This window comes from Triticum aestivum, chromosome 7A (genome assembly GCF_018294505.1).
Source record: "Triticum aestivum cultivar Chinese Spring chromosome 7A, IWGSC CS RefSeq v2.1, whole genome shotgun sequence".
Lineage (NCBI taxonomy): Eukaryota > Viridiplantae > Streptophyta > Magnoliopsida > Poales > Poaceae > Triticum > Triticum aestivum.
This window is the reverse complement of record NC_057812.1, coordinates 357977428-358049516: the sequence shown is the minus strand read 5'-3', so window position 1 is coordinate 358049516 and position 72089 is coordinate 357977428. Positions and strand designations below refer to the sequence as shown.

General features: G+C 45.1%; 1 protein-coding gene across 1 annotated transcript; it reads left to right on the top strand.

Moving 5' to 3' along the window:
- The first annotated feature begins 25825 nt into the window (after nucleotides 1-25825).
- Nucleotides 25826-26728, top strand: LOC123151481 (translation initiation factor IF-2-like). Its single transcript, XM_044571180.1, has 2 exons — nucleotides 25826-26103; nucleotides 26182-26728. The coding sequence occupies exons 1-2, from the start codon at nucleotides 25963-25965 to the stop codon at nucleotides 26662-26664; spliced, it is 624 nt and encodes a 207-aa protein (XP_044427115.1). The 5' UTR covers nucleotides 25826-25962; the 3' UTR covers nucleotides 26665-26728.
- The last annotated feature ends 45361 nt before the right edge of the window (nucleotides 26729-72089 follow it).

The window sequence follows — 72089 nt, the reverse complement described above, 5'->3', positions numbered from 1 at the left end:
ATGAAAAGGTATAAACAATATTTTTTCATGAATAAAAATTACAAGCAAATGTTGGTGATGTTTCCTGAACATCCTGATATCTTATTTCCATTTTTCTGAGTTCATATCAATTTGTTATGAAGTTTCCAAATAATTGTCAAAGTCGTTAGAACAATGCAAATAAGATATCTGGATGTTCAGAAAACATCACCTACATTTGCATGTAATTTTTATTCATGAAAAAAATTGTTTATACCTTTTTATTTTTAATAATGTTAATAACATTAATTACCTCAGGTTGTTTAAAGGGCGCTTTTGTCCTGAATGCAAACGATATGCACATAAAGGTAATGTTTATCTGAACATTTTGATATCTTATTTGCATTTTTCTGAGTTAATATGAATTAGTTATGAATTTTCAAAGTTTTGATCAAACGGTCAAACGGCATTTGAGGGACCTCGACAGAAAAAGTAAGGGCAAAACTGAGCAAGCTCGAAAAGTAAGGGCAAAACCCGTGGGTAGGAACCAACTAGGGGTAAAAATACAATTGTCCCTACTAGCTATTACATACACTATATACTAACTCCGCTAAACTGAAATCCTAAACATTAGCAAAACTAATAAAAATAATTTCCAAAATTATTACTAAAGTATAACAGAAGTATATTACAATCAACAAAATTTTGCAAAAAGGATTAATCAAATCTAAATAAAACTCACTAAGTTACAAACAAAACAAAACTACATAGAAAATAGTACTATTTTGCATAAATCCCTAATTTAAAATAAACTAACAATAAATAACTATATTCCACTGGATAGAAAAAACCATAACAAAACAGTAGCAAAAAGAATCAATCAAAAATCTATTCTAGAATTCAAACTAGAGCCAAAATAGTGTTTGGAGAATATTTGAAATAACACAAATTTAAACTACTCAAATTTGAAAACTAAGTACACAAACAGAAACTTCATCAAATTTGTGACACAATGCAAAAAGAATCACTCAAAAACATTAAGTAAGTTAAAAGATACAAGTAATCTAAGATTGAAACTATCTCCGAAAATAAACATAACTGAAAAAAATAAAAGCCTATTGATCGGCTACGGCCACGTGGCGTGTTCTGATTGGCCGGGGTGTGCGGGCGATCTAGCAATACGGGCAGCCGGCCGAACCTTAAGAAAACGCCTGGCGACGGCTAGCAGGAAAAAAACTGAGGCGTCTCGGTTCGATCTAAATCGGAGGAATAACACGGTTTACTAAAACTAAACCAAACGTTTCGCGTGATCTAATCAGATGCGTTAAAAGGAGATCGGACGGCCAGGAACTTACATCCACGGTGGGCATGCTCTGGCGTGGTCGCTTCGGAGGTGGCGGCTCAGGTTGATGTGGCTGGCATCTCCTATGGGTCTCTGGCATCAGAGAGAGCTCCGTTCGGCGCGGGCGATGATGGCGAGCATGAGGGTGGTCGACGGCGAGCTCGGGGATGACGGACTCGAGCGAGGTGATCTTGACGGCGGTGATGGCTTTGGTGGTAGTCGTCAGCGGTGGCTCCAGTGAGTATTTGGATTGAGAAAGGAGCTGGTTGGGGGAAGTCATGGGAGGGGAGCGCGTTGGTGGTCTCGGTGGATCTCGGGGAAGACTACAACGACGACGAGGGCAAAAATGGCGCGGTGGTGGAAGCGGGACCCCGGTGAGAGATTACGAGCGAGGCAGAGGGTTTCGATGAGGGGAGATAGGGGGAACTAAATGAGGGAGGTGGGGTTTATATAGGGGGTGAAGACTTGGGGTAGAGGGCGGATCGGGGGATCGCGACCCCAAGATCTCTGGGATACGGCGGCGCGGGCGTTGCTCGAGGCGAGCGTGTGGCTTGCAGGAAGAGGAAGAAGATGCGGGGCCCAGTGGTCAGTGGCAGCAGGCGGAGTCAAGGGGGAGCGGGCGACCGATCGGTTGGGGTTCGGGTGTGGGGCGCACTGCCGGGCCAGCCTGGCGCATAGGTGGGCTGCGGTCCATTGGCTTCGGCCGTTTGTTTTTTAATAAAACACAATAGGAAAAGTCACAAACCAAACAGAATAGAAATATTATATATGCATATAATATATCAAAATGTTCAGAAAAAGAAATCCTAAATGATGGACACTTTCTCAAGGTCAAATAAAATACAAAAAAAAAATTCAAAATAGATAAATAGTGCTACTATTGCAATAAAACCCAATAAAATTCATTTTTAAAATACCAAAATGATTTCAATTTTTTTTTCCATTTTTCTATTGTAGGGAATCATTTTACCCTTATGTCCATTTATTTAGTTTTGGTATAAAAAATAATTTGATTAAAAGTCAAATAACTCCTAAATGGTTTTGAAATTGAAATTCAAACCACTTCCAAATCTTTTCTGTTTTTCCTCATTCAAATATATTTCAAATTTGCCCCTGGTTTGGAGTGTCATATTGCTCCTCTCTTTATTTTGAAATGGGTCAGAGGAATTTGAAACTATTCAAATGGGAATGATTCCAACTGGAATTTCAGAAGTGGTTTAACTCCCCACTCTCGTTCATTTAAACTTTGGAGAAGTCATTTCATCTCCTCTCTTGAAAGTCCTTGAGTGGCATGAAGTTTGCATTACTTTCAAATGAGGTTTCAAATCATTTCAGATGGAAACACTTTTGGGAAAGTTCTTTTACTCCCTCTCATTCAACTTTCAAAAAGTCTCAAATTGCACTCAATTTCACTCAATCATTCACACAACAATCAAACAAACAATCAAAACTATTTATTTAATATAACATTCCAAAATTTAGAATTTTGGGATGTTACAAACCTACCACACTTAAAATGAATCTCATCCTCGAGATTCAAAGAGGCTAGCAAGAAAAGGTTAGGTTTGGGGGTCTTCCAGCAAATCCATGGATCAGAGAGGTCGAGGGTGCTACCACACTTAAAAGCATGGCTATGGTTCCGACAAAACTCATGTACTCCAACCTTTGGGTTGATGGTGTTGGTCTTCTCATATTCTCCGAACAACTCTTTCACTGGTGCTCTTCTGGTAAAGTCATAATCTCTTTTACACAATTCTTGTGTCCTTTCATCTTAGTAAGGTTCTTCCAAGATGGGGTCTTCGTAGATGAGAGATCTTTCGCCAATACTAAACAACTATCGATATTCTCATGGAGGTCAACAATTTCTGGTTTTGCAAGAAATTGGTCTGGGTTAAATCTCACTGTATATCCTACGATTAGCAACGGGTGCCTGGTACATGGATCAATCATCCTACCATTCTAAGGTTTTTGGCTTATCGTGTTGACACTCTTCTAAGGTTTTAAAGGCTCTCTGATTCTCCATCAACATGTGATAGTTCATGATAGAAGTCTCCAGTATGGGGGCCAATCCATCCCGTACTTGAACCATTACTACATTTGTAGACATCGAATCACGTATTATAATAGTTGGGCATACTCACAAGCATTGCAGAATTTCTCTTGTCAACGAACTTAGTTCAGATAATTCCATTGATTCTGCAAGCTGAACAAAACATATATCGTTTCTTCACAACTCATGGGTTTTGCGTAACCTCCTAAGAAACGTCTGCTGATCAAATCACAACTTCTTCCAAGATTTCTTCTTCCAGGGACTACTTGATCCTTATTGATTCGTGGGGTTGTGGGTAATGGGCCCACATCAATGCTGGTACAGCTTTAACTCATCCTTTGAGTTAATATTGTTCCATATTCCAACATTACACCTCCTTTAAGTCCAATATTACTTCATTCCTTCATACTCTTGAGGTAACTGACATATCGGAATAAAACTCATACTCATTTTGTACAAACTCCACTCTATGGAATACATTTTCCTTTCCATTGGTCAGGTGTTCTCACAGGGTATTACCAGAAAAATAAAATGTACTGGTGCATCCATAATTCACACTCTCTTCATATCAAATCCTATATTACATCCTTAATCACTACTCAAAATTCAAATTCCAAAAGTACTTTATTACAAATGTTGCCATCCACATAGTTTGGTATGGTCAAGCATTACTTCCATCTTTATTCATTTGCCCTACTTGAAGATGCTTCAATCCCACTGGAATTGTTCGATGTGATCCTTGAAATCATCGATCTTCTTCTTCATCATGGTGGCCATCAGCTTCATCTCCATCATCTCTGCATGTACCTCTCTCAGGTATTCTTGAGTGTGATAGAGTCTTACTTCAAGTATTTCTCCAATCTAACGTATGGCTTCCAAAGCAGCTTTGTGAACAGAGTCAAAGAATTTTGCTCGTGGTACTCGAGAAATGAAAAAGTATTGACGCATGATCTTTGGGCAAACTCCCACCGCACGGTGGAGGTGTACATCCACGTACCAAAGCTCAACTCCATTCTCCATGAAAGGATAACCCTTGTAGACTGCATCTCCTTCAAGATGAATATGCTTCATCATGTCCTTCAGGATCTTTGGGTAATCCTAATCACTAGTCAGGGTCATAATCGTTTCTGGGCCCTTGAGAAAAGACTCGTAAAGGGTTGTCATCTGAAGGTATAAGATAGAAGGGGTACTCAGGGTAATGTATGTATTTCCTTGGGTGAAATGTGATTTTTTTGGGGAAAAGGTTTGGGATCAGCTTGTCCATGGGTTCAATATAACGCCCTCGATGCGGCTATATCTCCCACGTGTCGAAGCACGACTTAGAGGCATAACCGCATTGAAAGCAATGTCGCAAGTGAGGTAATCTTCACACAACCCATGTAATACATAAGGGAAAGAGATACATAGTTGGCTTACAATCGCCACTTCACACAATTACATGAATAAAGCATTACATCATCCAGATACAATCAAGGTCCGACTACGGAACCAAAATAAAAGAAGAACCCCAAATGCGACAAAGGTCCCCGATCGACCCCAACTGGGCTCCACTACTGATCAACTAGAACGAAACAACACAAAGGGCAAGATCTTCATCGAGCTCCTCCTTGAGCTTGGTTGCGTCACCTGCTCGGTAACATAGGCACCTGCAAACTGGTTTTGGAAGTATCTGTGAGCCACGGGGACTCAGCAATCTCGCACCCGCGAGATCAAGACTATTTAAGCTTATAGGAAGGATGGAGTAATGAGGTGGAGCTGCAGCAAGCGACTAGCATATATGGTGGCTACAATCGCAAAAGAGAGCGAGAAGAGAAGGCAAAGCACGGTCGATAAAAGTATGATCAAGAAGTGATCCTATAGCAACCTACGTCAAGCATAACTCCAACACCGTGTTCACTTCCCGGACTCCGCCGAGAAGAGACCATCACGGTTACACACGCGGTTGATGTATTTTAATTAAGGTCAACTTCGGGTTTTCTACAACCGGACGTTAACAAATTCCCATCTGCCCATAACCGCGGGCACGGCTTTCGAAAGATAATACCCTGCAGGGGTGTCCCAACTTAGCCCATGACAAGCTCTCACGGTCAACGAAGGAATAGACCTCCACCCGAGACACTCCGATCAGACTCGGTATCCCGGTACAACAAGACATTTCGACAGGGTAAAACTAAACCAGCAACACCGCCCGAGTGTGCCGACAAATCCCGATAGGAGCTGCACATATCTCTTTCTCAGGGCACACTCAGATGAGCAATCCGTACAACTAAAACCAAACCTCGAGTTTCCCCGAGGGGGCGCTGCACAGGGCTCTAGTTCGGACCAACACTCAGAGGAGCACTGGCCCGGGGGGGTTAGAATAAAGATGACCCTTGAATCTGCAGAACCCAAGGGAAGGTGGTAGGTTGTTAGTGCAAATGGTAAAACCAATGTTTGGCATTGCTAGAAGAGCTTTACTTAAGGCGAACTGTCAAGGGGTTCCCATTATAGCCCAACCGTGTAAGGAACGCAAAATCCGGGAACATAACACCGATATGACGGAAACTAGGGCGGCAAGAGTGGAACAAAACACCAGGCATAAGGCCGAGCCTTCCACCCTTTACCAAGTATATAGATGCATTAATTAAATAAGATATATTGTGATATCCCAACAAGTAAACATGTTCCAACAAGGAACAACATCTCCATGTTCCAACAAGGAACAAACTTCAATCTTCACCTGCAACTAACAACGCTATAAGAGGGGCTGAGCAAAGCGGTAACATAGCCAATCAACGGTTTGCTAGGACATGGTGGGTTAGAGGTTTGACATGGCAATTTGGGAGGCTGACAAGCAAATGGTAGGCATCGTAGCATTGGCATAGCAAAGAGCGAGCAAACTAGCATAGCAAAGATAGTAGTGATTTCGAGGGTATGATCATCTTGCCTGAGATCCCGCAAGGAAGAAGAACGAGTCCAAGAAGAAGACAAACGGTCGTAGACGAACAAATCCTCACAACTCCGGAACGAAACCGAAGCTAACGAGAGAAGCAACCCGGAAAGAAACAAACAACATAGTAAACACACAAGCATAAACAAGTCATGATGCACAAACAAGTATGATGCATGTCCGGTTTAATGAGGCATGGCATGGCAAAGTGCAACAAACAATACTACAAGTTAAGTGGAGCTCAATATGCAACGAGGTGCATGTTGACGGAACACCACATCAATTATTTAGTTATCTCTCGTTTAAGCTACCCAACAATATTAACTGTTGTTAAACATGGCAAGAGGTGAAGCATAATATAAACTATACCATCTAAACAATTTAAATGGGGCCGGATATAAAAACAACAAATCCGGTAAATCCCCATATGCATTTAGCAATTTAATGCAACAACAAGTTTAAACATTTTAAATGTTGTTATCATGATGCGGATGACATCTACAAGTTTTATGCAATTTTATGAAAATGTTGACATGAGCATGTTATGAAGCATTTGGTCACCATGGTGGAACAAAAGGGTGCCACGGCGGCGAAACAAAAATGGTGCCACGGCAACATATCCGAAAATGATGCCATGGCAACATATCGGTTCTGGTAGCTCACAGAGATACCAGTGCAAAAGGAGGCGTGATGTGTCATGCAAGATGGTGGGGTGATCCCGGCTTCCGGGTTCCCACGGGACGGTGGCACGGCAAAAGAGGGGCATCGCAAGGACGATTCGATCACGGAGCAAACGATGCATCTCATACAACACATGCATTCGGTCCACGGACGGCGTCTCGGGGTTATACCTTCGAAGCATGCATTTTCGAAGCGAATCGGTTCGGAGGGGAAGTAGTCGTTCTCGCGATGGTAGTGGAAGTAGTGGTACACGGCGACGGTAGTTGTACACGGTTCGTAGATGTTCGGGTCGACAGTAGTGGTTCATGTTTCGGAGAGGAACTTGACGCCCATGGGTCGACGGTAGAGGTACTTGACGCATCATGTAGTCGAACTTGGCATATCCGAAGGGGTACTTGACGAAATCCACATCGAATGTAGTCGTGCACGTCGTAGTCGGACTTGACAAAAATCACACCGGCTGTAGTCGAAGTACTTGGCGTGCATCCACTGTTGACCAACAGTGTACAGGAGGCAGCAAGGCATGGCCGACTTGGTGTGCAACCAAAGATGGACTCCGGGCGTCTGGGTTGACTTGGCCACGACAAAGGCAGCAAGGCCAACGGGGCAGCCAGCTCGTCTTGGAGGGGAGCCCTATCGGACAGAGCAGCTCGAGGACATCCGCGGCTCACGAGGCACCAACAGCAGCAGGACGAGGCATGAAAAAATGACAGCACGACAACCATGAAGGAGGCGCACGTGGTCGTGGTGGCTCGGGCAGAAGGCCACGGAGGAGCGACGGGGATGCAGACTAGGCAGGAGGCGGCGGAGACATGGCCATCGATGCGCGACCGTTTGGAGGTGGGGCTCCACGTAGCTGCGGCTGCTCCCAGCCGAAGCTCGGGCCTCCATGCTGTCGAGACGCGGCACAGGGAGATGGAAGGATGGATGGGCGCGACGGAGGGCAGCAGTCCGGCGACGGAGCAGAGGCAAAGCAGGGTCGAGGCAGGGGTGATGCGGAGGAGCTCGGCGTCCAGGGCGGCATCCATGGCGGGGCGGCGCTGAGTCGAGGCGCTCGGGCTGCAGGAGGCGAACGGCGGAGGGAGGCGATGGCGACGCGGGGGAGAAGGAAGGGCGAGGTGGAGGCACACAGGAGGGGAAGGAGGAGATCGAGGAGAGGGCCTCCTCTGGCGGCGCGAGGGAGGAGAGGGAGAGGGGATCGGCCGATGGGTGTGCGTGGGTGGCAGCAGAGGGGAACGAGGAGAGGAAGATGGCGGCGTGAGGGAGGAGATCGAGAGAGATCGAGAGGACGAGGGAGTCGGGCTAGCGGGGCTAGGGTTCGGTCGGTAGGGCGCCGGCTGGGCCTTAGAGGCCGGCGGCTGGGCCTGGCAGGTCCAAGAGGCCCAGGCTGTTGGGCTCCTTCTCTCTATCTCTTTAGCAGAAAAAAAATAGAGAGCATTCAAAAGAATTAAAAGAAAAGGCCAAGAACAAGAAAAAATGATGGGAGATATTTGTAAGGCTTTACGGAATATTTCCAACCCAACAAAAATGGTTCCAACAAAATAGGAGAAGTTAAATCTAAAATTATTTAACTTGGACCGAAGGAGTTTGAATGGAGTCTAGACTTTAGGAGTAGCCAAAATGTTGAGATTTTTGGTGGAGCTCCGGAAGATGATGAAAGAATAAATGGCAAAGTTGGAGATCAAGAATTAAGACAACAAAGGCATTGGGATTTTGCAAGTGTGTTATGGTGAATTCCAAAAATGGAATATTTACTATAGCTCTCTAAATATCGAGAGGATATGTTTTAAAGAGAATCACCATGTGAATATCCCTCAATTTAAATGGACCGAAGATCCATATGATTTTATTTAGAGAGGTTTTAAAAATTAATGATATGATGACATGATGCAATGCAAAAGATGGCATGATGAATGCACAAACAAAACAAATCACACGACGAAACTCGGAATAGCTGGAAGTCTTCTGGAGCGTCGGTCTCGGGGCGTTACAACACTCCACCACTACGAGAGGATCTCGTCCCGAGATCTAGGATGGCACCGGAGAGAAATGGAAGAGGAAGAGAAGAGGTAAAACTAAGTTGCTTCTTTGACCAATGAGTGAAACCAAAGAACCTTGAGAGGTTGAACAAATTGAAAGAAAGAATACAAAGGAGATGAACGAGATTGCAAACAATCCGTTAGAAAGAGGAACAAGGAACATTACGAGAACTTGAAGGTTGCAAAGACATGAATCAAGAGTTTAATGGACAAGATAGAATTCGAAACCACTCCGGTTGAACATGGAAGGAATAGAACATGAACTTGAGAAGATGGGATGTTACTTGATGAAATCAACAACACACTGCCTCCGGAACTATTGAAAGAATGGACACAATGGGTAAGAAGGATTTCAGACAGCTCTCCAGTTGAGGAAGGAGGGAAAACTTGATAAGATTAGAGAACTCGAATGAAAACACGACACTCCGGTTAAATGGATAAGCAAGAAAAGAACACGATCCTCACGAATCGAGATGGTGAGTGAAAAGAGCAACGTCACAATGCCTCCGAAAGAAATAATAGAAGATATATCATTGGAATAACAGAATGGAGAAGAAAATGCCAACTTCTGCCACAAATGAGTTTGGAAAGCATCCTTGCAAAGAAGAATTGAACGGAGTTGTTGGAAAATCAACAACGAAAAGCACAAGCTTGTAGTGGGCTTATGGAAAACATCTCAAAATTATGAGGTGACAACCGGCCACTAACGGAAACAATTGCTTGCTTGAGATCAACGAAGAGATGAAAACTTCTTCCACCAAGATGATAAAGAGATAACTTGGATCATTGGCAAGCACCACAAATAGCAACATTCCCAATGGAAGGCTTTTAGGTGAAATATGACACAAGATAACTCCAACAACGAGGTTGATGGATTTAAAAATAACTCATTCTTAACAACATGTGAATCATGGAACATGAACTCAAATTATCAAGAATGACATAATACCACCTCCAAAATATGGTAGAAAGAATTGCACTCCGGATTACCATATGAAGAAAGCTTGAGCTCCTTAGGAAAGAATCTCGATGAAAACTTTGAGAAGAAATATAAATCCTTGATGAATCGTCGTGTAGAACCTCCATGAAGAACTCCGGTAAACAAAAGGAATGAAAAGAAAGAGAAATTGAAAACACAAGGTGAATCCTTGCAATGATTTAGATGGATCTCCGTGATAATTAGAGCTTGGAACTCCGGGAAAAAGAGAAGATGAAACAAATGAAACCGAGAATTTTAAGGGCCTCCGGAATAAAGAATTAATCACTTGGATGAACAAGAATAAGAATTATGTTATGCTTATCCTTCACCAATTAAATTGATGACAATCAACGGATTTGGCATACTACTTATTCTCGTAGAAAGGATTAAAAGAGATATAGCATAAACTTGAGAAGGTCTTCAACGAACCACCGGTAGGATTGGAACAACAAATGAATTGATATGATGAACAAGGAAGAGAGATCTTGAAAGAACCACCGTAAGAATTGAAAATGATCGAAGTAGGGGTGCATCACCGGTAAGAATTAGCAAATGAACGAAGGTGCTTGAGACAAACTAGATACATGAGAACAAAGAGATCAAGAACTGATTAGAGGATATTCGATAGATGCACCGGCAAGATAGGAGAATGATAACTGACGGCTGAGAATGAATAAACCTGAATTGATGGACTCCGGATGACAAACTGAGAAGACTCTTGAATATCTCCTGATGGGTGAAAAAGATTCTCACAATCGAAAACAATTATGAGAGGATGGCAACAAGCTAGCACCATGAATCTTGAAGAGAATAGAGCAAGATTAAAGAGAAACTCTTCTTCGGTCTTCAAATGATGAGAATGACAACGAGAAACACCACCAAGAATTATTGAGGCACACCGGAAGAATCAAAAGCGAAGAGGTTGAGCCAACTATGAAAAGAATTTGAAAGATCTTGGAGAAAAGCATTTGACTGATGATAACTCATTCTTACGTCAAACTTGGAGAAGAATTTAGGATAGCTCTGGGAAAATAGAAGAGTCAGGTAAGATCCTGGGAAAAAGACCTGTGGGTTAGGGCCCACTCAAAAGAACACCGTTGAAAAGATTTAAAAGAGATGTTGCACCGGTTGAATTAAATGACTTGAATGAGATACCAATCTCGAAAGAGCTTGAACGAATGCAGAGTGGAAACACGAATCTTCGAGATATCTTGAGCACTCCGGAATAACAAATAGCGAGAAGTAGAATGATAATGAGGTGCACCGGTATGAGAAGACATTGAAATGAGGAAAAAGGTATGATCAACAAAACTTGACTTGAATCCACCGGAGAAGAGAAAGGAATGGGAATGACGAACTAGCTAGAACATCTTCTTGAGAACCACCGGGTAAGAACATTGACGGAAAAGAATGGAGAAACTTCACAAAAATAAAAGGATACTTGGTAAAGAAATCTTAGTCCTTGAGGAAAAAGGGTGGGTGGGCGGGAAAAAACAAAGGCAACTTGGAGACGGATGAAACAAACACTGTTGAGAAGAAATGATAATGGTCTTGCTGATGTTGAAGTGATCGGATCCACTTGAAGAGAAACACGCCGGTTGAAAAGGATTGACATGACAATCTTGATTGTCGAGAAGGATTGGTATTCACATCGGAGTATGAGAACACCATTTCGGAAAGGTATGGAATCAACACTTGACATTGAAGCAACTCGAATACCACAACTCAAAACAAAAACAAAGGACTGGCTTGCAGAATAAGCCAGAACAAACATATGATAGAGATTTCGTCCGAAGTTTTCGTGGTGGGGCCTACACGGGCTCGATCGTACAACACCATCATGTACAAGGCAGTGCACATGACATACGAAGTGTCCCCGAGTCGGCATAGCCAAGGACTCTTTAAGACACAACGAGACCACTGTAAAATCGACCGTGAATAGGCGGACCACTAGACGTCGAACCCCAATTTCATATCATACATCTGTCGGAAAGATATCCTAAGAGCTACTTGAATTCCCACCTATGAAACTCCCGAAATTTTCCGGTTATGCAATCAGGTGTTGGGGATGAAGGGGAAGCATAATATCTCACCCAAAACTAACAAATCCTACATCCAGCTGTATCCATCCTTCAACACATAACCAAGAAACCTTCGGAAATCGTCTACCTCAACCTTCGAAAAGCATCCGTTATACAAGTCATGGCAATACTCCCGTACTCACCTCAGTACTGGGTTATCGGGGTTATCTCACCAACAACTGCATAAAAGAGATTTTCGATGTCGGCGTACTAAACTCAGGTATTCCAGAACTGCAACGATAAAATTATGATGACAACACCTCAGAGCTCAACTCCCCGGGACACTTCCACTAAACCCCTGACAGGAGGCACCAAGACAATGTTCTCATCATAAAACCATCGGAACGATTCCAAGATACCCGCGTGATCCTAAAAAATTTTAGTGAAATTTGAGAAGAGAAGAGTCAAAACTCTACGTCAGGATGCCTTACCAGAGCGATGAAGAGACTGGGGAGTAAAAAGAATTCCTAAGCTCTCCGATATATAATTCCTAAATGACTCAAAACATTTTTCTAGACACAACTCGGCCGCTAAAAACGATCAAGCAGTGGGGCTCCTAAGGTCGGGGAAGGCTCTGATTACCAACTTGTAACGCCCTCGATGCGGCTATATCTCCCACGTGTCGAAGCACGACTTAGAGGCATAACCGCATTGAAAGCAATGTCGCAAGTGAGGTAATCTTCACACAACCCATGTAATACATAAGGGAAAGAGATACATAGTTGGCTTACAATCGCCACTTCACACAATTACATGAATAAAGCATTACATCATCCAGATACAATCAAGGTCCGACTACGGAACCAAAATAAAAGAAGAACCCCAAATGCGACAAAGGTCCCCGATCGACCCCAACTGGGCTCCACTACTGATCAACTAGAACGAAACAACACAAAGGGCAAGATCTTCATCGAGCTCCTCCTTGAGCTTGGTTGCGTCATCTGCTCGGTAACATAGGCACCTGCAAACTGGTTTTGGAAGTATCTGTGAGCCACGGGGACTCAGCAATCTCGCACCCGCGAGATCAAGACTATTTAAGCTTATAGGAAGGATGGAGTAATGAGGTGGAGCTGCAGCAAGCGACTAGCATATATGGTGGCTACAATCGCAAAAGAGAGCGAGAAGAGAAGGCAAAGCACGGTCGATAAAAGTATGATCAAGAAGTGATCCTATAGCAACCTACGTCAAGCATAACTCCAACACCGTGTTCACTTCCCGGACTCCGCCGGAAAGAGACCATCACGGTTACACACGCGGTTGATGTATTTTAATTAAGGTCAACTTCGGGTTTTCTACAACCGGACGTTAACAAATTCCCATCTGCCCATAACCGCGGGCACGGCTTTCGAAAGATAATACCCTGCAGGGGTGTCCCAACTTAGCCCATGACAAGCTCTCACGGTCAACGAAGGAATAGACCTCCACCCGAGACACTTCCGATCAGACTCGGTATCCCGGTACAACAAGACATTTCGACAGGGTAAAACTAAACCAGCAACACCGCCCGAATGTGCCGACAAATCCCGATAGGAGCTGCACATATCTCTTTCTCAGGGCACACTCAGATGAGCAATCCGTACAACTAAAACCAAACCTCGAGTTTCCCCGAGGGGGCGCTGCACAGGGCTCTAGTTCGGACCAACACTCAGAGGAGCACTGGCCCGGGGGGGGTTAGAATAAAGATGACCCTTGAGTCTGCAGAACCCAAGGGAAGGTGGTAGGTTGTTAGTGCAAATGGTAAAACCAATGTTGGGCATTGCTGGAAGAGCTTTACTTAAGGCGAACTGTCAAGGGGTTCCCATTATAGCCCAACCGCGTAAGGAACGCAAAATCCGGGAACATAACACCGATATGACGGAAACTAGGGCGGCAAGAGTGGAACAAAACACCAGGCATAAGGCCGAGCCTTCCACCCTTTACCAAGTATATAGATGCATTAATTAAGTAAGATATATTGTGATATCCCAACAAGTAAACATGTTCCAACAAGGAACAACATCTCCATGTTCCAACAAGGAACAAACTTCAATCTTCACCTGCAACTAACAACGCTATAAGAGGGGCTGAGCAAAGCGGTAACATAGCCAATCAACGGTTTGCTAGGACATGGTGGGTTAGAGGTTTGACATGGCAATTTGGGAGGCTGACAAGCAAATGGTAGGCATCGTAGCATTGGCATAGCAAAGAGCGAGCAAACTAGCATAGCAAAGATAGTAGTGATTTCGAGGGTATGATCATCTTGCCTGAAATCCCGCAAGGAAGAAGAACGAGTCCAAGAAGAAGACAAACGGTCGTAGACGAACAAATCCTCACAACTCCGGAACGAAACCGAAGCTAACGAGAGAAGCAACCCGGAAAGAAACAAACAACATAGTAAACACACAAGCATAAACAAGTCATGATGCACAAACAAGTATGATGCATGTCCGGTTTAATGAGGCATGGCATGGCAAAGTGCAACAAACAATACTACAAGTTAAGTGGAGCTCAATATGCAACGAGGTGCATGTTGACGGAACACCACATCAATTATTTAGTTATCTCTCGTTTAAGCTACCCAACAATATTAACTGTTGTTAAACATGGCAAGAGGTGAAGCATAATATAAACTATACCATCTAAACAATTTAAATGGGGCCGGATATAAAAACAACAAATCCGGTAAATCCCCAAATGCATTTAGCAATTTAATGCAACAACAAGTTTAAACATTTTAAATGTTGTTATCATGATGCGGATGACATATACAAGTTTTATGCAATTTTATGAAAATGTTGACATGAGCATGTTATGAAGCATTTGGTCACCATGGCGGAACAAAAAGGGTGCCACGGCGGCGAAACAAAAATGGTGCCACGGCAACATATCCGAAAATGATGCCATGGCAACATATCGGTTCTGGTAGCTCACAGAGATACCAGTGCAAAAGGAGGCGTGACGTGTCATGCAAGATGGTGGGGTGATCCCGGCTTCCGGGTTCCCACGGGACGGTGGCACGGCAAAAGAGGGGCATCGCAAGGACGATTCGATCACGGAGCAAACGATGCATCTCATACAACACATGCATTCGGTCCACGGACGGCGTCTCGGGGTTATACCTTCGAAGCGTGCATTTTCGAAGCGAATCGGTTCGGAGGGGAAGTAGTCGTTCTCGCGACGGTAGTGGAAGTAGTGGTACATGGCGACGGTAGTTGTACACGGTTCGTAGATGTTCGGGTCGACAGTAGTGGTTCATGTTTCGGAGAGGAACATGACGCCCATGGGTCGACGATAGAGGTACTTGACGCATCATGTAGTCGAACTTGGCATATCCGAAGGGGTACTTGACGAAATCCACATCGAATGTAGTCGTGCACGTCGTAGTCGGACTTGACAAAAATCACACCGGCTGTAGTCGAAGTACTTGGCGTGCATCCACTATTGACCAACAGTGTACAGGAGGCAGCAAGGCATGGCCGACTTGGTGTGCAACCAAAGATGGACTCCGGGCGTCTGGGTTGACTTGGCCACGACAAAGGCAGCAAGGCCAACGGGGCAGCCAGCTCGTCTTGGAGGGGAGCCCTATCGGACAGAGCAGCTCGAGGACATCCGCGGCTCACGAGGCACCAACAGCAGCAGGATGAGGCATGAAAAAATGACAGCACGGCAACCATGAAGGAGGCGCACGTGGTCATGGTGGCTCGGGCAGAAGGCCACGGAGGAGCGACGGGGATGCAGACTAGGCAGGAGGCGGCGGAGACATGGCCATCGATGCGCGACTGTTTGGAGGTGGGGCGCCACGTAGCTGCGGCTGCTCCTAGCCGAAGCTCGGGCCTCCATGCCGTCGAGACGCGGCACAGGGAGATGGAAGGATGGATGGGCGCGACGGAGGGCAGCAGTCCGGCGACGGAGCAGAGGCAAAGCAGGGTCGAGGCAGGGGTGATGCGGAGGAGCTCGGCGTCCAGGGCGGCATCCATGGCGGGGCGGCGCTGAGTCGAGGCGCTCGGGCTGCAGGGGACGAACGGCGGAGGGAGGCGATGGCGACGCGAGGGAGAAGGAAGGGCGAGGTGGAGGCACACAGGAGGGGAAGGAGGAGATCAAGGAGAGGGCCTCCTCTGGCGGCGCGAGGGAGGAGAGGGAGAGGGGATCGGCCGATGGGTGTGCGTGGGTGGCAGCAGAGGGGAACGAGGAGAGGAAGATGGCGGCGTGAGGGAGGAGATCGAGAGAGATCGAGAGGACGAGGGAGTCGGGCTAGCGGGGCTAGGGTTCGGTCGGTAGGGCGCCGGCTGGGCCTTAGAGGCCGGCGGCTGGGCCTGGGAGGTCCAAGAGGCCCAGGCTGTTGGGCTCCTTCTCTCTATCTCTTTAGCAGAAAAAAAATAGAGAGCATTCAAAAGAATTAAAAGAAAAGGCCAAGAACAAGAAAAAATGGTGGGACATATTTGTAAGGCTTTACGGAATATTTCCAACCCAACAAAAATGGTTCCAACAAAATAGGAGAAGTTAAATCTAAAATTATTTAACTTGCACCGAAGGAGTTTGAATGGAGTCTAGACTTTAGGAGTAGCCAAAATGTTGAGATTTTTGGTGGAGCTCCGGAAGATGATGAAAGAATAAATGGCAAAGTTGGAGATCAAGAATTAAGACAACAAAGGCATTGGGATTTTGCAAGTGTGTTATGGTGAATTCCAAAAATGGAATATTTACTATAGCTCTCTAAATATCGAGAGGATATGTTTTAAAGAGAATCACCATGTGAATATCCCTCGATTTAAATGGACCGAAGATCCATATGATTTTATTTAGAGAGGTTTTAAAAATTAATGATATGATGACATGATGCAATGCAAAAGATGGCATGATGAATGCACAAACAAAACAAATCACACGACGAAACTCGGAATATCTGGAAGCCTTCTGGAGCGTCGGTCTCGGGGCGTTACATTCAAGGTTTAAGTCTAGGTGAGATAATGAGAGAGCCACTCACAATCAACAACAACTCATAACATTTCACATGAGATTCGAACCACATCAACTTTTATTGCTTCATGAGCTATTACAATTTCCACTTCATAACTCAACTCAACATCCCCAAAAATAAAAGTGTATTTCACATTTATTACATGCTTTATTCCAATATCAAGCTCTCAACTACTCTGCTCAAGCTTTCCTCGGTCTGAACATTCTCTAGCAAAATGTCCTACTCCTTTGCAGCGTAAACAAATGACTTCAGACAAATCCAGGGGCTTCCTGGTGGTTATCTTGGCTCCTTGGGTTGTTGGCTTCCTTGCTGGGAACTTGCTAGCATAATGACCTAAATCCTTGCATCTGTAACAAGTGATATGACTCAGGTCCTTCTCTGCAGAAATTGGGTTGTTCTGAGGATGCCTTCGTTTTCTCTTCCTAGATTTCTCTGTAATGATCAGAGCTTCTATTTTCTAAGGGTCAAACTTCACTTCTGCTGTCGGTAAGTCTCTGAGATACTCTTGGCTTTCCTTCGTGCAATACTCTGAAAAATGTCCTTCTTCTCCACATGAGTAGCAGGTTTGGGAAAAAATCTGTTTAGGCCTTCACCATTAGGGTCTTCAATAACTTCCTTCATTGCAGGTTCTTCTGAATTTTCCCTGAGGGTTTCTTTCACGGATTCTTTCTGCTGCTTGGTAATTTCTTGTACCTTGGGGTAAATGTGACACTGACCAGGGTAGTGTGTTGCTCCTTCACACAGGAAACAAGTAACCTGCCTAGTTGGGCATTCTTCAACTCGGTGATTTCCTTCACAATGATGTCATCCATCCTTGTGTTCTTCATGGGTGTGTCCTATTTCTCCATAGATCTTGCATGCACAAGGCTTCTTCTCTTTAGGGTCACATGGTTTTTGGATAAGATGAGACCTCAATAGAATCGTCTTGAATTCATCCCAAGCATTGGCTCCATTCCATCCTTGTATAGCTTGATGTATCTCTCGCCATTTTGCAGCACCTTGTGTGATCCGTCATAGGGTGTATGGTACCATATACTCTCCTCAATACAGTGCTCCTTCATGCGATCTTCCATGTTTCGTATCCAGTGTGCTACCTCCGGCTGTGTCAAGTATCTCAGAAATACAACTCCATCTTCATTCATCATCTATTGGGTCCAAGGGTTTTTGGGATGAGATATAGAAGATAGAGGGAGATACACATAATACAAGCAATAGTTTTGAAAAAAACGGGTTTTATTTTGTGGTTGTCGGAAAAACATCAAACAAAGGACAACTCTCAAATCATTGCATCTAACACAAGTATTTAACAGGGGTTTGGTCTTCTAAAGGTCAAATAATTCTTCAAGTTCTTCAAGTCTTCGGAGTCTTCAACTGTCGTAGCTTCAACCCCTCTAATGCATGGTGAAATCCTTTTTACTCTACTTGGTTATCACTTGTCCGATATCTTGTCCTTCTTGTACTGGCTTCAGTTGATCCTTCGAGTGGTCAAAAGGGGATGAGGTGTATTCTAACTATTTGAGGCAAGAGGGACTATTTGATAAAATCAGAAAAGATGAGAAGTAAGGGTCTTTTGAAAATAAAGTTTTAGAGATATCGTACTCTAGGGGCTTCCCTATTTCTAGGTTCACGTCCTACAGTCAACATGAGCTCTGATACCATCTCTTAGAGACCCTCAGACGGTCAAGCCTCTGTGTATCTGTGCCATCTCTGGATTAGTATGCTGGCACACACAGTACATCAATGTATATATCAAAGTACAATCACGTGTAAACATAACATAAAACTGATATGTACCTCATCAATCACAGCGGAAACAAACAAACAAGTGTGGAGTCCCATCAACACCATCGACAGGTTGAGTGTAGACCGTAACCCAACAACGAAACTCACTCATCGTAGAAATAATCTTGCAACATGATACGTTCATCTCATCTTGTCAAGTGGTATATGAACGTATCATCTTGCAACATGATACGTTCATCTCATCTCATCCTGCAACCAAGTGTGTTGTTCATCTCATCAAGTATCCTCTCATCTTGTCAAGTTCATGTTGTATTCTTTCCATTTACAGTCGGAGTGCTGTCCAAATTATATCAATTGTATTCCTTCTCTATCTTGTTTAACCAGAGTGTTGTGGATATCATTCCTCTTCTAACCGGAGTCTCATCCAAGTGCTTTCATTTTTCCAAGCTCATATTCTTTACCTTCCATTTCCAACCGGAGTGTTGTCATAATTGATCCTTATCGTTCCTTGTACATCTCGTTTCTACCGGAGTGCTTGCATGTACTTCTTGTCCATTGCAACCCTTTTTCTTATGTCTTTCAACCAACAAGGTTTTAGTAATGTTCCTTGTTCCTCTTTTCTAACAGAGTGTTTTCAATTTTTTTCATATTCATTGTATTCTTTTCTCGAAATTGTTTAACCTCTCAAGGTTCATTGGTTTCACTCGTTTGTCAAAGAAGCAACTTAGTTTTACCTCTTCCGTTTCTCTCCGGTGCTATCCTAGATCTCGGGACGAGATCCTCTCATAGTGGTGGAGTGTTGTGACGCCCCAAGACCGGCGCACCAGATGCCTTCCTTGTTTTTCCGAGATTCGTCATGTGATTTGTTTGGTTCATTGCATTCATCCTTGCATCATTTGCATTGCATCATGTCATCTTGCAACCCATTTTAAAAAAACTCAACCAAATAAACCGTATGGATCTTCGATCCATTTAAACTGAGGGGACTCACATGGTGATTGCTCTTTATAACATATCCTCCCAATATTAGGGAGCTATATAAAATATTCCATTAGTTTGGAATTAACCACAACAAACTTGCATTATAAATCCCTCTTGTTTCTAAACTATTTTTGCATCCATGATCTTTCCTCCAAGACCCTTCTCCAAGTGCAAACCATTCCACTTATTCCTTCTTTCAAATTTCACCCACTTATTGCAAGTGGCATTATTTTTGTTCTGTTAAATGTTCATTCTTTTCCTATTAATCTTAAACCATTCCTACACCCTCTCTGCTTAATTTCAGATCCTTTGGACTTGTTTTGGTGGGATTCAAAAATGGCTCAAGTTTGAATCTAATTCAAGCTTGAATTATTTTTCTCTCCTGAAAAATGCCCAAACAAGTTTATTCAAATCCTTCATAATTCCACGAGTCTAGAAATATTCTCACTTCTTTCAAATTCATCGCCAACATCCCTGACCTTTTCCCTTTTGACGACTGTCTATTTATGGGCAGGATTAAAAGAAAATGAAATAGGGGAGAGGGAGAGGAGAGTCCAGCCTAGCTGGGACTCCCAGCAGCCATCCCTCCCTGCAGTCCTTTAGGCCCAGCAGCAGCTAGCCACCTCTAGGCCCACCTAAACCCTAGGCCCAATTCCACCGCTGGCCTCTTGGGCCTCACTTCCAGCCGACCCACTCCCTCCCGAACCCTAGGCCGACATGTGATGTATGAGATGCTCGTGGTTGCACCGCGTCCGAGTTGTTCTTTGCGTGTTCCTCGTTTGCCATGTTACCGATACGTGGGACACCCGGTAACCGGGATCACCCCACCATCTCTAGTTATTCCGCTCCCGCCACACTACCTTTTGCACCGGTATCTCCGTGAGCTACCAGAACCGATATGTTGCCGTGGCATAATTTTCGGATTTGTTGCCGTGGCCCCCTTTTCCTTCCGCCATGGCGACAGTGCTTCATATCATGTTCATATCAACTTTTAACAAAAATTGTTTAAAACTTGCACATGTCGTCCGCATCATCATAACAACATTTAAAATGGTTTAAATTGTTGTTTGCATTAATTTGCTAAATGCATATGGGGATTTACCAAATTTGTTGTTTGTTATATCCGGCCCCATTTAAATTGTTTAGATAGTATAGTTTGTTTATGCTTCACCTCTTTCCATGCTAACCAACATTTAATATTGTTGAGTACATAAACGGGAGAGAACTAAATAAGTCGTGTGGTGTTTCGTCAATATGCAACTCATTGCATATTGAGTTTCACTTAATTTGTAGTATTGTTTGTGCACTTTGCCATGACATGCCTCTTTAAACCGGACATGCATCATACTTGGTTGTGCATCATGCCATGCTTATGTGATGGTTGTTTACTATGTTGCTTGCTTCTTTCCTGGTTGCTTCTCTCGTTAGCTCCGGTTCCGTTCCAGATTTGTGAGGATTCGTTCGTCTATGTCCATTTGTCTTCTTCATGGACTCGTTCTTCTTCCTTGCGGGATCTTACGCAAGATGACCATACCCTCGAAATCACTTCTATCTTTGCTTGCTAGTTGCTCGCTCTATTGCTATGCCGCGCTACCTACCACTTGCTATATCATGCCTCCCGTATTGCCATGTCAAGCCTCTAACCCACCTTCCTAGCAAACCGTTGTTTGGCTATGTTACCGCTTTTGCTTAGCCCCTCTTATTGCGTTGCTAGTTGCAGGTGAAGATGAAGTTTGTTCCATGTTGGAACATGGATATGTTGGGATATCACAATATCTCCTATTTAATTAATGCATCTATACACTTGGTAAAGGGTGGAAGGCTCGGCCTTATGCCTGGTGTTTTGTTCCACTCTTGCCGCCCTAGTTTCCGTCATACCGGTGTTATGTTCCTTGATTTTGCGTTCCTAACGCGGTTGGGTGTTATGGGAACCCCTTGACAGTTTGCTTTGAATAAAACTCCTCCAGCAAGGCCCAACCTTGGTTTTACATTTTCCTAACAACCTATACCTTTCCCTTGGGTTTTCGCGAGCCCGAGGGTCATCTTTATTTCAACCCCCCCGGGCTAGTGCTTCTCTAAGTGTTGGTCCGAACTGGGCGATGTCCGGCGCCCCCTGGGCAACCAGGTTCTATGCCAACCCGATGTCTTGCCCATCCGGTGTGCCCTGAGAACAAGATATGTGCAGCTCCTATCGGGATTTGTCGGCACATTCAGGCGGTCTTGTTGGTCTTGTTTTACCATTGTCGAAATGTCTTGTAATCGGGATTCTGAGTCTTATCGGGTCTTCCTGGGAGAAGGAATATCCTCCATTGACCGTGAGAGCTTGTGATGGGCTAAGTTGGGACACCCCTGCAGGGTTTTGAACTTTCGAAAGCCGTGCGCGCGGTTATGTGGCACATGGGAATTTGTTAATGTCCGGTTGTAGAGAACTTGACACTTAACGTAATTAAAATGCATCAACCGCGTGTGTAGCCGTGATGGTCTCTTTTCGGCAGAGTCTGGGAAGTGAAGATGGTTCTTGTGTTATGTTTGTGCGTGAGTAGTTTCAGGATCACTTCTTGATCATTTCTAGCTTCTCGATCGCTGCGTTGCTTCTCTTCTCGCTCTCATTTGCGTATGTTAGCCACCATATTTTGCTTAGTGCTTGCTGGAGCTCCACCTTACTACCCTTTCCTACCCATAAGCTTAAATAGTCTTGATCTCGCGGGTGTGAGATCGCTGAGTCCTCGTGACTCACAGATTCTTCCAAACAGTTGCAGGTGCCGATGATACCAGTGCAGGTGTCGCAACCGAGCTCAAGTGGGAGCTCGGTGAAGATCTTGATTGTTGTTTTGTTTCGTTTCCTGTTGTTCAGTAGTGGAGCCCAGTTGGGACGATCGGGGATCTAGCATTTGGGGTTATCTTCTTTTATTTTGGTTCCATAGTCGGACCTTGATTGTATTTTGGATGATGTATGGATTATTCATGTATTGTGTGAGGTGGCGATTGTAAGCCAACTCTCTATCCCTTTCTTATTCAGTACATGGGATTGTGTGAAGATTACCCCTCTTGCGATAAACCTACCATGCGGCTATGCCTCTAAGTCGTGCCCTGACACGTGGGAGATATAGTCCCATTGTGGGTGTTACACCTTGGCGCTTGGGGTCCTCGTCGCCTTGTCCGATGGGTGTAGCTGCTCCGTGGCTCTCCTCCAAGTACCTGATCAGGCATAGTGTTTCCAGTTGAGGTAGTAGCCATGTCTCATGTATAGAAAGCGGTAGTTCGGAGAGGAGAGAGTTCACCTTATCTTCGATAGCCTTTGCCCGTGCCCTTGTCATTGGTCCAAGTGGTGTCATGGGAGACGTAGGTAGGTCCATGTGGATGATCTTGGGATGCTCCGCATCATTATGCCCCATCATGCAAACACCTAAGCCACTGATAGTACAATTGCCCAAAGGCCTCGGAAGGGTTCTCGTGTACTCAATAACCGAGAGCTTCTTGTGGCCGTGCACCAGAAATAGGATAGGCATCATGACTGGCTCAAGCGTCAGATGCAGAGTATCTTGGTGGATGTCAATCACATTCGAAACTTGGCCACCAAGAACTCATTCTTTGCCCATGAAGCCTGTCGGCGGTCCTGGAAGAGTCTCACACTACTGTGCTCTGAAGATGATCTTCGCGAAGATGGCTTCACTAAGGGCTTGAAGTTTGATTCTTGGACTCCCCAAAATGCAAGCTGGTGCCGTACTCCCTCAATTGAAGATTCTGAGCATTCGCCTTCGGCTGCAACTGTTGTTGCAAAAGTCGTCGACGAACAAGACGATGCCACTTCACCAACCATGGCTTCACTCCATCTTGACACTGCACCAGGCCCGTCTGCACCACCGATCTCCAATGTCGACCCTGCTCCTTCATCTACTCCTGATGGGAACGAGTAGATGCTCTATGTCTTCAAACCTTTTTGGTAATTATTGACAAAAGGGGGAGAAGCATATGAGTTGATAGTCTTCAAGCGGGTCTTTATGGGTGGTTGCATTATTTTTGCTAAGTCTTTACAACTCTCGTCTTTTGAAACATTTGGTTCTCTGAGTTGTAACACTTAAACTCGATGGTCGTCTGCTACTTTTTCTGCCACTTTGTGATGCGATGATAAATCCCGCATGAAGCCATTCCGCATACGTCCATTATTCATTATGCATGTCATTATCTTTGTTATCTTTTTATATGCATGATGAATTGTCTTCATAAGTTGAAGAGGATCTCTACAAAGTAAAGCCTGCCATGTGCATTTGCATTCAAAAGCAAACTACTTATATGCACATCTTCATGGGGAGCCTTTTGCTACTTATGAAGACAATGTCTTAATCCTTAACTCCTACATACTTTTATCCCCATTGAAAACTTCAACCAGTTTGTCATCAATCACCAAAAAGGAGGAGATTGTAAGTACATCTAGTGCCACCCCTAGTTGGTTTTGGAGTAGTGACGACAAACTTGGTTGAGGGACTAATGTGTTTGTGAGAATTGCAGGATAACACAGGTAGTAGTCCCTTATTGATTCGGTTTACCTACCAGAGATGACCCCTAAAAGTGTGTGAAGACATTGAAGAAAATGGTGGTCGGTGAAGAGATTCACACTGAAGACTATGATGAGAGAAGACATCGCGTGAAGACTATGGAGTGTGAAGACATAGTTGTTTCGTAGTTTCATTTTCTTCTTTGTTGAGTCATAGGAACCACCATGCTGTTAAGTGGGGTCCAAGTGAACAAAGTCAGAGTGACTGATGTGATGCTCAACCAAATCCTATGTCTTCGAGCGAAGATAATGAGAGCAAATCTTATCCAGAGCTGGATGAGTTAGCTTTACTTGTAGCCCAAGCCAAGCTGTTGCGTGTGTTTGAAACCTATCTGTTGGACACGTGTCAGCTCCTTAGTGACCCACGGTCATTTTCGACAAATCAGGTTGGGTTGCCTCCTGGCTATAATAGCCCACCCCCTACACCATAAATTGGCGGCTGCTCAGAGTTACTGCATGGCTTTTGTCATTTGAGAGCAACCCACCTCCGAAGCATTTGAGAGAGATAGATACTTGTGAGGACAAAGGCCAAAACACCCAGAGCCAAAGAGTGTTAGGTGATACATCTCCAACGTATCTATAATTTTTTATTGTTCCATGCTATTATATTATCTATTTTGGATGTTTAATGGACTTTAATATGCTCCTTTATATTATTTTTGGGACTAACCTATTAACCGGAGGCCCAGTGCCAGTTTTTGTTTTTTGCCTATTTCAGTGTTTCACAGAAAAGGAATACCAAACGGAATGAACCCTTCGTGATGATCTTTCTTGGACTGAAAGCAAACCAGGTGTGACGCCCCGAGACCGATGTGCCAGGTGTCTTCCAGTTATTCGTTGTTGTTGCCATGTCTTTTGCTTGCGTGTCGCATCTTATCATGTCATCATGTGCATTGCATCATCATGTTTCCAAAACTTGCATTCGTCCGGGTTCCAAGTTCTCTCTGTTGTCCGTTCTGAGCCCAACCACACTTGCACGCACCCGCGGCATGTCCGAATAGTATTTTATAAGTGGCCGGAAAATGTTCTCGGAATGGGATGAAAGTTGGCGTGCGGTGTTGTTTTGTTGTTAGTAGTCCGCCTGCCAAGTTTCATCGCGTTCGGAGTCCGTTTGACGCCCCAACGGATAACTATAGCGGCAATATAGCCGGTCTAACGTCGGACATTTTCGGTCTCCGGAAATAGTCGCCGGGCCTCTCTCTCTCTCTCTCTTTTCTCTTCTCTCAGCTCGAGACCATCTACACAGTCCACTGCCTACCGCCAAGCCAACCTAAGCTCTCTCGTCAGCCCGCGGCCCTGCTCGCGCGCGCGTCCGAAAGTTTCCCCGGACCCGACCCAGACCGTCATCACCGTTGGATCCGGATCATCCCCAAACATCTACAAAATATCTCCTTTTCTTATTTGGGCTACCTAAGCTATTTTTTCCCGTCCGTCTGATTACGATCGGAGGGACCTTATACCCCCCTAAACCTATCCGACTTGCTATATATTGTGGGCAACCCTAGTTTCTAGGCACCTTGTCCCATCCATCCCATCATGCGCCGCCACTCCAAAATTCGTCCTCGGATCCCAGCGCAGCCTAGCCACCTGCCTTCTCCTCGTTTTCCCCATCGCTCCAATCATGAGCCTCCTCTCCCTCGATCCACCCATTCCCGCAGCTCCTCCCCATGGCTTCCAGATCGAGCGAGCTTGATCTCCAGCATCAGCGCCCGAGCGCTCCTTCGCCTGCCCGGAGCCCCCGCAAGCCACTGCTCCGCCCCGCTATCCTCGTCGTTGGCCCTCGCAGCGTCGCCCCGATCCAGGCCAGAGTCTGGCTTCCCTCTCCTTCCTTCTCCCCATTCTATTTCTCTTCCTCCTCTCATGGCTCTCTCTCCCGTGGATTGCAGGATCCCGTCGCCGCGCTGCCGTTTCCGGCCTCCGGCCGCTCAAGACCCGCCTCGGCCCCCCTCTGCTCCCGCCCTATGACCGAACTCCTCCAGCTCGACCCAGGCCGCCGAGCTCCCTACCGCGCTGGAGTCCCGCCGTTCCCGCGCCTCCGTCGTTCCCTCATTCCAGCACCGAGCCCTTGCACCTGCGCTGCCGCCTGCGTCCTCTGCTTCAGCCGCCGTCGACCTCCTCCGTCACGCCACAGCGCTGGACCTCCGCTTGGCCTTGTTCGTCCGCTGCCTCCTGAAGGCCATGGAGCCTTGCAGCAGACTCTCGCCGTTGCCGCAATTCGCCCCGCTGTCCAGCCGCTCAAGCCCTGCCTCGCCGCGCCTCTGCTTCGCGCGAGCAGAGATGAGAAGACTGCTGCAGCCCGCTCGTCGTCGAGCGTTGACCGCTACGCCCAAGCCGGCCTTCTTTGTTCTTGGGCAACAAGCGTGCAGTAGGCCCAGCGCCTCCTCACCCAGCCAGCCTCAAAGGCCCAACGTGAGCAGCCTAGATCCATCTAATCTGGCCTGCAGTATTTTTTTCCTTAGCTGCGATTTTATCCATTTCCAGGGATTTGCACTTTTGCAGATCAGCCCTTAAAATTCATGCATTTCATTCCTCTCAAACGGTGCATCACATGTAAAAACTTTATATATGAAAAATGCTTAAAATTGTGTATAGTTTCATAATATGTCATTTTCACCCATGTTTAAAATGATTAAATTGCTGTTTGTTTAAATTTGTTCCTATGCCATGTTAAAATGCTTTAATTCATAACTAAATAACGGTAGCTCCAAATTTAATAAACCTTATATGTAAATGGGGTAGAAAAATGCCTAGTTTAACATGGTGGCCTCACTTTGCTTGTTTAATAAATCTAAAATTATGTTTAGGGCAGAACAGTACCATAACCAAAATATGCACATGAGGATTTTTTTGGAATTGTTGTTCGTTGCTTCCGGCCTCATTTAACCTCGACTAGATAGGTAGTTTTACTTTGCTTCACCCTCTTGCCATGTTTAACAACATTTAATATTGTTGGGTACATAAACGAGATCGAACTAAATAACTTGTCATGGTGTTTCGTCAATATGCAACTAGTTGCATATTGAGCTCCACTTAATTTGTAGGGTTGCTTGTGCATTTTGCCATGCCCTGCCTCTTTAAACCGGACATGCATCATACTTGATTGTGCATCATGCCATGATTATGTGTTGGTTGTTTACTATGTTGTTTGCTTCTTTCCGGTGTTACTTCTTCGAGTTGGTTCCGATAACGTCGTGTTGTGAGGATCCGTTCGACTACGCCCGCTTGTATTCTTCATGGACTCATTCTTCTTCCTTGCGGGATTTCAGGCAAGATGACCATACCCTCGAAATCACTTCTATCTTTGCTTGCTAGTTGCTCGCTCTTTTGCTATGCCTATGCTATGATGCCTACCACTTGCTTATCATGCCTCCCATATTGTTGAACCAAGCCTCTAACCCACCTGGTCCTAGCAAACCGTTGATTGGCTATGTTACCGCTTTGCTCAGCCCTTCTTATAGCGTTGTTAGTTGCAGGTGAAGATTGAAGTTTGTTCCTTGTTGGAACATGGAGATGTTGTTCCTTGTTGGAACATGTTTACTTGTTGGGATATCACAATATCTCTTATCTAATTAATGCATCTATATACTTGGTAAAGGGTGGAAGGCTCAGCCTTATGCCTGGTATTTTGTTCCACTCTTGCCGCCCTAGTTTCCGTCATATCGGTGTTATGTTCCCGGATTTTGCGTTCCTTACGCGGTTGGGTAATAATGGGAACCCCTTGACAGTTCGCCTTGAATAAAACTCCTCCAGCAATGCCCAACCTTGGTTTTACCATTTGCACTAACAACCTACCACCTTCCCTTGGGTTCTGCAGACTCAAGGGTCATCTTTATTCTAACCCCCCCCCCGCCCCCGGCCAGTGCTCCTCTGAGTGTTGGTCTGAACTGAGCTGCCTGCAGGGCCACCTTGGGGAAACTTGAGGGTTGGTTTTACTCGTAGCTAGTCTCATCTGAGTGTGCCCTGAGAACGAGATATGTGCAGCTCCTATTGGGATTTGTCGGCACATTCGGGCGGTGTTGCTGGATTTGTTTTAACTTGTCGAAGTGTCTTGTAGAACCGGGATACCGAGTCTGATCGGAAGGTCTCGGGAGGAGGTCTATTCCTTCGTTGACCGTGAGAGCTTGTCATGGGCTAAGTTGGGACTCCCCTGCAGGGATTTGAACTTTCGAAAGTCATGCCCGCGGTTATGGGCGGATGGGAATTTGTTAACGTCCGGTTGTAGAAAACCTGAAGTTGACCTTAATGTGTAACCGTGATGGTCTCTTTCCGGCGGAGTCCAGGAAGTGAACACGGTGTTGGAGTTATGTTTGACGTAGATTGTTCTAGGATCACTTCTTGATCATACTTTTATCGACCGTGCTTTGCCTTCTCTCCTCGCTCTCATTTGCGTATGTTAGCCACCATATATGCTAGTCGCTTGCTGTAGCTCCACCTCATACCTTTACCTTACCCATAAGCTTAAATAGTCTTGATCGCGAGGGTGCGAGATTGCTGAGTCCCCGTGGCTCACAGATACTTCCAAAACCAGCTTGCAGGTGCCGATGAGACTGTGCAGATGACGCAACCAAGCTCAGGAGGAGCTCGATGAAGATCTTGTCCTTTGTGTTGTTTCGTTCTAGTTGATCAGTAGTGGAGCCCAGTTGGGGTCAATCAGGGACCTTGTCGCATTTGGGGTTCTTCTTTTATTTTGGTTCCGTAGTCGGACCTTGATTGTATTTGGATGATGTAATGCTTTATTCATGTAATTGTGTGAAGTGGATATTGTAAGCCAACTATGTATCTTTTCCCTTATTGTATTACATGGGTTGTTTGCGAAGATTACCTCACTTGCGACATTGCTTTCGATGCGATTATGCCTCTAAGTCGTGCGTCGACACGTGGGAGATATAGCCGCATCGAGGGCGTTTCAAGTTGGTATCAGAGCCTTCCCCGACCTTAGGAACCCCCATTGCTTGATCGTTTTTAGCGGCCGAGTTGTGTCTAGAAAAATGTTTTGAGTCATTTAGGAATTATATATCGGAGAGTTTAGGAATTCTTTTTACTTCCCAGTCTCCTCATCTCTCTGGTAAGGCATCCTGACATAGAGTTTTGACTCTTCTCTTCTCAAATTTCACTAAAAAAATTTTAGGATCACACGAGTATCTTGGAATCGTTCCGATGGATTTGTGACGAGAACATTGTTCTTGGTGCCTCCTGTCATTTAGGGATTGTGGCAGTGTCCCGGGGAGTTGAGCTCCGAGGTGTTTTCGTCACAATTTTATCGTTGCAGTTATGGAATACCTGAGTTTAGTTCGCCGACATCGAAAATCTCTTTTATGCAGTTGTTGGTAAGATAACCTTGACGCCACCCAGTACTGGGGCGGTAGTTCGGGAGTATTGCCATAACTCGTATAACGGATGCTTTTCGAAGGTTGAGGTAGACGATTTTCGAAGGTTTCTTGGTTATGTGTTGAAGGATGGATACAGCTGGATGTAGGATTTGTTAGTTTTGGGTGAGATATTATGCTTCCCCTGTATCCCCAACACCTGATTGCATAACCGGAAAATTTCGGGAGTTTATAAGTGGGAATTCAAGTAGCTCTTAGGATATCTTTCCGACAGATGTACGATATGAAATTGGGGTTCGACGTCTAGTGGTCCGCCTATTCACGGTTGATTTTACAGTGGTCTCGTTGTGTCTTAAAGAGTCCTTGGCTATGCCGACTCGGGGACGCTTCGTATGTCATGTGCACTGCCTTGTACATGATGGTGCTGTATAATCGAGGCTGTGTAGGCCCCACCACGAAAACTTCGGACGAAATCTCTATCATATGTTTGTTTCGACTTATTCTGCAAGCCAATCCTTTGTTTTGTTTTGAGTTGTAGTATTTGAGTTGCTTCGAAGTCAAATGTTGATTCCATCCCTTGTTTAAGAGGTGTTCTCATATTCCTATGTGAATACTAATCCTTTTGGATCATCGAGTTTGTCATGTTAATTCTTTTTCAACCGGCGTGTCTCTCTTCAAGTGGATCCAATCTTGTCAACATTCGCAAGATCTATTATCAGTTCTTCTCAACGGTGTTTGTTTCATCCGTCCCAAGTTGTCTTTGTTTTCCCCACCCTCCCAACCCTTTTTCCTTCAAGGATTCGGATTTCTTATTCAACTATCATGTTATTGATGTGAAGCCTCTCCATTCTTTTCCGTCAATATTCTTATCCGGTGAATATCAGGAAGATAGTAGCGGAGTTTCAAGTTCATCATTATTCGTTCTCTTTCTTCTCCGGTGGATTCAATTCAAGCTTTGGTATTGAGCATAGTCTTTTCTTTTTGCCCAATGCCTATTTATGCCGGTGCACCTCTTAATCTTCCCGCTTGCTATTCTTTTGTTCCTGAGTGCTCAAGATATCTCGAAGATTCGTGTTTCCACTCTACATTCGATCAAGCTCTTTCGAGGATGTTATCTCATTCAAGCCATTTAATTCAACCGGTGCAATCTTTTTAATCATTCCACGGTGTTTCCTTTCAGTGAGCCCTAACCCACAGGTCTTTTCCCAGGATCTTACCTGACTCTTCTTATTTTCCCGGAGCTATCCAAATTTCTTTTTGAAGTGTGACGTAAGAATGAATTTTCATCAATCAGAGGGTTTCTCCAAGATCTTTCAAATTCTTTTCATCGTTGGCTCAACCTCTTCGTTTTGATTCTTCCGGAGTGCCTAAATAAGTCATGATGGTATTTCTCGTCGTCATTCTCAGTTTGGAAGACCGAAGAAGATTCTTCTTCCAACCTTGCTCCATTCTCTTCATGATTCGTCATTCGAGATTGTTGCCATCCTCTCATAACTGTTTTCGATTGTCAGAATTCTTTCTCACCCATTCGGAGTAATTCAGGAGTCTTTTCAGTTTGATTCTCCGAAGGCCATCATTTCGGGATTATTCATTCTCAGCTTTCAGCTATCATTCTCCAATTTTACCGGTGCTTCGTTGAAGTGATCTTTAATCAGCTCGTGATCTCTTCGTTCTCATGTATCTTAATCCTCTCAAGCATCTTCGTTCATTTTATAATTCTTCCCGGTGTGTCTTTATCTTCTCTTCGTTCATTTTCAATGCTTATGGTGGTTCGTTCAAGATTTTTTTCTTCTTCTTATCATATCAATTCATTCATTGTTTCCTAATTCTACCGGTGGTTCGTGGAAGACATTCTCAAGTTTATGTTATATCTCTCTTAATCCTTTCTACGAGAATAAGTAGTATGCCAAATCCGTTGCTTGTCATCAATTTAAATTGGTGAAGGATAAGCATAATGTAATTCTTATTCTTGTTTCATCGAGTGAATTCAATTCCTTATTCCGGAGGTTCATCAAATTCGCGATTTCACTTGATTCATCTTTCTTTTCCCGGAGTTCCAAGTTCTCTCAATTATTTCACCACGGAGATTCATCTAAATCGTTACAAGGATTCAACTTGTGTTTTCGACTTCTCTTTCCTTTCGTTTGACCATTCTTTTGTTTACCAGAGTTCTTCATGGAGGCTCTACATGACGGTTCATAAAGGATTTAATTCGTTCTCGAAGAGTTCATTGAGATTCTTTTCAGAGGAGTTCAAGCATTCTTCATCTTGTAATCCGGAGTGCAGTTCTTCCTATCTAATCTTTTGAGGTGGTGTTATGTCATTCTTGTCAATTTGAGTTCGTGTTTCATGATTCACATCTTTTCAAGAATGAGATATTTTAAATCCATCAATCTCTTCATTGGAATTATCTTGGGTTATATTTCACCTAAATCCTTCCCTAAGGTTTGTTGCTATCTATGGCGCTTATAAAGGACCCAAGTTCTTCTTTATCCTCCCGGTGAAATAGTTTCTCGTCTCCTTGTTGATGTCAATCCAATCAAATCTTTTCCGTGAGTGGCAAGTTGTCACCTCATAATGTTGAGATGCCTTCTATAAGACCATATCAAGCCTATTCTTTTCGTTGTTGGTGTTCCAACAACTCCGTTCGACTTTTCTCCTGAGGATGCCTTTTCAAGCTCTTTTGTGGCAGAAGTTGACATTTTCTTCTCCATTCTTTTATTTCAATTAACTATATTCTATTCTTTCATTCCGGAGGCATTGTGGTGTTGTTCTTTTCACCCATCTTCTTGTTTGCTCAGGACTGTGTTCTTTTCTCGGTTTATACATTTAACCGGAGTGTTGTGCTCTCTGCTCAAGTTCTTTTCATCTTATCAAGTCTTGCATATTTTTTCAACCGGAGTGCTGCTCGAAGTTGTTATTCCTCGTTACTCTTCCCTACCGGAGTGCTTTCAACTTTGTCATCCTCGTTGCATTCTTTCTTTCAATTTGTTCAACCTTTCAAGGTTCGTAGTTTCACTCGTTTGTCAAAGAAGCAACTTAGTTTTACCTCTTCTCTTTTCTCTTCCATTTTCCCTCCGGTGCCATCCTAGATCTCGGGACGAGATCCTCTCGTAGTGGTGGAGTGTTGTGACGCCCCGAGACCGATGTGCCAGGTGTCTTCCAGTTATTCGTTGTTGTTGCCATGTCTTTTGCTTGCGTGTCGCATCATATCATGTCATCATGTGCATTGCATCATCATGTTTTCAAAACTTGCATTCGTCCGGGTTCTCCGAGTTCTCTCTGTTGTCCGTCCTGAGCCCAACCACACTTGCACGCGCTCGCGGCATGTCCGAATAGTATTTTATAAGTGGCCAGAAAATGTTCTCGGAATGGGATGAAAGTTGGCGTGCGGTGTTGTTTTGTTGTTAGTAGTCCGCCTGCCAAGTTTCATCACGTTCGGAGTCCGTTTGACGCCCCAACAAATAACTATAGCGGCAATATAGCCGGTCTAACGTCGGACGTTTTCGGTCTCCGGAAATAGTCGCCGGGCCTCTCTCTCTCTTTTCTCTTCTCTCAGCTCGAGACCGTCTACACAGTCCACTGCCTACCGCCAAGCCCAACCTAACCTCTCTTGTCAGCCCGCGGCCCTGCTCGCGCGCGCGTCCGGAAGTTGCCCTGGACCCAACCCGGACCATCGTCACCGTTGGATCCGGATCATCCCCAAACATCTACAAAATATCTCCTTTTTCTTATTTGGGCTACCTAAGCTATTTTTTCCCGTCCATCTGATTACGATCGGAGGGACCTTATACCCCCCCTAAACCTATCCGGCTTGCTATATATTGTGGGCAACCCTAGTTTCTAGGCACCTTGTCCCATCCATCCCATCATGCGCCGCCACTCCAAAATTCGTCCTCGGATCCCAGCGCAGCCTAGCCACCTGCCTTCTCCTCATTTTCCCCATCGCTCCAATCACGAGCCTCCTCTCCCTCGATCCACCCATTCCCGCAGCTCCTCCCCATGGCTTCCAGATCGAGCAAGCTTGATCTCCAACATCAGCGCCCGAGCGCTCCTTCGCCTGCCCGGAGCCCCCGCAAGCCACTGCTCCGCCCCGCTGTCCTCGTCGTTGGCCCTCACGGCGTCGCCCCGATCCAGGCCAGAGTTTGGCTTCCCTCTCCTTCCTTCTCCCCATTCTATTTCTCCTCCTCCTCTCATGGCTCTCTCTCCCGTGGATTGCAGGATCCCGTCGCCGCGCTGCCGTTTCCGGCCTCCGGCCGCTCAAGACCCGCCTCGGCCCCCCTCTGCTCCCGCCCTGCGACCGAACTCCTCCAGCTCGACCCAGGCCCCCGAGCTCCCTACCGCGCTGGAGAGCCGCCGTTCCCGCGCCTCCGTCGTTCCCTCGTTCTAGCACCGAGCCCCTGCGCCTGCGCCACCGCCTGCGTCCTCTGCTTCAGCCGCCGTCGACCTCCTCCGTCACGCCTCAGCGTCGGACCTCCGCTTGGCCTTGTTCGTCCGCTGCCTCCTGAAGGCCATGGAGCCTCGCAGCAGACGCTCGCCGTTGCCGCAGTTCACCCCGCTGTCCAGCCGCTCAAGCCCTGCCTCGCCGCGCCTCTGCTTCGCGCGAGCAGAGATGAGAAGACTGCTGCAGCCCGCTCGTCGTCGAGCGTTGACCGCTACGCCCAAGCCGGCCTTCTTTGTTCTTGGGCAACAAGCACGCAGTAGGCCCAGCGCCTCCTCACCCAGCCAGCCTCAAAGGCCCAACGTGAGCAGCCCAGATCCATCTAATCCGGCCTGTAGTATTTTTTTCCTTAGCTGCGATTTTATCCATTTCCAGGGATTTGCACTTTTGCAGATCAGCCCTTAAAATTCATGCATTTCATTCCTCTCAAACGGTGCATCACATGTAAAAACTTTATATATGAAAAATGCTTAAAATTGTGTATAGTTTCATAATATGTCATTTTCACCCATGTTTAAAATTATTAAATTGCTGTTTGTTTAAATTTGTTCCTATGCCATGTTAAAATGCTTTAATTCATAACTAAATAACCGTAGCTCCAAATTTAATAAACCTTATATGTAAATGGGGTAGAAAAATGCCTAGTTTAATATGGTGGCCTCACTTTGCTTGTTTAATAAATCTAAAATTATGTTTAGGGCAGAACAGTACCATAACAAAAATATGCACATGAGGATTTTTCCGGAATTGTTGTTCGTTGCCTCCGGCCTCATTTAACCTCGACTAGATAGGTAGTTTTACTTTGCTTCACCCTCTTGCCATGTTTAACAACATTTAATATTGTTGGGTACATAAACGAGATCGAACTAAATAACTTGTCGTGGTGTTTCGTCAATATGCAACTCGTTGCATATTGAGCTCCACTTAATTTGTAGGGTTGCTTGTGCATTTTGCCATGCCATGCCTCTTTAAACCGGACATGCATCATACTTGATTGTGCATCATGCCATGATTATGTGTTGGTTTTTTACTATGTTGTTTGCTTCTTTCCGGTGTTACTTCTTCGAGTTGGTTCCGATAACGTCGTGTTGTGAGGATCCGTTCGACTACGCCCGCTTGTATTCTTCATGGACTCATTCTTCTTCCTTGCGGGATTTCAGGCAAGATGACCATACCCTCGAAATCACTTCTATCTTTGCTTGCTAGTTGCTTGCTCTTTTGCTATGCCTATGCTACGATGCCTACCACTTGCTTATCATGCCTCCCATATTGTTGAACCAAGCCTCTAACCCACCTTGTCCTAGCAAACCGTTGATTCGCTATGTTACCGCTTTGCTCAGCCCCTCTTATAGCGTTGTTAGTTGCAGGTGAAGATTGAAGTTTGTTCCTTTTTGGAACATGGAGATGTTGTTCCTTGTTGGAACATGTTTACTTGTTGGGATATCACAATATCTCTTATCTAATTAATGCATCTATATACTTGGTAAAGGGTGGAAGGATCGGCCTTATGTCTGGTGTTTTGTTCCACTCTTGCCGCCCTAGTTTCCGTCATATCGGTGTTATGTTCCCGGATTTTGCGTTCCTTACGCGGTTGGGTAATAATGGGAACCCCTTGACAGTTCGCCTTGAATAAAACTCCTCCAGCAATGCCCAACCTTGGTTTTACCATTTGCACTAACAACCTACCACCTTCCCTTGGGTTCTGCAGACTCAAGGGTCATCTTTATTCTAACCCCCCGGGCCAGTGCTCCTCTGAGTGTTGGTCCGAACCGAGCTGCCTGCGGGGCCACCTCGGGGAAACTTGAGGGTTGGTTTTACTCGTAGCTAGTCTCATCTGAGTGTGCCCCGAGAACAAGATATGTGCAGCTCCTATTGGGATTTGTTAGCACATTCGGGCGGTGTTGCTGGATTTGTTTTAACTTGTCGAAGTGTCTTGTAGAATCGGGATACCGAGTCTGATCGGAAGGTATTGGGAGGAGGTCTATTCCTTCGTTGACCGTGAGATCTTGTCATGGGCTAAGTTGGGACTCCCCTGCAGGGATTTGAACTTTCGAAAGCCGTGCCCGCGGTTATGGGCAGATGGGAATTTGTTAACGTCCGGTTGTAGAAAACCTGAAGTTGACCTTAATTAAAATACATCAACCGCGTGTGTAACCGTGATGGTCTCTTTCCGGCGGAGTCCGGGAAGTGAACACGGTGTTGGAGTTATGTTTGACGTAGATTGTTCTAGGATCACTTCTTGATCATACTTTTATTGACCGTGCTTTGCCTTCTCTCCTCGCTCTCATTTGCGTATGTTAGCCACCATATATGCTAGTCGCTTGCTGTAGCTCCACCTCATACCTTTACCTTACCCATAAGCTTAAATAGTCTTGATCGCGAGGGTGCGAGATTGCTGAGTCCCCGTGGCTCACAGATACTTCCAAAACCAGCTTGCAGGTGCTGATGAGACCATGCATATGATGCAACCAAGCTCAGGAGGATCTCGATGAAGATCTTGTCCTTTGTGTTGTTTCGTTCTAGTTGATCAGTAGTGGAGCCCAGTTGGGGTCAATCGGGGACCTTGTCGCATTTAGGGTTCTTCTTTTATTTTGGTTCCGTAGTCGGACCTTGATTGTATTTGGATGATGTAATGCTTTATTCATGTAATTGTGTGAAGTGGCGATTGTAAGCCAACTATGTATCTTTTCCCTTATTGTATTACATGGGTTGTTTGCGAAGATTACCTCACTTGCGACATTGCTTTCGATGCGGTTATGCCTCTAAGTCGTGCTTCGACACGTGGGAGATATAGCCGCATCGAGGGTGTTTCACCAGGAGACTTGGAGTGGAAGTCTGGTACTCCGTGAGGCGGCCACGAGGCAGTAGGGCGCGCCCAGGGGGGTAGGCGCGCCCCCACCCTTGTGGGCCCCACGGAGCTCCACCGACGTACTTCTTTCGCCTATATATACCCTTATACCCTAAAAACACCAGGGGGAGCCACGAAACCACTTTTCCACTACCACAACCTTCTGTACCTGTGAGATCCCATCTTGGGGCCTTTTTCGATGATCTGCCGGAGGGGGAATCGATCACGGAGGGCTTCTACATCAACACCATAGCCTCTCCGATGAAGCGTGAGTAGTTTACCGCAGACCTTTGGGTCCATAGTTATTAGCTAGATGGCTTCTTCTCTCTCTTTGATCTTCAATACAAAGTTCTCCTCGATGTTCTTGGAGATCTATTCGATGTAATACTCTTTTGCGGTGTGTTTGCCAAGATCCGATGAATTGTGGGTTTATGAACTTGATTATCTATGAATATTATTTGATTCTTTTCTGAATTCTTATATGCATGATTTGATATCTTTGCAAGTCTGTTCAAATTATCGGTTTTGTTTGGCCTACTAGATTGATCTTTCTTGCAATGGTAGAAGTGCTTAGCTTTGGGTTCAATCTTACGGTGTCCTTTCCCGGTGACAGTAGGGGCAGCAAGGCACATATTATATTGTTGCCATCGAGGATAAAAAGACGGGGTTTATGTCATATTGCTTGAGTTTATCCCTCTGCATCATGTCATCTTGCTTAATGTGTTACTCTGTTCTTATGAACTTAATACTCTAGATGCATGCTGGATAGCAATTGATGTGTGGAGTAATAGTAGTAGGTGCAGAATCGTTTCGATCTACTTGACACGGATATGATGCCTATAGTTATGATCATTGCCTTAGATATCTTCATAACTATGCACTTTTCTATCAATTGCTTGGCAGTAATTTGTTCACCCACCATAATACATGCCATCATGAGAGAAGCCACTAGTGAATCCTGTGACCCCCGGGACTCTTTCTTATATATTGCATCTCTTTTATTATCGTATCTCGTTTACTATTTTGCAATATTTACTTTCCATTCTATACAACAAAATACCAAAAATATTTATCTTACTATCTCTATCAGATCTCACTTTCGCAAGTGACCGTGAAGGGATTGACAACCCATTTATCGCGTTGGTTGCGAGGTTATTGATTGTTTGTGCAGGTACTAGGTGACTTGTGTGTTGTCACCTACTGGATTGATACCTTGGTTCTCAAAAACTGAGGGAAATACTTATGCTACTTTGGTGCATCACCCTTTCCTCTTCAAGGGAAAACCAATGCATGCTCAAGAGGTAGCAAGAAGGATTTCTGGTGCCATTGCCAGGGAGATCTACGCCAAGTTGAGACATACCAAGTACCCATCATAAACTCTTCTCCCTCGCATTACATTATTTGCCTCTGGTTTTCCTCTCCCCCACTTCACCTTTGCCGTTTCATTGGCCCTCTTCCGTTCATCTCTTTTCGCTTGCCTCTTGTGTGTTCATTCTTAGTGCGGTTTGTCACCATCATGTCTGAAACTGGGGAGGTTATCATTGGAAAGGATAGTAGTAACGATGAGAGAAACTTTGATGCTTTTAATAATACGCATGAAGAACCTACTATTTTACACACTAAAAAGTTTCAGATTGGTAGTGGTAATATTGTTGGAAAAGGAGTTATTCAAGATTTCTTTACTTCCGCTGGTGCTTTGCCCACTATGGGCGGGTCTATTCTTCATAAAACTAGTAGTCTTGCAGATGCTATATCTTTGCTCGTGGTTGAACTTGAAAGACAATTTATCCACATGCATCCTTGCATACAAAGGATTTTTCTAGAATTTTCCAATATTGAGCATTCTTCTATTAAGCGAGCAACTACCATCTTTTTTGCTCATGAGTTCAGATTTATAATAAAAGAGGCCAACGAAATTTTTGCGCATTATAGGGTGGATGCCGGCCGTCCCCCCATAGAAGCAATCTATTTTTATCAAGAAGGCATAATGCGTTTACGCTCTTTAGATCATGTTGCTTTTAATGAAAACCTTAGAAAAAAGGTTCCCACCGATGTTCTAGTTGAAAGGATTTCTGAACTTAATGATAATTTTGCTATCCAGAACAATGCGTTAGGTTTCTCTTGAACAAAGGCTCATGACTTTTTGCTAAAAGAATGCTTATAATGATGAATTGGTTGTGCAATATGAGGGGCCAAAGGAGGAACCAATACCTCCCGAGCTTGATCTTGGGGACTTTTGTCCCATTAAATTTAGTCCTTTTGATTACTTTTGCCTGCCACAAAGAAAACTTCCTACTGAACGTAGGGAGTATGAAATGAGTTTCCGCGATCTGCCTTATCATTATCATGACAATACCTAGATCTATTCTTGCTTTTATGCCTAGCTAGGGGCATTAAACGATAGCGCTTGTTGGGAGACAACCCAATTTTATTTTTGTTCTTTACTTTTTGTTCCTGTTTAGTAATAAATAATTTAGCTAGACTCTGTTATGATTGTGTTTTTTATGTTTTAATTAGTGTTTGTGCCAACTAAAGCCTTTAGGTTCTTCTTGGGTGATTATTGTTTGATCTTGCTGATAAAAACAGAAAATATGCGCTCACGAAAATAATTTTCATTTTTTTTACCAGAGAGTGATAAAATACCAAAATTCCTACTTCAGTAGATCAATATATAAATTTTCCTCGTCGTCCTAATTTGTCAGAATTTTTGGAGTTACAGAAGTATTCAAAACCTTCAGATTGCTACAGACTGTTCTGTTTTTGACAGATTCTGTTTTTCTCGTGTTGTTTGCTTATTTTGATGAATCTATGGCTAGTATCGGGGGGTATGAACCATAGAGAAGTTGGAATACAGTAGGTTGAACACCAATATAAATAAATAATGAGCTAATTACAGTACCTTAAATTGGTGGTTTATTTTCTTATACTAACGGAGCTCACGAGATTTTCTGTTGAGTTTTGTGTTGTGATGTTTTCAAGTTTTTGGGTAAAGATTTGATGGATTTTGGAACAAGGAGTGGCAAGAGCCTTAACTTGGGGATTCCCAAGGCACCCCAAGGTAAAATTCAAGGACAACCAAAATCCTAAGCTTGGGGATGCCCCGAAAGACATCCCCTCTTTTGTCTTCGTCTATCGGTAACTTTAATTGAGGCTATATTTCTATTCACCACATGATATGTGTTTTGCTTGGAGCGTCTTGTATGATTTGAGTCTTTGCTTTTTAGTTTACCACAATCATCCTTGCTATACACACCTTTTGGGAGATACACGCATGAATCGGAATTTATTAGAATACACTATGTGCTTCACTTATATATTTTGAGCTATACAATTTTGCTCTAGTGCTTCACTTATATCTTTTTAGAGCACGGTGGTGGTTTTATTTTATAGAAATTATTGATCTCTCATGCTTCACTTATATTATTTTGAGAGTCTTTTAGAACAGCATGGTAATTTGCTTCGGTTATAAAATTAGTCCGAATATGATGGGCATCCAAGATGGGTATAATAAAAACTTTCATATAAAGTGCGTTGAATAGTAGGAGAAGTTTGATACTTGATGATTGTTTCGAGACATGAGGTTGGTGATATTAGAGTCATGCTAGTTGAGTAATTGTGAATTTGAGAAATACTTGTGTTGAGGTTTGCAAGTCCCATAGCATGCACGTATGGTAACCGTTGTGTAACAAATTTTAAGCACAAGGTATTTCTTTGATTGTCTTCCTTATGAGTGGCGGTCGGGGATGAGCGATGGTATTTTCCTACCAATCTATCCCCCTAGGAGCATGCACGTAGTGCTTGGTTTTTGATGAGTTGTAGATTTTTTTCAGTAAGTATGTGAGTTCTTTATGACTAATGTTGAGTCCATGGATTATACGCACTCTCACCCTTCCACCATTGCTAGCCTCTCTAGTACCGCGCAACTTTCGCCGGTACCATAAACCCACCATTTACCTTCCTCAAAACAGCCACCATACCAACCTATTATGGAATTTCCATAGCCATTACGAGATATATTGCCATGCAACTTTCGACCGTTCCGTTTATTATGACACGATCCATCATTGTCATATTGCCTTGCATGATCATGTAGTTGACATCGTATTTGTGGCAAAGCCACCGTTATAATTTTTTAATACATGTCACTCTTGATTCATTGCACATCCCGGTACACCATCGGAGGCACGCATATAGAGTCATATTTTTGTTCTAAATATCAAGTTGTAATCTTTGAGTTGTAAATAAATAGAAGTGTGATGATCATCATTATTAGAGCATTGTCCCATGTGAGGAAAAAAAGAGAAAGGCCAAAAAAAATGGGAAGGCCCAAAAAATGAGAGAAAGAGAGAAGGGACAATGTACTATCCTTTTTCCACACTTGTTCTTTAAAGTAGCACCATGATCTTCATGATACAGAGTCTCTTATTTTGTCACTTCCATATACTAGTGGGAAATTTTCATTATAGAACTTGGCTTGTATATTCCGACGATGGGCTTCCTCAAATGCCCTAGGTCTTCGTGAGCAAGCAAGTTGGATGCACACACACTTTGTTTCTTTTGTTGAGCTTTCATACATTTATAGCTCTAGTGCATCCGTTGCATGGCAATCCCTACTCACTCACATTGACATCTATTGATGGGCATCTCCATAGCCCATTGATACGCCTAGTTGATGTGAGACCATATTCCTCCTTTTTGTCTTCTCCGCAACCACCACTCTATTCCACCTATAGTGCTATGTCCATGGCTCACGCTCATGTATTGCGTGAAAGTTGAAAAGGTTTGAGATTACTAAAGTATGAAAAATTGCTTGGCTTGTCATCGGGGTTGTGCATGATTTGAGTATTTTGTGTGACGAAGATGTAGCATGACCAAACTATATGATTTTGTAGGGATGAACTTTCTTTGGCCATGTTATTTTGAGAGGAAATAATTCCTTTGTTAGTATGCTTGAAGTATTATTATTTTTATCTCAATATTAAACTTTTGTCTTGAATCTTTCGGATCTGAAAATTCATGCCACAATAAAGAAAATTACATTGATAAATATGTTAGGTAGCATTCCACATCAAAAATTCTGTTTTATCATTTACCTACTCGAGGACGAGCAGGAATTAAGCTTGGGGATGCTTGATACGTCTCCAATGTATCTATAATTTTTGATTGTTCCATGCTATTATATTATCTATTTTGTATGTTTAATGGGCTTTAATATGCTCTTTTATATTATTTTTGGGACTAACCTATTAACCGGAGGCCCACTGCCAATTTCTGTTTTTTTTTGCCTATTTCAGAGTTTCGCTGAAACGGAATCCCAAACGGAATCCAAACGGAATGAAACCTTCCAGATGATCTTTCTTGGACCGAAAGCAAACCAGGAGACTTGGAGTGGAATTCTGGAACTTCGTGAGGCGGCCACAAGACAGGAGGGCGCGCCCAGGGGGTAAGCACGCCCCCACCCTCATGGGCCCCATGGAGCTCCACCGACGTACTTCTTTCGCCTATATATACCCTTATACCCTAGAAACACCAGGGGGAGCCATGAAACCACTTTTCCACCACCGCAACCTTCTGTACCCATGAGATCCCATCTTGGGGCCTTTTTAGGTGATCTACCGGAGGGGGAATCGATCACGGAGGGCTTCTACATCAACACCATAGCCTCTCCAATGAAGAGTGAGTACTTTACCATAAACCTTCAGGTCTATAGTTATTAGCTAGATGGCTTCTTCTCTCTCTTTTGCGGTGTGTTTGCTGAGATCCGATGAATTGTGGGTTTATGAACTTGATTATATATGAATATTATTTGGTTCTTCTTTGAATTCTTATATGCATGATTTGATATCTTTGCAAGTCTCTTCGAATTACCGGTTTAGTATGGCATACTAGATTGATCTTTCTTGCAATGGGAGAAGTGCTTAGCTTTGGGTTCAATCTTGCGGTGTCCTTTCCCAGTGATAGTAGGGGCAGCAAGGCACGTATTGTATTGTTGCCATCGAGGATGAAAAGATGGGGTTTATGTCATATTGCTTGAGTTTATCCCTCTACATCATGTCATCTTGCTTAATGCGTTACTCTGTTCTTATGAACTTAATACTCTAGATGCATGCTGGATAGCGGTCGATGTGTGGAGTAGTAGATGCAGAATCATTCCGATCTACTTGACACGGAAGTGATGCATATATTCATGATCATTGCCTTAGATATCTTCATAACTATGCACTTTTCTATTAATTGATCGGCAGTAATTTGTTCACCCACCGTAATACATGCTATCATGAGAGAAGCCACTAGTGAAACCTATGGCCCCCGGGTCTCTTTCTTATTATATTGCATCTCTTTTATTATCGTCTCTCGTTAACAATTTTGCAATCTTTACTTTCCAATCTATACAACAAAATACAAAAAAATATTTATCTTACTATCTGTATCATACCTCACTTTCGCAAGTAATCGTGCAGGGATTACAACCCCTTTATCGCATTGGTTGCGAGGTTCTTGATTGTTTGTGCGGGTACTAGGTGACTTTTGCATTGTCTCCTACTGGATTGATACCTTGGTTCTCAAAAACTGAGGGAAATACTTACGCTACTTTGTTGCATCACTCTTTCCTCTTCAAGGGAAAACCAACACATGCTCAAGAGGTAGCATTAGGCATCACTGAAGTCTTCCTGTCCGCATGATCTGAAGACTTGTTACACTTGAGGACTATGAACCCTCCAGCCGGTTCGGCGTCACGTTTTGAGCATCCAAGAATCATTGTGGATCACCGGTGAACGAAGTCTGTGAAGGTTTGGAAGTCTACCTTGAAGACTTACCAGAGTGATTGGATGAGGATTGTGTGTCCTTAGCTCAAGAGGAATAAGGTGAAGACACGGTCTTCTGAGTAAAATCTCAGCCTCCCTAATCAGACATACAGTTGTCACAACAACTAGAACTGGTCTACCAAATCCATGTCTTCACCAAGCTACAGGTTCTATCCTTCACTTCCCTTTACTTTACGGTTTGTCTTTGTGAAGTCATTGCCTGCCTGTGTGGTCTGATTGACTTCACTAATGGTAGACTATTTACTGTTTGGCTTCATACTGTCTTGCATCCTGATCCATACTACCTAGCTGCTGATAGTCTTCATGCTTTCACTTCATTGCTTACTTGACTATGGCTTGCCTAGGGTAGTCTACCTTCCGCTGCATATCAATAGGATCATTTCTACTGTTTGTCTTCAAAGCCCCCGTGTTTTGAAGACATTCGTAAAAATCACCTATTCAAGCCCCTCTAGTCAATAACTAGCATTTTCAGGTAGAACACCCATATGCAAACCGACAGCTTCCCCAGGAAGCCAAGAGAAAATGTGCTGAGCAGGATTTCTGCAACTCTTGATCGCAAACGTTTTAGATAGAATACCCATACGCAAAGTGAGAGCTATGGTCTTCCCCCTAAGTCAAGGGAAAATTCGCAGCGCTGGATTTGTGTATCCCTTCAACGCAAACGGTTGTTTTGGATGACCCGTGTGCAACCACGTACAAAAAATTTGGTAAGATATGCATCTATCATATTAGGTATGTTGCCATTTGTCAAACTGGAAAGATTAACATTTGTTGATCTAGTAACATTGCCATTTGTCAATCCTTGTAACACTGCGATTTGCCAAAATATGCAGCTAAAAATCACTGGCACTATCTAATTTTTGCAACTAAAATTCAGTAATTAAGCATAGATTTCATTCATAGATTAAGCAGTCATTCTTAATTTATACAAACAGTTCAACTCGATAGCTGAACCGACCAAACTTTTCCCCAATTGCTGCCAACCGTACTGAAATAGCTAGTTGAACTATATATACTAGCTAATTTGAAGTATGTTGTACAGTTCCACCACATCTATAGTCAGATGAACTGAACAAAATAGCCCCTAAATACTACTACTATGGACGGGCTTCGTGCTACTTCCGGCAGCCTCTCCTCTGCTGAGCACACTCAGTAAGAGGCAGAGGAGGAGTAGCCAACCGACAAGCTGGACAACTGTAATACGGTGCGTGCCGCTGTTGCACGTTCAGCGACGCTCGCTAGCTCGAACGCCCACTGCCACTCCAGACAACCCCTCTCGAAGCGGCAGAACTGCTTGTAGATCTCCTGATTCCTCGCCTCTGCGTTGGTGTGTGTTGCGGCGGCTGCGGTAAGGCTCTTTGCATGCTCGACGAGGCGCTCCTCCTCCTCCTGTAGGAACTCGATGTAGCGCGCAAGGTCGCTGACGCACGTGCGGGCCTCCACCTCCGCCTCCCTATTTCGGGCGGCGGTGGCGGAGCGGGTGATGATCCCGGCGGTCGACGCTGGGCTGGCGGCCACGGCGGCCGACGATGGGGTGGCAGCCATGATGGCCACCTCCCACCTTCGGGCCATGTCAGTGCAACAAACCCTGGGTTTGTTGCCCAGACTGTGCACAGGCACGGGAACGAGATTGAAGCACCATCCCAAGTCAGAGTACGAGGATCGAAGAGATTTGAAGGACCAACATGCAGATCAGAGGGACCAATATCAAGCCAGAGAAGCAAGGTATCATCAAGAGAAAATTTTCCCTTGCCGGGCAGGCGAGCCCAGCAAGGGGCGAGGCCACCCCTAGAAGCAGACAACCAGGGTGCCCTGGCAGGGCCTGCCGGGGCTCACGAAGGCAGAACCACCTCACTAACTACTCCACAACGACCCACATCGTCGATCAGTGCAGTGTCAAGCCGCAAAGTGATTAAGTGGCAGCCATTCACCATGTTGCAGCCATTTCCTACAGGAGGAACCCACGGATGACACCCGTCCTATGACGTGTCAAGAGAATAGGCGCAGAGCTGGCGAGATAGCCCAGCAAGCCTTGCCAGGCAACCAATGATGTGACGTTAAGCGGTGCATTTAATGCGCCCTGTTAGCCCGCAGAGTTAGGTATGATAGCACTGTTTGCTATCTTATCAGTGCGTAATGACTACTTTGCCACTGTGGTTACCCCTTGATCTATAAAAGGAGGCCCATGGCAACCATAGAAAGGGTTAGAAGGTTGGATAACTCACACCCCCATACGCGCGTAGTTGCTGCTAGGCAACCCCTGCAGGGCAAGTGTACTATGCTCACCACCACCTTTTCCACCATCAATCCACCAAAGCAGGAGTAGGGTTTTACGCCTCACGGCAGCCTGAACCTAGGTAAATTGCCCGCGTGATCTTTGTCATGCTGTCTCACGCTCGTCTGCTCTTTGTGCAATGCGTCGCCCCATTGCCGAACCAGCAAGGGACCTCCTGGTCCCATAGGTGGTCGTGGTTTCCTGCGACATCTTTGGTGCACCAGGTAGGGGGCTCGCTTGCGCGAACCTGAAGGTGTGCACAGCGCATCGACTTCATCACCATCTTCATCTTTGACGACACCATTGACCATGGCGCCCAAGAAGAAGCCTCGTCCTTCAGCTCACCCATCCACCTCGAAGGCTCTGCCGCCCGTGGCCTCCAACGTTGCGGGGGACGTGGAAGCACATGAGGATGTGGACGCTGCTGGGTAAGTAATCGGGGCAGGCGGCGCCGTCGCCACTTTTCCTGCAGCCGACGCTGGAGCAGGGGGCACTAGAGGAGAGCAGCATCAACAACACCCCGACGGTCACGCTCCACAAGGTACGGGTGAGGGGGTCACTCGATCTGCGCCCCTGTCCCCCACCGACGGGCACATTCACAGCAACGACACTCAAATCAGGGTGAACCGCCGCCCTCCGGCCGCCCCCACCATAGGTGCGGTCGCATCGCGTGCACCTCCCCTGGGACATGCCGACCAAGCCGCTGTGCCCAACGGAGCCACCGGCCCTCGAACGCCTTGGCCACACCACATCCAGGTGGTCGCCCTGCAGCGACAGCAGGGGCGCAGCGATACCGCTGCAGGTACCGTCAGGAGCCGACCGACGGTACATTCGACTTCATCATCATCCCAGCCAAGTACAGCTTCGGAGGCCATGGCATGAGCTTAGCTATTGCTGATGTTTCCGCCAATGGCCGAGCTGATGGAGGAGTGGCGTGCCAGCATCCAAAGCCTGCTCGGTTTCACCGAAGCTGGGGGCTCACGGCGAGCTGGCCCGCCGTGACCTCCCCAAGCGACCGGAACGACTCATGCTGCCGACCGCACGGAAGGGGCCATCCCCATGGTGCAATCCCTGCCGCGGTAGCCAGTACGAGCGTAGCAGAATCAAGACCCGGACGACGTCTCGATGGCCTCTTCTGACCCTCGATCATATCCAGGACAACGTCGAGTCCCAGAGGATAGGTGGAGAGGAGACGTGCGCGCCGTCAAGCAACGCCGCGACGACCTCCCCTGAACCGACGGATACAACGGCCTCAACGTCTATGAGCTTGCGCTCGGTGTTGGTGGGTGCCTACCTTTTGAGGGTGGCTGCCCTACGTTTACATGAGAGCTACGGCAAGTCCATTGGCCGTCCATTTGCATGTTCAAGCCAGAGATACCTGAAAAATATGACAGGAGGCTGAACCCGGTAGAGTCATCGCTATTTAGGCTACTAGGGGGAGAGATGAGAAGGTGTTTGCCAACTACTTCCCTTTGGTCCTCAAGTCTAATGTGAGGTCTTGGCTGATGTATCTACTAGAGAACTCCATTTTGTCATGGGCTGCCCTGTGCCATGAGTTCATTGGCACTTTCACTGGCGGTCATTAAGAACCCGGTAGGCCCAACGATTTGCAACTTCTATAGTAGAAGAAAGGAGAAACTCTCAATAAGTATTTGCATTGATGCAGCAAAGTCAATAGAAATATCCCAAATATCCATCCAACGGTGGTAATAGCTGCCTTCTAGTCCAATGTGCGTAACCGTCGTATTCCTTCCAAGATGAACATATGGTTGCCCAAGACTGTGAAGGAGCTTTACACACTGGTCGATAAGTGTGCTCGGATGGAAGAGGGAAGGAAGTTGCCCGGAGAGGAAGATTGCACCAATGTTGTTTCAGAGGATGAGGATGAATCAACTAGTCAGAAGAGGAGCAAGAAGCGCAGTAAGAAGCGGAGAGATAAGGCAGTGATGACTGTTGAAGGTTCTGGTATGCCTAGTACCGGCAAGAAGGCCAAAGCTGAGGCCCCCGACAAGGAAGCTGTTGTCGATGTCAAAACCGGCAGATCTCGGGTAGGCGGTCCCGAACTGTGCGTCTAGGATCGATGGTAACAGGAGACGAGGGACACAATGTTTACCCAGGTTCGGGCCCTGTCTGTGGAGGTAATAACCTACTTCCTGCTTGATTGATCTTGATGAATATGAGTATTACAAGAGTTGATCTACCACGAGATCGTAATGGCTAAACCCTAAAAGTCTAGTCTGGCTATGATTATTCGGGGCTATGTATGGACCTAGCCCTCCGGTTTATATAGACACAAGAGGGATCTAGGGTTTCACAAGGTCGGTTACAGCAAAAGGTATCTTCATAGTTGGTCGCCAAGCTTGCCTTCCACGCCAAGGGGAGTCTTATCCGGACACGGGTAGAGTCTTCAGTCTTTGTATCCTTACGGCCCATCAGTCCGACCCATATCCAATAGATCGGACACCCGAGGACCCCTTAGTCCAGGACTCCCTCAGTAGCCCCTGAACAAGGCTTCAATGACGATGTGTCCGGCACGTAGAGTGTCTTCGACATTGCAAGGCGGGTTCCACTTCTCGAATACTCCAAGATAGTCTTCAGATAAAACGAATGTGTCCAGATCTGCAACACAAGTACCACACACAACTGCAGGGAATATAGTATTTCACGAGTCCCATCCACTAACAAGTTTTTTTAAGATGACATCACGTCTGTTCGGTCAACATATCGAACCATTTTTGTCCGCCGTTCCGTGCTTCAAGATGCGGTTTCCATTGGCACGTCTTGTCAAAGCAGAGATCGTGTCCCCTTATTGCGGGATGTTCATCAATACGGGCGTGGGTAACCCAACCACGCCATTTAGACAGCCCTTGGGAATAGGCGAGTTTTAGGGCGAGTGGGGAGGCGTTCGATATTCACTGCCTTTATAAGGGGATAAGGATTCTGCCTTCTTCTCCCATGCCTTCTCTCTTCCTCTGCCCTTCCAATCTTGAGCTCCAGCGCCCAAGTTCTCATCCTTTTCCCACTCGAGCAAGCACTCAACCATGTCTGGTTCCGGAGGTCAAGGCAAGTGGATGGCCTCCTCCGTCAAGGAGAAGGACATTACTGAGCTTCGGGCGACCGGGTACCTGGCGAAGGAAATCGCCCACCATCTTCCAGCCCAAGGGCAAGTCATCCCCACACCGATGCCCAGTGAGAGGGTGGTATTCATCCCCCATTTTCTCCGTGGGCTAGGGTTTCCACTCCACCCCTTCGTCCACGGGCTAATGTTCTATTACGTGCTATACTTCCATGATCTATCCCCGAACTCCTTCCTCAACATATCGGCATTCATCGTTGTGTGTGAGGCCTTCCTCCACATCCAACCCCACTTCGGGATGTGTCTCAAGGTCTTCAACGTGGAGCCGAAGGTGGTGGATGGACAGCATGCGGAGTGCGGAGGCGCCATGGTAAGCAAGCTGACCAATGTCTCCTGGACAAAAGGCACTTTTGTGGAGACTGTAAAGGATTGGCAGAAACAGTGGTTCTACATCACAGAACCCCGCGGCGTCACCTGGGCCGCAGCTTCCGAATTCAATTCCGGCGCTCCCATGCGACTCACCTCCTGGGTCGAGAAGAGCCTGAACTGGTGTTCGCTAGATGAGCTGATAGCGCTGCAGACGCGCGTTCAAAGCATGGTGGACAAAGATGTCAAACTTGTTGATGTAATCCAGGTGATGCTAGTTCACCGGATTCTCCCGTGCCAAAGCCGAAGCCGCCCTCTATGGGAGTTCAATCCGAAGAAGCACCATATCCCGAAGAGGCTCTTCGAAACAACTCACGAAGACGCCTGGAAGTTGCTCTTCAAGGGCAACGAGACACCGCCGGCCACAAATTCGGACCGCGGGCACGACGTTAACCACCTCGCCAATGAGGTATGTTATTTTTAACGCATCCCCTACTTGCTTATTTCAATGATGATATCTAAGCTTTTATTATCATTGCTTCTTCAGGACTGGATGGAGAGGGCAAAGCGGATCCAGTGTCCGGCTCCGCTGCTTGAAGAACCAGTCATCCCATGTTTAGCAAAGATGTTGGTGCCGACGCCCTATAAGGCACCGGAGAAGAATGCCAAGGGGAAGGCCAAGGGGGTCCGGAGTGGGCCCCGCCGCAAGGGCGCTTCGGACGCGACGTCCGAAGACAAGACCTACTCCTTCGTTGCCGAAGACGACGACGGTGAGGAGGAGGAAAGCGATTCTCCCCCTGATGGGGGAGGAAGAAGACGGCGGCTTCCACAATTCTGGAGGCGGAGGCACCCAAGAAGGGGAAAGGCCCACTCGTGGGTAGCTCCGCATGGGACATCGATAGCAGTCTGGAGCGACGCCCCCGGAACAAGCCCTTGGCTGCATCGTGAGTGCTAAGAACCCGTACATGTCCAATTATCCGGCCTTTCCACCTAATGGTATTTTACATGGTTTAATTATGTCATTGCAGTCCGGCCCACGACAGCTCCCAACAATCCTCATCAAGAGGCTCGTTGGACTCAAAGGAGATGGCCAGCAAGACACCGCCGGCCACTTACTCTCCCAAGGCCAAGGGAGACGATGAGGTGTTGTCCCAAAGGACCTTTCCAGGCCAGGGAGAGGTTCGGGAGGCTGTCAAGGCGGCGCCGGAGGGCGACACCTCGGCCGCCAGACACATGGGGGAGCAGGCCCCCATGGAGACTGACAATGGGGGTCGTACTCAATTCGTCCCCCCTTTGAGCACGGATCCGGAGACCCATATGGCCCAAGAGTCCGACAAGCAGTCTCCTTCAAGAGAAGGAGGCGTGCCCATCCCGCCGGCGACCTCTGTCCAACCAGAGGCGCCGGATAATCTATTGGAAGCGCCACGAGGCGCTTCCATTGTGGAAGAACACCGTATCCTTATGGGTACAGTGATTGAGAAGGTTCAGTCCGTTAAGAGCGGACTGATCGAAGCCTGCAGCGGCCTACTGACAGGTTTTGAGGTAAGCATTGTTTAATCGAGAAAATCCCAATATAGACAATAGCCCTTGAGACACTGTCTGATGTTTTGAAAGAAAAGCCGGAGAGAGGATCAATTAAATTTCGCAAGAAGCTAACCAAACTGTGTCGGATTTGAATAAGCAGGCATCGCTGCTGGCCGCGACCTCTCACACTGCCGAAGTCTCCCAACTTAGGCAGAAACTGGAGCGAGCGGAAGAAGAGCTCGGCCAAGCGAGGAAGCAGATGGAGGAACAGCAAGGTATGTAGTGACTCGCTATGTATTCGGAAAGAATAAATCATATATACTGACCATAGTGTCATGATATGTGTAGGGGCGACGACTGAAGTCGAGGCCCTGAAAAAGGCCCTGGCCGGAGACGATTGAAAAGTTGTCAAGGAGCAGGCTGCTCATAAAAAGCTTAAGGCTAGACTGAACGGGGTCCAACTAGAGCTCCAAGATGCTGTGAAGAAGTATGAGGCCTTGGAGGGAGATGTTTCAGCTCGAGAGGCCGAACTCTCAAAGGCTCGCCAAAGCACGGAAGCGGCCCAGGTTGAAGCCCAGGGTGCCCTCCAGGAGATCCAGGAGGCGAAGAAGATTGCAGTGGGTAAGGCATTTAGTATGCAAAGCAAGCATGTGAAGAAGAAATATCTCCTACTAACCCGGATTCGGAGTTCTCCAGGGGCATTTGCAGATCTGCTGCGTAGTGTGTCCGACGCCATAGAGTTCTTCTGAGCCGAAGAAGGGAGATTGGCAGAGAAGTTATTCTGGTCGCAGTATCTTGCGCCAGAGCATCCTGTGCCCTTCATCGATCAGCTAAAACAGCTGGTGGAGCTGCATAGGGTGGCCGAACTGGCCATGAAGGATTTGGTAATCCGGCTGTGGCCAGCCGAAGCTATGCCCGACAGCTACTTCGGACTCGTGAAGCGGCTGGTGAACGCCTGTCCTCGGCTGGATGTCGTCAAGCGATCGGCCTGCATTGAAGGTGCGCGCATGGCCTTCGCCCGCGTCGAGATATGGTGGGCGAAGATGGACGCCGTCAAGCTGACGACCGAGGGGCCTCCAGAGGGAAAGGAGCACCGCACGCCTGAGCGGTATTTTGCAGATGTCCTGGAGGTGTCGCGCATTGTAGCAATGCAATGTGCGCAAGACACTATTTTTGAATGAATACAATCATGTTGTATTTGCCCTGTATGATGAAACAAAATCGTTATGTAATATAATGTTTAGTTAAAAAAAATTCTACTCATGTGTGGCCGTGTTATGTGAGATCTGAGAGTTGGCTAGTCGTCGGCTTCTGCCCCCACGTAGGAAATACGGGGGTGTTCGGGATGTAATCTAAACACTCTAGATCCAATTGTTTGGTCCTTGAAGGAGGAGTTTAGCGCGATGAACTAGGCAATCGGACTATGCGGCTTTAGCACCCTCACTTAGCCATAGGAGTTTGACAGATAGAAATATAGGTGCAGCCCCTAGTATCCGGACTAGGATGCTATAAACACTTTGATGCAGAGCATCCTACGGTCATCCCCATGGACCAACCATCACCTCAACAAGAGCCAAGAGGACCCATGACACGAGCTAGAGCTAGAGCTCTCGAGAACGAGGTGACTTCCTTACTTAGTGATATTACATATGATTGATACGTCCATTTTGCATCATGCTTTTATATCGATATTTATTGCATTATGGGCTGTTATTACACATTATGTCACAATACTTATGCCTATTCTCTCTTATTTTACAAGGTTTACATAAAGAGGGAGAATGCCGGCAACTGGGATTCTGGGCTGGAAACGGAGCAAATATTAGAGACATATTCTACACAGCTCCAAAAGTCCTGTAACTCCACGGAAGACGTTTTCCAAATATATAAAAAATACTGAGAGCAAGAACTTCACCAGGGGGCCACACCCTGCCCACGAGGGTGGGGGGTGCGCCCTACCCCCCTGGGCGCGTCCCCCTACCTCGTGGGCCCCCTAGTGGCCCTTCGGTGACCATCTTCTGCTATATGAAGTCTTTCGATGGGAATAAAATAAGAAGCCATCTTCTCGGACGAAACTCCGCCGCCACGAGGCAGAACCTTGGTGGAACCAATCTAGGGCTCTGGCGGAGCTGTTCTGCCGGGGAAACTTCCCTCCTGGAGGGGGAAATCATCGCCATCGTCATCACCAATGCTCCTCTCATCGGCAGAGGGCAATCTCCATCAACATCTTCATCAGCACCATCTCCACTCAAAACCCTAGTTCATCTCTTGTATCCAATTCTTGTCTCCAAGTCCGGGATTGGTGCTAGTAGGTTGCTAGTAGTGTTAATTGCTCCTTGTAGTTGATGCTAGTTGGTTTATTTGGTGGAAGATCATATGTTCAGATCCTATATGCATATTAATACCCCTCTGATTATGAACATGTTTATGCTTTGTGAGGTGTTACTTTCGTTCCCGAGGACATGGGAGAAGTCTTGCTATTAGTAGTCATGTGAATTTGGTATTCGTTCGATACTTTGATGAGATGTATGTTGTCTCTCCTCTAGTGGTGTTATGTGAACGTCGACTACATGACACTTAACCATTGTTTGGGCCTAGAGGAAGGCATTGGGGAGTAATAAGTAGATGATGGGTTTCTAGAGTGACAGAAGCTTAAACCCTAGTTTGTGTGTTGCTTCGTAAGGGGCTGATTTGGATCCATATGTTTCATGCTATGGTTAGGTTTACCTTAATACTTTTGTTGTAGTTGCGGATGCTTGCAATAGAGGTTAATCATAAGTGGGATGCTTGTCCAAGTAAGGGCAGTACCCAAGCACCGGTCCACCCACATACCAAATTATCAAAGTACCAAACGCGAATCATATGAGCGTGATGAGAACTAGCTTGACGATATTCCCATGTGTCCTCGGGAGCGCTTTTCTCTATATAAGAGTTTGTCCAGGCTTGTCCTTTTCTACAAAAAGGATTGGGCCACCTTGCTACACTTTATTTACTTTTGTTACTTGTTGCTCGTTACAATTTATCCTATCACAAAACTATCGGTTGCCACATATTTTAGTACTTGCAGAGAATACGTTGCTGGAAACGGCTTATCATTTCTTTCTGCTCCTCGTTGGGTTCGACACTCTTACTTATCGAAAGGACTACGATAGATCCCCTATACTTGTGGGTCATCAAGAATCTTTTCTCGCGTCGTTGCCGGGGAGTGAAACGCCTTTGGTAGGTGGAATTTGGTAAGGAAAAATTTATATAGTGTGCGGAAATTTACTGTCACATGTTACTATGGAAAGTAATCCTCTGAGGGGCTTGTCCGGGGTATCTTCACCCCGACCAGTAGAGCAAAGGGTTTCTCCTCAACCTACTGAACCTACTGAAAATGAAAATGACTGCTTTGAAATTCCTTCGGGTATGATAGAAAAACGGCTAGCTAATCCCTTTTTAGGAGATGGAACAAAACATCCTGATGAATATCTAATATATGTGGATGAAGTTTGTGGACTATTTAAGCTTGCAGGTGTACCCGAAGATGTTGTTAAGAAGAAGGTCTTCCCTTTATCTTTGGAGGGAGACGCATCGACATGGTATAGGCTATGTGATGATATGGGGTCTTGGAATTACAAACGATTGAAATTGGAATTTCATCAGAAGTTTTATCCTATGCATCTTGTTCATCGTGATCGCAATTACATATATAATTTTTGGCCTCGTGAAGGAGAAAGCATCGCTCAAGCTTGGGGGAGGCTTAAATCAATGTTATATTCATGTCCCAATCATGAGCTCTCGAGAAAAATGATTATTCAAAATTTCTATGCTCGGCTTTGTGATAACAATCGCACCATGCTTGATACTTCTTGTGCTGGCTATTTTATGCTGAACACTATTGGATTCAAATGGGATTTATTGGAAAAAATTAAATGCAACTCTGAAGATTGGGACCTCGACAAAGGTAAGGAGTCAGGTATAACACCTAGTTTTGATTGTGTTAAATCTTTTATGGATACTGATATTTTCCATAAATTTAGCACTAAATATGGACTTGACTCTGAGATAGTAGCTTCTTTCTGTGAATCTTTTGCTACTTATGTTGATCTCCCCAAGGAGAAGTGGTTTAAATATCATCCTCCCATAGAAGTAAAAGTAGCTGCACCTATTAATGTTGAACAAAATATTGTGACTTATAATGACCCTATTGTTCCTACTTCTTATGTTGAGAAACCATCTTTCCCTATTAGGATAAAGGATAATGCTAAAGCTTCAACTGTAGTTCATAAAAGCAATATTAAAACATATACACCTCTTGAGCAAGTTAAAGTTGAACCTAATATTGCTATTGTTAAAGATCTCTTGTCTGATAATATTGATGGGCATGTTATTTATTTCTGTGATCAAACTGCTAGAATTGCTAAACCCTGTGCTAAAGATAAACCTAGACCTGTGGTAGGCATGCCTGTTGTTTCTGTTAAAATCGGAGATCATTGTTATCATGGCTTATGTGATATGGGTGCTAGTGCTAGTGCAATACCTTATTCCTTATACAAAGAAGTTATGCATGATATTGCACCTGCTGAGATGGAAGATATTGATGTCACAATTAAACCTGCCAATAGAGATACTATTTCACCAATGGGAATTGTTAGAGATGTTGAAGTCTTGTGTGGGAAAACTAAATATCCTGCTGATTTTCTTGTTCTTGGTTCCCCACAAGATAGCTTTTGTCCCATTATATTTGGTAGACCCTTCTTGAACACTATTAATGCTACCATAGATTGCAAAAGGGATGTTGTTACTGTTGGTTTAGATGATATGACTCATGAATTTAATTTATCTAAATTTAGTAGACAACACCGTGAAGAAGAATTACCTAGTAAGGATGAAATTATTGGTCTTGCTTCTATTGCCGTACCTCCTAGTGATCCCTTAAAACATTATTTGCTAGACCATGAAAATGATATGTTTATGAATGAAATAAGGGAAATAATTGAAGAATTCTTTAAACAGGAACCTATTCTGGAAAACAATTTACCTGTTGAAATCCTAGGGGATCCTCCTCCACCCAAGGGTGATCTCGTGTTTGAGCTTAAACCGTTACCTGATAGTCTTAAATATGCTTATCTTGATGAGAGAAGATATATCCTATTATTATAAGTGCTAACCTTTCAGAGCATGAGGAAGAGAGATTATTGAAAACTCTGAAGAAGCACCGTGCTGCTATTGGATATACTCTTGATGATCTTAAGGGCATTAGTCCCACTCTATGTCAACATAAAATTAATTTGGAAGAAGATGCTAAACCAGTTCGTGATCATCAACGCCGGCTGAATCCTAAAATGAAAGAAGTGGTAAGAAAGGAAATACTAAAGCTCTTGAGGCAGGTATAATCTATCCCGTTGCTGATAGTTAGTGGGTAAGTCCTATCCATTGTGTCCCTAAGAAGGGAGGTATTACTGTCGTTCCTAATGATAAAGATGAATTGATTCCTCAAAGAATTATTACAGGTTATAGGATGGTAATTGATTTCTGCAACTTAAATAAGACAACTAAAAAGGATCATTACCCCTTACCTTTTATCGATCAAATGCTAGAAAGATTATCCAAACATACATATTTTTGCTTTCTAGATGGTTATTCTGGTTTCTCTCAAATACCTGTGTCAGCCAAAGATCAATCAAAGACTACTTTTACATGCCCTTTTGGTACTTTTGCTTATAGACGTATGCCTTTTGGTTTATGTAATGCACCTGCTACCTTTCAAAGATGCATGATGGCTATATTCTCTGACTTTTGTGAAAAGATTTGTGAGGTTTTCATGGACGGCTTTTCCGTCTATGGATCTTATTTTGATGATTGCTTAAGCAACCTTGATCGAGTTTTGCAGAGATGCGAAGAAACTAATCTTGTCTTGAATTGGGAAAAGTGCCACTTTATGGTTAATGAAGGTATTGTATTGGGGCATAAAGTTTGTGAAAGAGGTATTGAAGTCGATAAAGCCAAGGTTGATGCTATTGAAAAGATGCCATGTCCCAAGGACATCAAAGGTATAAGAAGTTTCCTTGGTCATGCCGGATTTTATAGGAGGTTCATTAAGGACTTCTCAAAAATTTCTCGGCCTTGGACTAATTTATTACAAAAAGATATACCATTTGTTTTTGATGATGATTGTGTAGAAGCATTTGAAATACTTAAGAAAGCATTGATTTCTGCACCTATTGTTCAGCCACCTGATTGGAATTTACCCTTTCAAATTATGTGTGATGCCAGTGATTATGCTGTAGGTGTTGTTCTAGGGCAAAGAGTTGATAGGAAATTAAATGTTATTCAATATGCTAGTAAAACCCTAGACAATGCTCAAAGAAATTATGCTACCACTGAAAAAGAATTCTTAGCAGTTGTATTTGCTTGTGATAAGTTTAGACCTTATATTGTTGATTCTAAAGTAACTATTCACACTGATCACACTGCTATTAAATATCTCATGGAAAAGAAAGATGCTAAACCTTGACTTATTAGATGGGTTCTCTTGCTACAAGAATTCGACTTACATATTGTTGATAGAAAGGGAGCTGAGAACCCCGTTGCAACAACTTGTCTAGGTTAGAGAATGTTCTTGATGACCCACTACCTATTGATGATAATTTTCCTAATGAGCAATTAAATGTCATAAACGCTTCTCATACTTCTCCATGGTATGCTGATTATGCTAACTACATTGTTGCTAAGTTCATACCTCCTAGTTTGACATACCAGCAAAAGAAAAAGTTCTTCTATGATTTGAGGCATTACTTTTGGGATGACCCACATCTTAATAAAGAAGGAGTAGATGGTGTTATTAGACGTTGTGTACCTAAGCATGAATAGGAACAGATCCTACGCAAGTGTCACTCCGAAGCTTATGGAGGACACCATGCTGGAGATAGAACTACACATAAGGTATTGCAATCTGGTTTTTATTGGCCTACTCTCTTCAAGTATTCCCGTAAGTTTGTCTTATCTTGTGATGAATGTCAAAGAATTGGTAATATTAGTAGACGTCAAGAAATGCCCATGAATTATTCACTTGTTATTGAACCATTTGACATTTGGGGCTTTGACTATATGGGACCCTTTCCTTCCACTAATGGATATACACATATTTTAGTTGCTATTGATTACGTTACTAAGTGGGTAGAAGCTATTCCAACTAGTAGTGCTGATCATAACACTTTTATTAAAATGCTTAAAGAAGTTATTTTTCCAAGATTCGGAGTCCCTAGATATTTAATGACTGATGGTGGTTCACATTTTATTCATGGTGCTTTCCGTAAAATGCTTGCTAAGTATGATGTTAATCATAGAGTTGCATCTCCTTATCACCCATAGTCTAGTGGTCAAGTAGAATTGAGTAATAGAGAGCTTAAATTAATTTTGCAAAAGACTGTTAATAGATCTAGAAAGAATTGGTCCAAGAAACTTGATGATGCATTATGGGCCTATAGAACTGCATATAAAAATCCTATGGGTATGTCTCCGTATAAAATGGTTTATGGAAAAGCGTGTCACTTACCTCTTGAACTAGAACACAAGGCATATTGGGCTATTAAAGAACTCAATTATGATTTCAAACTTGCCGGTGAGAAGAGGTTATTTGATATTAGCTCACTTGATGAATGGAGAACCCAAGCCTGTGAAAATGCCAAGTTGTTTAAAGAAAAAGTTAAAATATGGCATGACAAAAGGATACAAAAGCGTGAGTTTAATGTAGGTGATTATGTATTTCTATACAACTCTCGTTTAAGATTTTTTGCAGGAAAACTTCTCTCTAAATGGGAAGGCCCTTACGTTATCGAGGAGGTCTATCGTTCTGGTGCCATAAAAATCAACAACTTCGAACGCACAAATCCGAAGGTGGTGAACGATCAAAGAATGAAACACTATATCTCAGGTAATCCCATAAATGTTCAAACCAATGTTATTGAAACCGTAACCCCGGAGGAATACATAAGGGACACTTTCCGGAATGTTTCAGACTCCAGAATGGAATAGGTATGTGGTACGGTAAGTAAACCGACTCCAAAACAGTTTTTAAGGCAATATTCCTCCGTTTTGGAATATTTAGAAAATAGAAAAATAAGAAGCAGTCTGGGAAGGACACGAGGGCCCCACGAGGGTGGAGGGCGTGCCCTTCCCCCCTGGACGTGCCCCCTACCTCGTGGGCACCTCATGTGCTCTTCGGACTCTGTTTTCATACACGACACGTATTTTGGTCGGTAAAAATTCATTATATAATCTCCCAGGGGTTTTGACTCCTGTATCATGCAAAAATATCCTGTCTTTGTTTCGAGCTATTTTCTGTCAGGGTTGTCAAGGCCAGGCACTATGTCGTCTCCCTCCTCCTCAACCATGAGGGCAACGATACTTGGCTAATGAAGACAGAGCTGAAGAGAGAAGAACCCATGGAGATCAAGAAGGATGAAGGGATCAAGAAGGCAATGGAGGACCAAGTTCCGGCAACAGTAGACATCCTTCAACTTGATCACAATCTTCTTACCCCAACAGAAATTGAAGCTTTCAAGATGATTGAGTTAGCCCGTATACAAAATAATTATCTCACACGTGAAAATATTTTGTTGAAGGAGCATATCATCGCACTCAAGGGCATTATCCGCAAGTTAGAAGACCTCCTACGCTCGATGTGCGACTATCCATCATCAACAACTCCAACTTCTTCACCAACAAAGGAGACATAATCACATGGGTATGGGCACTGCCCTTGGCAACTGCCAATCTTGGGGGAGTGCCCCGGTATCGTATCACCATCACCTTTGTCTTTACCATTTTTCTTAGTTCGATCCTTTTGGTAATATCTTGATCTAGTAGAATAAAAGTTCTTAGTATGATCTAGTTGTGAGTTTTGCTTTATTACCCTTCTATGTAATCGAGTCCGTGAGCTATATAATAAAGATTAGTGTAGAGTCAAGGGCTTGATTATTTTCCATGATCCTAAGTGAATAAAAGAAAAGAGAAAGAAATAGAAAGAAACAAAGAGATCATATGTATCTTATGGAGAGTAATGAGCTCACATAGAAAAAGTATGATGAATAGAAGTTGTTGAGAGTTGACAAACATAGTTTTGGTCATTGTTGCAATTAATAGGAAGTAATAAAGAAAGAGAGGTCTTCACATATAGATATACTATTTTGGACATCTTTTATGATTGTGAGCACTCATTAAAATATGACATGCTAAAGAGTTGACGTTGGACAAGGAAGACAACGTAATGGGTTATGTTTTCTTACATCTAAGATAAATTATATTGTCTTGGATCCTCCAACATGGTTGAGCTTGCCTTTCCCCCTCATGCTAGCCAAATTCATTGCACCAAGTAGAGATACTACTTGTGCTTCCAAATACCCTTAAACCAGTCTTGCCATGAGAGTCCACCATACCTACCTATGGATTGAGTAAGATCCCCCAATTAAGTTGTCATCGGTGCAAGCAATAAAAATTGCTCTCTAAAAATGTATGACTTATTAGTGTGGGAGAAAATAAGCTTTATACGATCATGTGATATGGAAGAAATAAAAGCGACAGACTGCATAATAAAGGTCCATATCACAAGTGGAAATATAAAGTGACGTTCTTTCACATTAAGATTTTGTGCATCCAACCATAAAAGCACATGACAACCTCTGCTTCCCTCTACGAAGGGCCTATATTTTACTTTTATCTCCTACCCTGCATAAGAGTCATGGTGATCTTCACCTTTCCTTTTTACATTTTATTCCTTTGGCAAGCACAGTATGTTGGAAAGATCCTGGTATATATGGCTAATTGGATGTGGGTTTTCATGAACTATTATTGTTGACATTACCCTTGAGGTAAAACGTTGGGAGACAAAATTATAAGCCCCTATCTTTCTCTGTGTCCGATTAAAACTCCATACCCATAAGTATTGCGTGAGTGTCAGCAATTGTGAAAGACTATATGATAGTTGAGTATGTGGACTTGCTGAAAAGCTCTTATATGTTCACTCTTTCCTATGTTATGATAAATTGCAATTGCTCCAATGATGAGATTATAGTTTGTTAGTTTTCAATTAATTTGCGATTCATACTTGATATTGTGATTGAATTATTACTCTAGCATAAGAAATCATATGACAAGAACTATATAAGTTGCTATTCTAAGAATGATCATGATGCCCTCATGTCCGTATTTCATTTTTATCGACACCTCTATCTCTAAACATGTGGACATATTTTTCGATTTCGGCATTTCTCTTGAGGACAAGCGAGGTCTAAGCTTGGGGGAGTTGATACGTCCATTTTGCATCATGCTTTTATATCGATATTTATTGCATTATGGGCTGTTATTACACATTATGTCACAATACTTATGCCTACTCTCTCTTATTTTACAAGGTTTACATAAAGAGGGAGAATGCCGACAGCTGGGATTCTGGGTTGGAAAAGGAGCAAATATTAGAGACCTATTCTGCACAGCTCCAAAAGTCCTGAAACTCCACGGAAGACGTTTTCCAAATATATAAAAAATACTGAGAGCAAGAACTTCACCAGGGGGCCACACCCTACCCATGAGGGTGGGGGGCGCGCCCCCTACCTCGTGGGCCCCCTGGTGGCCCTTCGGTGACCATCTTCTGTTATATGAAGTCTTTCGATGGGAAAAAAAATAAGAAGCCATCTTCTCGGACGAAACTCCGCCGCCACGAGGAGGAACCTTGGCGGAACCAATCTAGGGCTCTGGTGGAGCTGTTCTGCCGGGGAAACTTCCCTCCCGGAGGGGGAAATCATCGCCATCGTCATCACCAATGCTCCTCTCATCGGGAGAGGGCAATCTCCATCAACATCTTCATCAGCACCATCTCCTCTCAAAACCCTAGTTCATCTCTTGTATCCAATTCTTGTCTCCAAGTCCGGGATTGGTGCTAGTAGGTTGCTAGTAGTGTTAATTACTCCTTGTAGTTGATGCTAGTTGGTTTATTTGATGGAAGATCATATGTTCAGATCCTATATGCATATTAATACCCCTCTGATTATGAACATGTTTATGCTTTGTGAGTAGTTACTTTCGTTCCTGAGGACATGGGAGAAGTCTTGCTATTAGTAGTCATGTAAATGTGGTATTCGTTCGATATGTTGATGAGATGTATGTTGTCTCTCCTCTAGTGGTTTTATGTGAACTTCGACTACATGACACTTCACCATTATTTGGGCCTAGAGGAAGGCATTGGGGAGTAATAAGTAGATGATGGGTTGCTAGAGTGACAGAAGCTTAAACCCTAGTTTATGCGTTGCTTTGTAAGGGGCTGATTTGGATCCATATGTTTCGTGCTATGGTTAGGTTTACCTTAATACTTTTGTTGTAATTGAGGATGCTTGCAATAGAGGTTAATCATAAGTGGGATGCTTGTCCCAGTAAGGGCAGTACCCAAGCACCGGTCCACCCACATACCAAATTATCAAAGTACCGAACGCGAATCATATGAGCGTGATGAAAACTAGCTTCACGATATTCCCATGTGTCCTCGGGATCGCTTTTCTCTATATAAGTGTTTGTCCAGGCTTGTCCTTTGCTACAAAAAGGATTGGGCCACCTTGCTGCACTTTATTTACTTTTGTTACTTGTTGCTCGTTTCAATTTATCCTTTCACAAAACTATCTGTTACCACTTATTTCAGTACTTGCAGAGAATACCTTGCTGGAAACTGCTTATCATTTCCTTCTGCTCCTCGTTGGGTTCGACACTCTTACTTATCGAAAGGACTATGAGATATCCCCTATACTTGTGGGTCATCAATGATCCTCTCGAGACATGGCTACTACCTAAATCTGAGACATTGTGCATGATTAGGTACCAAGAGGACCCTCCTGAAGATGCGCGTGAAGGTGTACAAGCCCCCAAGTTAATGGATGAAGAGAACCCACAGAAGGAGTCAAGAACACCTCCCAGGACCTGGACAACCGACCACGACCCCGGACGTCCGGCTCCTGGAGAGTCATCCATCACCAAGCTGCACAGCCGCCAAGCATCTACAGGCCCCGGGCATCCGGCCCCGCCATCCCGGACATCCGGCCCTTCCCGAGCTCCCGGATATCCGGTCTCCTGCCTAGAAATCCGGACACCTCCCAACCTGAGAGCAACAAGGCCTGCCGCTCTAGCCCGGACATACAGCCTCACCAGCCCGGACATCCGGCCTCTCGTGAAAGCCCGGACATCCGGCCCGACGCCCAGACGTCCGGCCTCCCCTATCTGCGCATAGTGAAGGGCCAAGGCCCATGTACCCCTTCAACCCCTAGACTATATATACTCCTCCTCGTCCTACTTTCTAGGGTTAGCATTGGTTTAGCTCATTTTAGAGATAGAGCATTGCTCATCCACATCGGATCTACTCCACAAGAGAGACCGCAGCCCCTCTTCGGAGAAGATCCCTTTGGATTCAAGACCTCCTCACGAAGAAGACCAGCTACCTTTGTATCATCCTTAGTTGTCCGTGGATCGTGTGATTTCCTATGTACTCGAGGATCTAGCACATGTGTGACTATTTCTTGTTGGTTTAGTGTTTTCCCCGTGTTTTCCCTCGCTTCCCTCCTTGTGTTCTTTGTGTTCATCGCAGGATCCGCTCCTTCCGTGAAAGATCGGCCTATTAGGGTTCCACCCTACATCATCTTGGTATCAAATCCATGTTGATAATGATTTCGGAGCCTCCCTGTTATGTTTCCAGCCTAGTTTTTGTTGATTTTGTCCCTAATTCGAAAATTTCCCCACAAAAATAGCCCCAATTTTTTTTTGTGATTTGTTGGTGTGATGAAGTTTTGTTGGATTTGATCCACGGATTTCGGGTGTTGCAGGCAGATCTAGCTTTCCATCCACTTTCCCCCCAATTTCTATCCACAAATTCCTTCCAATTTTGCCCGGATTTGACCTCTTCACGTGGTGTTCATCACATTCGTCCCCGGATCTCAAGCCTGGAATCCGGCCACCAAGCCCGGACATCCGGCCCCTGGCAGCATCACTTCCTCTCCACCGCCCATTTTCCACCCATATTTCGCCAAACTTTGTTCCGGCGCCCACATATACTTCCGCATACCACCACCACTCTGCATAGCACCACCATATACCACATACACCACCATCGCTTAGCACTTCCAACTCCAACAATTTTGGTCCAATTTTTCTTTGAGAATTTGAGTTGCGGTCCCGTATCCTACTTGTGTTTCGGCTATTTAGGTACGGTTCGACATCAACATCACGGTGGCTCACCTTCGCCACGGACGCGTCATCAACAATGACCACCTAGACTACATCTTGGTATTCGCGCCACCATTTTGACACCATACTGTAAGCAAGAACGGTAACCTCGTCTTGGTATCGTACATATCACTCTTGCCATTACTTTCATAGCCATCACAACTTACTCCTTTGCATCGCTTACCCATCCATACTAGCCGTTGAGTATTGCTGGCAACGAGACTTGTGCACATTAGTGATCATACGTCCCATAGCATACATACATAATTGTTGCATATCTTGGTATCATCTCTAGTTCACAAGGTTGTCATCTCATACACAATTGCTATCTTGGTTCGTGAAGCATTGCATGAGAAAAGAGCTCAAACAACAAAGAGCCAAACAAGCTTTTAAGAAAAAGGGAAAGATAAGCAAAGAGCTTTTAAGCAAGAACCATAGCATCATACAACATTAAGATTGTCATATTAGATCATCTTGGATCATATCATAGAAACACCTTGCATAGAGCATACTTGGGATAGAAGTCGTTGCATTTTTGCTTAGCAGGTTGTGCACAAGTCTTTGTATCCACCTATTGTGCAATCGTGCTAGCGTCTCTCTAGTGTTGTGCAAAAAGAGCATTTTTGTGGATTCCACATTTTGGCTCATCCTTGGTTGCACGACCCCGCTTATCTTTTTGCGTGTGTGAGGGAGTCCTGGATTAGGGGGTGTTCGGGTAGCCAGACTATACCTTCAGCCAGACTCCAGGACTATGAAGATACAAGATTGAAGACTTCGTCCCGTGTCCGGATGGGACTTTCCTTGGCGTGGAAGGCAAGCTTGGCAATGCGGACATTCAAGATCTCCTACCATTGTAACCGACTTTGTGTAACCCTAACCCTCTCCGGTGTCTATATAAACCGGAGGGTTTTTGTCAGGACCCCGACTTGATGTCACATCGATCTAGCCGGTAACACTTCATATCACTTTGCGGCCTCACGCACGGTGTTCCCACGGGTGTCGCCTTACCTTTGCCCGGGACCGTTTGCGCCTTTTGGCTCACGTATATGATAGTGTCGCTAGCATCCATATGATAAAGAGCCCGGGCTGACATGACTAGTCGTAAACCCAAAGTGGCACAGACTTACAGGGACAGGCATCCATGACCCAGCTTCGAACGTGTCGGTCATCAGCAAGTGGGTCCGGGCTGTAGCACTGGGCTAGCAGGACTCCGGTAAACCGGGCTGTAGCGGGCTAACAGGACTCCGGTACTCAAAGCGTGACATTTCCCCGAAGGGACAGACACAGGAACGAAGAAGGACACATGCCGGCCAGCCTAAGTGTTCCAGAGCAGTAGCAAGCTACCATGGCTCAGCGGTAACACTAGGAGACATTTCCCGGTAAGAGAGGCTACTAAAGATAAACAACTAGATAGTCAGATCCCACACATACCAAGCATTTCAATCATACACACAATATGCTCGATATGTGCAAATACAACGAAGCATCACAACATGACTCTACGACACAAGTACTTTATTTAAGGCTCAGGGAGCCATACATAACATACACCAAGGTACGGGTCTCACGACCCAACATACAAGTCATACAGTCATACAAACCAGCAGCGGAAGTACATTGTCTGAGTACAGACAACTAGTAAAATAAAAGAGGCTTGGAAAGCCTAGCTATACTACGTGGTCCTTCACAAGCTCAGGGTCACCACCTGGGTCTTTAGCCTACTCGTTGATGTCAACGTCTACATAGAACCCATCAGAAGGGGTTGCAGCGTCTTTTGTAAAAATGTAGATTATAGCAACATGAGTACAAAGGTACTCAGCAAGACTTACATCAGATCCTACATACATGCATAGTATCAAGAAGGGTTGGTGGAGTTATTGCAGCAAGCCAGCTTTGACTCTTGGCTAGGCTATCCTACGATACTCCAACTTGAAATGGTTTTGCGCACACGAGTCCACTACTCACCACTTCAATACACTACCGAGGATCCACCTCCGTCTTCCTACGGAAGAGCCATCCTCGGCACTCACACTTATCTTGAGGCTTTTAGTAGTTTCCATTTACTTGTCTATGAACTGTATAGGCAACCAAGTAGTCCTTTACCGCGGACGCGGCTATTCGAATAGATCATGTTAACCCTGCAGGGGTGTACTCCTTCATACACGCTCTCACCACTTACCGTCGTTTACACGACATGTACTCGGCAACCTTCAAGCGGAAGCCCAACGTGGGTGTCGGCCACGACCTACCTAATCACCTAAGCCTCCAGTCCAGGTTTATCGCCTATCCAGGTTCCATCCGCAGGGAGTCCGGCCGAGGTTTCCCATACGGCCCCGAACGATGTGAACAGGGTTCCCGAGATACCTAACGGGTATTCGGTACACCGTGCCACGTACCTACCGCATCACAGCCCACCCCTACGGTCAGCGCTGTCCACGGCCTCCAGTAGGCTACAAACACCAGAAACTACTTGCAACTCCTGGACGGAGAACTAGGGTGAATAAGAAGCCGAGAGGGTCCATTGGTTTCGGGCCCAATGCATGGTAGTAGCTGATTCTTAAATCACACATACAGATCTCAGTGCTTAAGGTCGGCTTCAATGAAACAACCCACCATGTACTCCTACATGGCCTCTCATCGATACCTTTACCAAATCGTGTTCACCACACCACTCTCATTACCGACATAATCATTTCACTCTAGCCCATCACCCAGATGAACCAGACCTGACACGACTCTAAGCATAGCAGGCATAGCAAGGTAGGAACAACACATACATATGGCTCAATCAACTCCTACACATGCTAGTGGGTTTCATCTAGTTACTGTGGCAATGACAGGTCATGCAGAGGAAATGGGTTCAACTACCGTAGCACACAGCAGTTTGAATCGCGTTGTCTTAATGCAGTAAAAGAGAGCAGGAGCGAGAACATGGGATTGTATCGATATGATCAAATGGTTGGTTGCTTGCCTGATGGTTCGATGCACTGATACGGTTCTTCGTTAGGGTAATCACGGTACTCCTCGGGGGCAGAACCTGTCGCAAAGAACACCGATACACAACCATCACCAAACAATGTGCAACAATATGATGCATGCATGAAACATGGCAATATGAGTGTGTTGGGCTAATGCAACTAAAACCAGAAGGGTTTGAACAAATTTGAATCAAAGATTCAAATTTCAAACTCAAACATGGCCTTTTAAAGTGCTTTTCCTTGTTCTGCTTAAAACATCAATTTAACTTGTTTGATCATGCATGAAAATAGTACAGATGGATAGATTGGATTTTTCTGATCATTTTTCATATATAATTTGTCCAATTTGGAGTTACAGAATAAAAGTTATGAATTTTTGAAGTTTAAATTATATTCTGGAATTTCCTGATTTAAATTAAATCCAGAAAATCAATTACTGCGTCAGCCTGACGTCAGTGTGACGTCAGCAGGTCAACGGAACAGGTCTGGGTCAAACCTGACAGTGGGTCCCGCATGTCAGGGTGATTATTTTAATTAAAAATTAATTAAAACTAATCCTGTTTAATTAACAGGGCTGGGCCCCACCTGTCGTTGACTCAGGGGAGTCAACCAGGGCCCACCCGTGGTCAAAGTCAAAGCCAGCGACGCCGGCATTTAGCCGCCGGCGAGCCCGACGCGGCGGCGGGAGTGGTTTTGGCCATTTCGGCCACCAAATGGGCCGCGGAGACCACCGGAGTGGAGCTGAGGACAAACCGCAACTCTTGGCGGAGTCCGTTGGGGTCGGGGTGGCCGGAGTTGGCGCCGGCGACGACTTTGGCGGCCACCGGGGTTTGGTCGAAGATGAACTTGGCGCTAGAGGGGTCGGTGAGGCTCGTGGAGTGGCTAGCTAGGTGCTGCGGGACTCGGTGAGTAAGATGGACACCATCTTGTGGCCGGAGTGTGGCCGGAAGCACGTCGGCGACGAGATCCGCGGCGGTGCGGGCGTGTGATCCTCGTGCGGTGGCTACACGGCTCAGGAATGAGAGAGAGAGGGTCGGAGGAGTAGCTAGGCTCACAACGCTTTCGTAGAGGCCACCGGCGAGGTCGGGGACGAGCTGAGGCGGCGACGGTGTTGAAGGGGATCTCCGGCGACGGTGAGCTCGGGCGAGGTCGGTGCGGCGGCTTCGGGGCACGCGAGCACTCGAGGCTCGGCTAGCTCGAAGAAGTAGAGGACGGCGGAGCTTCTGGACAGGGTGGCGCGGCGTGGAGACGACGGGGAGCACGGCTACGGCGGCGGTGTGGCGACGGTGGCGTCGGCCATGGCGTGGGAGCGCGAGGGAGAGGAACTGGGGGCGAATGGAGGTGTCCAGGAGGGTCGGGGCGCGACGTGGAGCTCGTCCAGGCCATCAGGGCGGCGAGAGGGGGAGGCAGGGCGGCGTGCAGCTGCGTGGCGAGCTGCGGTGCCGCCGCCGAGCACCTTGGCTGCCTGCCTGGCAAGCCAAGCAGCTCGCTGGAGCGGTGGCCGGGCTGGGCCGGCCAGGTGGGCTGGCTGGTGGGCCTGTGGTGGCGCCAGGTAAGTTTTCCCTTTTTCTTTCTGTTTCTGTTCTTTTTTAATACTTCTGCAACTTTGTTGAATTAAATAAAATACTTGGGCAACTCCTAAAATCACCAAATTACTCCTGGTCCATAGTTGGATTATTTCCAACATGAAACATTTTAGTTTGGAGATATTTGAGCATTTAAATATTTTATATAATTTTAAATGCCCAAATTCAAATATTTATGATTTAATTCAAAAACCCTAAGATGGCCTAGGAAAATGTGCACCACTTTTGGCAGAGGTTCTGAACCAAGACAAAAATGATGGGCATTTTAGAAGGGCATTTCAGGTTCATTGAAAAGTTTTTTAGTAAACCCTAGTTGGTTTCAGAGGGGACTGGGGGTTCTGTCATCCCCATTTCAAGTTTCTGATGAAAAGTAGACATGATGCAACACTCTAATGCATGGCTAACTAGGATGTGACAACTCACCCCTACTCACAAGAATCTCGTCCCGAGATTTGGGTTCCTCCGGGAAGAAGGCGGGATACTCGAGTCGAAGACGATCCTCCCTTTCCCAAGTTGCTTCATCCTCAGAATGGTGCGACCATTGAACTTTGAGAAACTTGATATTATGACGTCGGGTGGTACGTTCGGCCTGATCGAGGATACGAATGGGGTACTCTCGATATGTAAGATTATCTTGGAGATCAAGCGTTTCGTGGTCCACTTCACGGATAGGATCCGAGAAACAACGCCTGAGTTGAGAAACGTGGAAGACATCGTGGACTCTAGAGAGGTGCGGAGGTAGTTCCAACTGGTAGGCAACTTCTCCTCGTTTAGCGAGAATGCGAAAAGGTCCAATGTAACGAGGAGCCAATTTGCCTTTGATACCGAAACGATGGGTTCCCTTCAGAGGGGTGACCCGAAGATAAGCCTTCTCGTCAACCTCGAAAGTCATAGCCTTATGTTTTCGGTCATATTGACTCTTTTGACGGGATTGGGCTGTTTTCAACTTTTCACGAACGATGCGAACTTGTTCTTCTGCTTCCTGAATCATATCCGGGCCAAAGAATTGTCTTTCCCTGGTCTCTGACCAGTTAAGGGGTGTTCGACACCGTCGTCCATAGAGAACTTCAAAAGGGGCTTTACCCAAGCTAGATTGATAGCTGTTGTTGTAAGCGAATTCGGCAAATGGAAGGCACTTCTCCCAGTCCATTCCGAATGAGATAACAGAGGCTCGAAGCATGTCTTCTAGAATCTGGTTGACGCGTTCCACTTGACCACTCGACTGAGGGTGGAAAGCGGTGCTAAAGGAGAGACGAGTTCCCATAGCATTTTGGAAACTTTCCCAAAATCGAGAGGTGAAAAGACTTCCTCGATCCGAGTTAATTTCCAAAGGAACACCATGGAGGGACACTATTCGGGAGATGTATAAGTCTGCCAGCTGACTAGCGGTTATACTCTCACGAACAGGTAAGAAATGGGCTACTTTGGAAAGACGATCGACCACGACGAAAATAGCATTATTCCCTCTCTTGGTCCTGGGAAAACCGGTAATGAAATCCATACCAATTTTATCCCATTTCCATTCAGGAATAGCTAAGGGTTGAAGGGTGCCAGCAGGCCGTTGATGCTCTGCTTTTACACGACGACAAACGTCGCAATTAGCAATATACTGAGCAATTTCTCTCTTCATCCTAGTCCACCAGAACCTCTGGCGTAGATCCTGATACATCTTAGTACTACCAGGATGAATGGTGAGAGGAGATTCATGAGCTTCCTTAAGGATCAAACGCCTCAGGTTTCGCACTTTGGGAACCACTAGTCGATTCCCGAAGTATACGACCCCTTGATCATTAATGGAGAAGCAATTCGCAATTCCTTTCTGAATGTTTCTCTTGATGCGGGAGATTCCCGGATCTACCTTCTGTGCTTTGATAATCTGATCCGTAAGGGTAGGTTTTGCCACCAAGGTGGAAAGAAAACCTTGAGGAACAATGTGAAGGTTAAGCTTCCGAAATTCCTCATGGAGAAGCGGTTGACTTTGTTGTAACATCAGATTGTTACAATAAGATTTACGACTTAGCGCATCAGCCATGACGTTGGCTTTCCCTGGGGTGTAGGTTATTCCTAGGTCGAAGTCTGTGATCAATTCAACCCAACGTCTTTGCCTGAGATTCAGATCCGGTTGGGTGAAAATGTACTTCAGACTTTGGTGATCAGTGAATATTTCGCAACGATTACCGAGGAGGTAATGTCGCCAAGTCTTAAGTGCATAGACTACGGCTGCAAGCTCTAGATCATGAGTAGGATAATTCTCCTCATGTGGGTGCAATTGCCGTGAAGCGTAAGCAATTACGTGTCGATCTTGCATGAGAATGCAACCTAGTCCTTGTCGCGAGGCGTCGCAGTAGATAACAAAGTCCTTGGAGAAGTCTGGCGGTACCAGTACGGGAGCAGAGGTCAGGCGTCTTTTCAGTTCCTGAAAGCTGTGCTCACATTGTGGAGTCCATTCGAACTTCTTATCTTTCTTGAGGAGTTCGGTTAGAGGTTTGGCAACCTTGGAGAAGTTCTCGACAAAGCGACGGCAATAGCTCGCTAAGCCCAGAAAACTCCGAACTTGCTTGACCGATTCAGGTGGAGTCCAATTAAGGACGGCTTGAACTCGCTCAGGGTTAACAGCAATACCTTTACCAGATATTACATGACCCAGATAGGTCACTTCTGACAACCAGAATTCACATTTAGAAAATTTGGCATAAAGGCGATGCTCTCGAAGTTTCTTCAACACTAGCCTTAGATGTTCGGCATGTTCTTCCTCGTTCTTGGAGTAGATGAGTATATCATCGAGGTAAACCACGACGAATTTATCCAAATACTCCATGAAGATTGAGTTCATTAACCGAGAAAAGGTGGCTGGAGCGTTGGTTAAACCGAAGGACATGACGGTGTACTCGTATTGGCCATAACGAGTAACAAAGGCCGTCTTAGGAATGTCCCCGTTTCTGATTTTGATTTGATGGTAGCCCAACCTCAAATCCATCTTGGAAAAGACTGAGGATCCAGCGAGCTGATCATACAGGTCGTTGATCCTGGGAAGCGGATATTTGTTCTTGATTGTGACCAAATTGACAGGTCGGTAATCTACAACCATCCGGTCCGTACCATCCTTCTTCTTGACGAATAGGACGGGGCAAGCCCACGGAGATGAACTAGGGCGGATGAAACCCTTTTTCAAGGACTCATCGAGTTGTTTCTTAAGCTCGGCTAGTTCTAGGGGTGCCATCTTATAAGGTCTTCTAGCAATCGGAACGGTTCCTGGAATGAGGTCTATTACGAACTCAACATCCCTGTCAGGTGGAACACC

Bases quoted from the DNA above. Each gene is read 5' to 3' on its own strand.
- LOC123151481 (XM_044571180.1), top strand. From the start codon at position 25,963: ATGGCTTCCAGATCGAGCGAGCTTGATCTCCAGCATCAGCGCCCGAGC. The intron at 26,104-26,181 runs GTCTGGCTTCCC...CGTGGATTGCAG, and splicing joins TCGCCCCGATCCAGGCCAGA to GATCCCGTCGCCGCGCTGCC.